General features: G+C 39.4%; 6 protein-coding genes, 2 long non-coding RNA genes, 2 other non-coding genes and 1 pseudogene across 20 annotated transcripts in view; 7 read left to right on the forward strand and 4 right to left on the reverse strand.

The window, feature by feature from the left end:
* Window positions 1–12,901: 12,901 nt before the first annotated feature.
* LOC104597578 (uncharacterized) lies at window positions 12,902–15,088 on the forward strand. 2 transcript variants are annotated; one of them, XM_010259199.3, is made up of 3 exons: window positions 12,902–14,471; window positions 14,563–14,642; window positions 14,736–15,088. In XM_010259199.3, the coding sequence occupies exons 1-3, from the start codon at window positions 13,593–13,595 to the stop codon at window positions 14,857–14,859; spliced, it is 1,083 nt and encodes a 360-aa protein (XP_010257501.1). In that variant the 5' UTR covers window positions 12,902–13,592; the 3' UTR covers window positions 14,860–15,088. The 2 variants fall into 2 exon arrangements, with proteins under 2 accessions (XP_010257501.1, XP_010257502.1); XM_010259200.3 differs by having other exon boundaries at window positions 14,747–15,088.
* A 1,917-nt stretch (window positions 15,089–17,005) lies between these two features.
* Window positions 17,006–19,865, reverse strand: LOC109114715 (uncharacterized). Of its 2 annotated transcripts, none has more exons than XR_016078858.1 (2): window positions 17,775–19,865; window positions 17,006–17,479 (listed from the first exon to the last, which is right to left on the reverse strand). It is a non-coding gene; the product is annotated as an uncharacterized LOC109114715 (long non-coding RNA). The 2 variants fall into 2 exon arrangements; XR_002022670.2 differs by having other exon boundaries at window positions 17,708–19,865.
* Window positions 19,776–19,857, reverse strand: TRNAS-GCU (transfer RNA serine (anticodon GCU)). Its single transcript has one exon. It is a non-coding gene; the product is annotated as a tRNA-Ser (tRNA).
* Window positions 19,866–20,004: 139 nt separating the features above from the next.
* On the forward strand, window positions 20,005–25,392 carry LOC104597576 (E3 ubiquitin-protein ligase RING1-like). Of its 3 annotated transcripts, none has more exons than XM_010259197.3 (2): window positions 20,005–21,276; window positions 24,681–24,915. In XM_010259197.3, exon 1 carries the CDS (start codon window positions 20,200–20,202, stop codon window positions 21,235–21,237), a length of 1,038 nt encoding a protein of 345 aa, XP_010257499.1. In that variant the 5' UTR covers window positions 20,005–20,199; the 3' UTR covers window positions 21,238–21,276; window positions 24,681–24,915. The 3 variants fall into 3 exon arrangements, with proteins under 3 accessions (XP_010257499.1, XP_010257498.1, XP_010257500.1); XM_010259196.2 differs by lacking the exon at window positions 24,681–24,915 and adding an exon at window positions 25,057–25,392 and having other exon boundaries at window positions 20,007–21,276; XM_010259198.3 differs by lacking the exon at window positions 24,681–24,915 and adding an exon at window positions 23,273–23,711 and having other exon boundaries at window positions 20,007–21,276.
* A 128-nt stretch (window positions 25,393–25,520) lies between these two features.
* On the forward strand, window positions 25,521–28,323 carry LOC148790093 (RING-H2 finger protein ATL57-like; annotated as a pseudogene).
* Window positions 28,324–32,174: 3,851 nt separating this feature from the next.
* On the forward strand, window positions 32,175–32,844 carry LOC104597575 (uncharacterized). The gene has a single exon (XM_010259195.3). The coding sequence runs from the start codon at window positions 32,177–32,179 to the stop codon at window positions 32,621–32,623; it is 447 nt and encodes a 148-aa protein (XP_010257497.2). The 5' UTR covers window positions 32,175–32,176; the 3' UTR covers window positions 32,624–32,844.
* Window positions 32,845–34,249: 1,405 nt separating this feature from the next.
* Window positions 34,250–36,067, reverse strand: WCRKC1 (WCRKC thioredoxin 1). Of its 2 annotated transcripts, none has more exons than XM_010259193.3 (5): window positions 35,505–36,067; window positions 35,340–35,414; window positions 34,777–34,843; window positions 34,619–34,645; window positions 34,250–34,511 (listed from the first exon to the last, which is right to left on the reverse strand). In XM_010259193.3, exons 1-5 carry the CDS (start codon window positions 35,816–35,818, stop codon window positions 34,413–34,415), a joined length of 582 nt encoding a protein of 193 aa, XP_010257495.1. In that variant the 5' UTR covers window positions 35,819–36,067; the 3' UTR covers window positions 34,250–34,412. The 2 variants fall into 2 exon arrangements, with proteins under 2 accessions (XP_010257495.1, XP_010257496.1); XM_010259194.3 differs by having other exon boundaries at window positions 34,628–34,645; window positions 35,505–36,060.
* A 281-nt stretch (window positions 36,068–36,348) lies between these two features.
* On the forward strand, window positions 36,349–36,421 carry TRNAA-AGC (transfer RNA alanine (anticodon AGC)). The gene has a single exon. It is a non-coding gene; the product is annotated as a tRNA-Ala (tRNA).
* Window positions 36,422–36,628: 207 nt separating this feature from the next.
* Window positions 36,629–46,657, forward strand: LOC104597573 (formate--tetrahydrofolate ligase-like). 3 transcript variants are annotated; one of them, XM_088891953.1, is made up of 7 exons: window positions 36,629–36,964; window positions 37,114–37,278; window positions 37,399–37,548; window positions 40,521–41,696; window positions 44,001–44,131; window positions 46,080–46,095; window positions 46,188–46,657. In XM_088891953.1, exons 2-7 carry the CDS (start codon window positions 37,117–37,119, stop codon window positions 46,461–46,463), a joined length of 1,911 nt encoding a protein of 636 aa, XP_088748079.1. In that variant the 5' UTR covers window positions 36,629–36,964; window positions 37,114–37,116; the 3' UTR covers window positions 46,464–46,657. The 3 variants fall into 3 exon arrangements, with proteins under 3 accessions (XP_088748079.1, XP_088748078.1, XP_088748080.1); XM_088891952.1 differs by having other exon boundaries at window positions 36,665–36,964; window positions 37,064–37,278; XM_088891954.1 differs by lacking the exons at window positions 36,629–36,964; window positions 37,114–37,278; window positions 37,399–37,548; window positions 40,521–41,696; window positions 44,001–44,131 and adding an exon at window positions 45,072–45,895 and having other exon boundaries at window positions 45,981–46,095.
* Window positions 46,658–51,891: 5,234 nt separating this feature from the next.
* On the reverse strand, window positions 51,892–54,609 carry LOC104597572 (uncharacterized). Its single transcript, XM_010259191.3, has 4 exons — window positions 54,001–54,609; window positions 53,650–53,720; window positions 53,030–53,109; window positions 51,892–52,843 (listed from the first exon to the last, which is right to left on the reverse strand). Exons 1-4 carry the CDS (start codon window positions 54,379–54,381, stop codon window positions 52,080–52,082), a joined length of 1,296 nt encoding a protein of 431 aa, XP_010257493.1. The 5' UTR covers window positions 54,382–54,609; the 3' UTR covers window positions 51,892–52,079.
* A 13,502-nt stretch (window positions 54,610–68,111) lies between these two features.
* The window catches only part of LOC104597571 (uncharacterized), a 7,718-nt gene continuing 6,434 nt past the window's right edge, over window positions 68,112–69,395 (forward strand). The window contains exon 1 of one of the 4 annotated variants that reach the window (XR_002022702.2): window positions 68,112–69,103. This is a non-coding gene — a long non-coding RNA (uncharacterized LOC104597571). The other 3 variants (XR_016078947.1, XR_002022700.2, XR_016078946.1) reach the window with 3 other exon arrangements.

The following is a 69,395-nucleotide window of genomic DNA, read 5'->3' on the forward strand; positions in this document are numbered from 1 at the left end:
TGAGTTGTGTAGTTTGAGTATCCTCTTTTGGATTAGATCCACCTAGGAGTGATGTGACAGGATGAAGGTTTACAGATACTTTTTATAGCAACAGTAGGTTGGCCATTGGCACAATACTGCCAATCTTTAGTGGTGGAATTATTCTCAATTAATAAATTGAAGCGAGGTTTATAAGAAATTTACAGCTTATCCAATCCATTTTGGGGCAGGCCTTACCTACCCATATTTTAGAACCCAAAAGTTCACCTTGCAGCGTCCCCTTGGCTTTTGGGTTTCTATAGAGGCAATTTGTAGCAGGTGGTTATTGTTTTTTTGATGGATAGTGGTTCTTGTCCTCTTGGCCTTAAATCAACATGCCTCTCTGTGCTCAATTTCCTTTCTTGTTCATCTTGTTATTCTACCACGTCATTGTTGATGCAAAATTCAAAATTTTTCTTATGGATAGACTTATGTTTAGGTGAGTGAAGAGAATTGCTGATTAAAAAAAAGCATGTGGACTGAAAGAATTGTTCTTCTTTCAAAAGTCTAAAGTTCAAAAGACTTGGGATGCTGAATAGATCTGATTCAATTAAGGTACGGAAAGGATCTGGGTTTGGGTGGCTTGCAAATTTGACAGATTGGGAAGGAAGAAGATCGTTTTGTTAGATGGGGAGGAGTTTGCTGATCTTAGGAAGATTCATAGCGACACCCCTTTTGGTTGCTCTCCAGGTTCTTGTGTTTGAGAAGATGCTGAGAATTTCGAGGTTACTGCTGCATCTGGTCTTTAGGAGGTTGAAGCTTGGATGACTAAAGAAAGTTTTCTGCTATGGTAACAGATCCCTTAACTGACGTAGAGGAGGAAGTTGGAGTGGAGCCTGGATTTGGGGGAGGGGTGAAGGAAGTCAGAAAGGTGGAAGATAAGGGTGAGCATTTCGAAGTTTTTGGAGGTGCTGTAGAAAGGGATATAGTTGAAGATACAGGTGCTAGGGGTGAGTTCCAGGGTGTGATCCCCGCTGGTGACCATTTTTTAGTTGAGGAAGTTGTGGTTGGTATGAGTCCAAATTATACATTTTGCTTTTCCTATTTTCCCTTTTCCCTTTTTATTTTTCTACTTTTTAAACTTGAAAGGCAGAAGAGGCAAACATAATGTCTTCCATTGGGATTTTTGCACATGAGTAAGGATCATATTTGTGGAGGGGAAACTGTCGTGTTATGTTGATGTTGTGTATTTTATGGCCAAACAAGCTATCATATGATTGAGAATGGATTAGTTCTAAAGAAGAGAGGAGAATGGATCTGAGTGTTTAACATCTTCCTGTTCTTGACCTGTGATTAACAAGGTGCAAACCAGGGAGGCTAAGAGGATGATTGAGAAAAGGATAATGGAGAGGTTTGTGGAAGCATCAAGGTGGAAGAGAAGTCTGAATGTTGAAGCTAAAGACTTTTTATTCGAACAAATGAGCATTAGAGGATTTCCAAGTCTAAAAATCAGGGAGGCAAAAAGAGCTATGGTCCTATTGGAAGGAGTTGGAGTGGTGGAATTGCTGAAGGATTTTGTAAAGGAAGGAAGCTCTAAAGCTGTGTTTGGTTTAAAGGAAAAAAGTAGGAAAAAGGAAGCGAAACCTATACAAGGTTTGTAAAGGTTTCCCTACATGTCCCTTCCTTTCCCTACTTTTTCCTTAAAACCAAACATAGCCTAAGGGTAAGCAAGCAGACCGAAAGGTGTTTGATTTAGAAGGAAGGAGAAGGTATGTGGTAGAATGCAAAAGGAATGCCAAGAGTGCCTTTATTGTAGGAATTCCTTTGATAAAGGAAGGAAGAAGTTCGTTTGCTTCCCTGAAGGAAATAAGAGTCAAGGCTGTAAGGAAGTTTCTAGGCTGCTAAGTGAAATCCTATCTTAGATGCTAACAACTCAGGAAGAGCCATTAACAGGCATGGAAGAAACAGATAGAGTGGGGGAGGGAAGTTTGGCTGACTATGACATTTAAAGGAAAAGGGAAGTGTAAACTGCTAACAAATGGTGGAAAGGAAGAGTGGGGGAGGAAATTTGTAGTTGAGACCTCAGTCCAACCAAGAGACTGGAGGAAAATTGCTGAAGTAATCTTCAGAGCTTAATCTAAAGAACTCCATTGTTATTATCCTGTTTGACAGATGCAAAGCCTTTGATTTGGGTGTACTTGATGCTAAACTTATGGTAGTGAACTTTAGGTTGGAGGCAGGAGCATTCAAGGTCTCAAGGTGGTGCCCTTTATCAAACATTAAAAACTTTGGCATTGAGGATAATGTCATTGTTAGAGTACTTGGTTTGACATTTCATCTGTGAAAGCAAGAGTTATTACAATCCAAAGCTGCAATTTGTGATGCAAGGTTAGATGGAATTTTTGATTTTGATCTCTACTTGTAGGGGTGCAAATGGATTGGATCGGATTCGAATAAGGGTATATTTGAATCCGGTCCGACACTGCTCATGTTGGATCCGGTCTGAAGATGATAGGATCTGATAGGCCTTGATTTGAATTCGAATCCTATCGGTAAGTCGAATCTTCGGATCTGATCCGATCCGACTTGTTTTCTTTAAAAATTAATGAATTATTAAAAGAAAAATAAAATATACCAATTTAAATAAAGAAAAAAAAAGTATTGTTTAATTATTTTCATCATATATATACATGTTTTTATAAAAAAAAAATAGTATAACAAATTTATAGAAATACAATATAAATAAATAAATAACATATACACATGTATTATATCTTTATATTTATAAATATATAACATATATCGAATCGGATGGGGGGATCCGAATCCGAGCTGATTTCTGTCGGATCTTATTATCCGATCCGAAGATCCAAACAGGGGTGATCCTATTATCCGATCCATTTGCACCCCTACTAGTCGGTAGCCTTGAAGCTAAGTGGAGTAAGATCTGATGACATTCCAAGAAGATTAGAGATAATTGCATAAGGACTAATCTTCCTCGTTTGATTGGCGACCACCATTGAAGTGTAGTTGTGGAAGGAGGGCTGCAGGTTGGAAGATGAGGAAATCGAGGCAGCCTGGTTGAGTGGGATGCAGAAAAAGAAACTTAATATGTTTATGGTAAAGAAAAATCTAGAGGCTTAGAAAGGTAAGGGACTTGTTTAGGCAGCGACATGTGGTTTAAATGTTGGCCACAATTTGTAGGGAGTTCAAATTTTGAAAAAGAAACCATTGGGGCAGAATGAAATCAAACATTTGGGCCAATCTACTGAGTCGGGTTGGGATGATGTAGACCGGATGGCTGATCCTTAAAGCGACCATGTGTTAGGGGTGTTAGAACTTAAAGAAAAAGGCCCAACATGTGACCCTGTTAATGAACACGTGGGGCTACCAAAGAAAACAAAAGATCGGGTCCAACTAATGTTAATGTGCCTTTAAAAACCAATGTGGTGGGTGTGGGACTTAAACAGTCAAATGCCAACTTAAGTAAGCACATGATTGAGAGTGTAGGGGTGAAGATAGACGTTAGAACTAGTCTATCATCGTCTCCAATTCCCACATGATGCAGTTCACCTCCAGCTATCCGAACCAAGGCGATAAGTTCCACCTTGTCTTGGGTTCCAAGCAAAGGAAAGCTGACCTGCTCGCTAGAACTTTTGAAGATCTAGAGACATCAAGCAATGAAGAAAGTGATGCAAAGTCCTTTGAGCCTTCCAACATAGGCAGTGTAGATGAGATCTGTACGCTGAATCTGTTCGAAGAAGATAGCTTTCATATTGAGCTGCTATTCTTAGAAGAAAGTAGTACTAACAAGGATACACAAGCTGTCCAAGAATTGGCTGCTACTTTGAACGGACCAATTCCTTTAGAGAAGGTGATGACAGTTGGTGCTGAGGCTAATCATTTCGCCTCTCCCAACCAGAAAAACTCCAAGCCTGGGATGAAGTACAATCAGGAGCTAAGTAAGAGATTGTTAACTGCAACTAATCAGAAAAACATAGAACCCATAGGGAGAGAGGAGAACAAGGAAGGTCCCTCTAACTACATAAGCTGATAAGCATTATAGACCCTCGAACTACTAACCAACTCTCCTTAGGGGAAAAGGTTACTACACCTGAACCTGTCATACAATCTCCCAATCGTGGTGACCCTGGCTCCTCTGTTACTAGGTATTCTAGTCAATTTGGTTTGTGCTACTAATTGTGATCTTGTGCCTGTTACAAATGCATCTGCGCCACTGCCATTCTCCCAACCAATTGACGGTGTAGATTCTTGTGGGTTTAAGAAGAAAGGTGTGGAAGTAGTGAGAGAAGTGGAAGAGAGGGTAGGGGCTAGAGAGGAGGCTGATTGGATTTGGAAAGGTGTAAAGTTTCATAAGAAGTTGAAGAGGTTGAGGGGAAAAATCAAGGAGTGGAATAGGGATCCATTTGGAAGACTAGAGGACAAAAATCTCAATCTTATGTCCATCATAGAAGAGTTAGATAAGTAGGAAGCACAAGGGACAATTGTTGTTGAGGAAAGAGCCATGAAGTTCAAATTAAAGAGAGAGTTGGAAGAAACCTTACAAAGGGAAGAAATCAGTTGGAGACAGAAATCTAGGTGCAAGTGGTTAAAGGAAGGGGACGGTAATATGAAATATTTTCATGCTTTGGCAAATGGGAGAAAGAGGAAGAACGATGTGGATAAATTGAGATCCTAGGATATTTGTAGACCACTTTAAATCCGTCTATAGAAGACCTTTGATTGATAGAGTGGATATGGAGGACCTTGATTGGACTTGCTTGGAATATGAAGAAGCTTGCTGGATGGAAAGGAACGTTGAAGAAGAGATAAGTAAAGTAGTTTTCTCCATGAACCGATCTAAAGCCCCTGGCCAGACGACTTCGCTATGGCCTTCTATCAGGATTGGTTGGAAATTGTGAAACATGATCTAGTTAAGGTGTTCATTGAATTTGGCAAATGGGAGAAAGAGGAAGAACGATGTGGATAAATTGAGATCCTAGGATATTTGTAGACCACTTTAAATCCGTCTATAGAAGACCTTTGATTGATAGAGTGGATATGGAGGACCTTGATTGGACTTGCTTGGAATATGAAGAAGCTTGCTGGATGGAAAGGAACGTTGAAGAAGAGATAAATAAAGTAGTTTTCTCAATGAACCGATCTAAAGCCCTTGGACAGACGACTTTGCTATGGCCTTCTATCAGGATTGGTTGGAAATTGTGAAACATGATCTAGTTAAGGTGTTCATTGAATTTGTAGAAAAGGGTTTCATTAGTCTAGGGATGAATGCGGCATTTTTAGCTCTTGTCCCAAAAAAGCCTTATGCTTGCCATCCAAAGGATTTTAGACTGATCAACTTAATGACCAGCTTGTACAAGATTATTACTAAGGTCCTTTCCACAAGGCTAAAAACCGTTCTTTCTACTTTAATTAGTTAGCAACAAGTGGCTTTTGTAAAATTGAGACAAGTAGCTAACCAAATCTTCATTGCAAATGAATGTGTGGAAGAAATGAAAAGATCTAGGAGAAGATGACTTTGTATGTAAGCTGCACCTTGAGAAAGCCTATGATCTGGTGGATTGGGTGTTCTTAATTAAGGTAATGAAATCTTGTGGACTTGGGGAGAGATGGTGTAATTGGATCTTTGGATGTGTTAAGACTTGTCATTACTCGATTTTGGTCAATGGGATTGTGAGAGACTTCTTTCCAACTCGTAGAGGTTTGAGGTAGGGAGACCCCCTTTCACCTTTCTTCTTCACCCTAGTTACGGATGTCTTGAGTAGAATGATTCATAAGGCTGAAAGGGAGAATAGAATTAATGGTTTGAAGGTTGGAAGGGATAGGTTATTGATTACTCACTTACAGTTTGTAGATGGTATTATAATCTTCTATGAAGGGGGAGATAAACTTTTGGCGAGGAACTGGGCAGTGTAGGAAGAAAGAAATGCAAGAATTTTTAGAGAAAAGGAGAGAACAAAAGAATTCTTGATTGAATTAATATTGATCAGAGTGGCTCACTGGATGAAATCCTTAGAAAGCTTCGCAAATACATCCATTGATGACATCATTAGAAATTGGAAGGAGGTGGCAGACTCAAATGTCAATAAGCAACCTATTATTCTTATTTGGTCCCCTCCTGAAAGAGGATTTATAAAGCTGAACTTTGATGGAAGTAGCATGGGAAACCCAGGTATGTCAGGAATTGGAGGTGTATTCAGGGATGAGGAGGGTAAAGTGTGTGCAATATTCCTAGGCTCAGCAAGTGAGGGAGACTCACTAAGAGTGGAAGTAATGGTAGTTATGGAAGTGGTGCAAAGGGCTAGAACCATGAATGTTAGAAAGCTAATCATTGAAGGGGATTCCAAACTGGTAGTGGCTTGGCTACTGGATGAGGAAAGTAGGATGTGGAAATACAACAATGAGAAGAAAAAATTTAGATGGATCACAAAGGACATGGAACTGAGAATACGGTAGGTGAAAAGAACAACTAATTCGATAGTTGATGCACTAGCCAAGCAAGGGGTTGGGAGAAATCTAACATTTTGGGCGCATATGTAATTTTTTGATTAAAATTAAAGGGGAGAGATAAGAGGGCTTGTCTCTCTCCCAATTTCTCTTGTACACTTTCTTTTAAATTCAATGAAGTTAACGGTTATTCATAATAATAAAAAAAACTTTTGGCGAGGAATCTGAAGGACTTGGTGAGGAATTTCAAATTTGCCTCCAATCTTAAAATTAATCTTGAGAAGGAGCTATATCGTGGGACTTAATATGGAAGGAGACCTTACAATTGTTGCAATTGCCCTAGGATGCTCTATCTCAAGTTGGCCTCTGAAGTCTGACCTACTTAGGGCTTCCCCTACGTTTAAACCCTAGAGAGTAGTTTTTGGAGTCCAATCTTTGAGATGTGTGCCAAGAGACTAGCAACCTGGAAAAGGAATTACATCTCACTTGGAGGTAGGATTACTTTGATCAAGTCCACTATTGCTAATTTGGCAATCTACTTCTTGTCAGTAGACCTGTTCTTGGGCTGGGTTGGGCCGGGCTTTGTATATGTATCAACAGAATACACTCCCAAGCCCGAGCCCAAGCTCGGCCTGACTATCGGGCCTAAGTCTTGAGCTCAAGCCCGGCCCTCATATAAAGCCCGAGTCCGGGTCTGAGCCCGAGCTTGACCAAAAATTTGAAAACAGATTTTTTTCTTTTTTTATTCAATAAAAGGTGTTTTATTTATATTAAAAACCTTCAAAACTCAAAAATAATAAACATTTTCACTATTACTTGGAAAAAAGAGAAGAAGAACAGAGAAAAAATATTGTATATATATAATTTTATTAAATATAATATATTTTATTACTTAATATATAGTATCAAGTCGGGCTCAGGCTCAGGCCGGGCTTTTTTGAGAAAGCCTAAGCCCGACCCGAGAAAAAGTTGGGCCCGATGCTTTAGGCCCGAACCTGAGCCCGTGGGCCTAAAATTATGACCAAACTCGACTTACTAATGGGCCAGGCTGGGCCAACTTGTTGGGCTACCCGACCCATGAACATGTCTACTTGTCAGTCTTTAGGATCCCTTAAAAGGAAATAAATAAGATAGAGAAACTGATGAGGGGCTTTTTGTGGGAACTGGGTGAACGTAAAAAAGACCACTTGGTTAGTTGGGAGACTATGAGTAGAAGCCTCGAACCAAGAGGACTGGGAATTGGGAATGTGGATAAAAAGAATTTGGCATTGCTAGGAAAATGGTTATGGCCATGGGCACGAGTTAGACTTTGGCATAAGTTGGTAGCCAGTATTCATGGTAGGTTGGGGAATGGTTGGGATGTAGGTGTTTTGAACCGGTTTATATTACCATCTCTTTTGAAGGCAATTCATTGTATTTTTCCCACTCTTGTCCAGTTTGTCAGGTGTGATGTTTCATCAGGGGATACTATTAAATTTTGGGAGGATATATGGATTGAGTCTTATACTCTAAAGGATCTCTTCCCATTCCTATACTCAATTTCCTTGTATAAAAACGCATGTATTTCTAAATTCATTGTTCCCCTTGTTCACCGAGTGGATCATAATTGGGATTTTGGTTTCCATAGAGGGTTAAGGGATGATGAAATGAGGGCTTGTTTGGATTTGCTTCAAATACTTCAAAGTTGGTGTTTTGATCCTAACAAGTCAGACAAGCATGTCTGGGCCCCTTACCCTAAGGGTCTGTTTTCTTGTGCTTCCTTCTTCAAGTCTCTTTGTAATTCTTTTCCCTCTCCTTTGTTTTCCTTTGAAAGAGTTCTGGTGCAAACCCATTCCCCCGAAAACAAGAGCTTTTTGTTGGGAAGCAATTCATGGTAAAATTACTACTTTGGAAATGTTACAGAAGAGGAGACCAATTTATGTCTCTCTCCAAACTGGTGTGTTTTGTGCAGATCTGATAACGAGAGTTGCTTTCACTTTCTGATTTCTTGCTCTTTTGCTGCAAACATATGGAGGTTTTTTTCTTTGTTTGGGTGCAGGTGGTCCTTACCAATTGAGGCAAACTTGTTGTTTGACCCTTCTACGTTTACTTCGCCAAAAAAGAGGGGAAGAATGATGTGGAGGTATGTTAGAGCAGCCTTGGTTTTGGACCATTTGGGAAGAGAGGAATGCGAGAATTTCCTCTGAGAAGGAAAGAAACAAGGAAGAAATAAGGGAGTGTGTGGTGTTTAGAGTGATCCATTGGATCAAATCTTTTGACCTGTTTTCTCAAATTTCTCCTGATGACTTATGGAGAAACTGGGAAGGTGTTTAGAGTGATCCATTGCATGGCTACGCCCACCTCAAGCCTATGTGAAACTGAATTTTGATGGGAGTAGCAGGGGGAATCCAGGATCTGCTGGTATCGGAGGGGTTGTGAGAGACATAGAAGGCAAGTTAATAGCCTTGTTTTCTGGTCCACTGGGGTTTGGGGACTCTTTCAAGGCAGAATTGCTTGCAGCCTTACAAGGAGCACAAATTTCTAATGACCTGAACATAACCAATTTGGTGATTGAAGGGGACTTAAAATTGGTGGTGGGTTGGTTAAAGGATTCAGAATCTGTGATATGGTGCTACAGGGATGAGTTAAAAAAGTTTTTATATATCACCAAGAATATGAATTTGAGGATACATTGGGTGAGGAGACCGACAAACGGGTTAGCTGATACTCTAGCCAAGCAAGGGGTGAATAGACAATCTTTGTTTTGGGCTCACGTGTAATTTTTCTGTTTTGTTTATAGAGAGGTAGCATTTCGTGCCTCTCTAAGGTATGCTTGTAATGATTATATTTTCAGAATTAATGAAATCTAACTACATTTATAAAAAAAGAAGTTGTGGGTTGTAGGATAGGGGGTGGAGGTGGGACGTAGGAGGAAGTTTGAAGAGAAAAGATGAGCTTGCTGTTGAGGAGATGGTTCCTAAGAAACCTTGTGGTTCAAGTATTATATTTGGTTCATGTGACAGCTCTTTTTGATGCTGAAACTTGGTGTAGTCGGGGCAGGTCCTACAAAAAGATAAAAGAAGGTTTTCAAGAGAAAAGGAGTGAAGAATATAGTGTTGACATCTGAGGATTTTGGGGGGAGGAGATTCAATCACCACTCAGGTCAGAAATTCAATGGGTTGACCTAATAAAATTGAGGATGGGAATGGATTTGCTTTGAGAGTAATTCATAGAAATTCAGAAAAGGTGGAAAGGTGTGGAGGCATGGACCTTGAGGGGAATTGTTGAAAGAGATGTTGAGGTGGGTAAAAGCCTTGGCTTGTGCTTTTGAGGTGGCAAGACTTTTGCTATAAAGGTTTTTGAGGAGTTTAAGAGTAGAATGGATGAAGATAGATGTAGTAGGGGAAGGAGGAGAGATTTGGAATGAAAATGATGATGGGCATGATGAAGTGTTTGAGGGGGAGGGTTAGTGGTGGTTTTTGAAAATTGTTTTTTTTTTTTTTTTTTGCTTTTTTTGTTTCGAAGGGGTGAAGATCTGGGTTGTTTTTGGGTTTGGGGGTCTAGGGGGGTGGTGTTTGTGGTTTCAAGAAGAGTCTGGTTTTTTATTTGGTTAAGTTTTTGTTTGTATGACCTATTGAAATTGTGGTTTCAAGAAGTCTGGTTTTTGATTTGGTTAAGTTTTTGTTTGTATGACCTATTGAAATTGTGGTTTAGGTGGTCTTCTTTCTCTCGGGTGATATCTTATTACCTTTTTTTATGTACTCTCTTTTTTTTTTTAATGAATTTCGCTTTACCTTTCGAAAAAATGCCCCCTTTTATTGATTTGGTCAATGGACCAGTTCATATTGCCTTCAGTGAGGTGTAAGATTGGCTCAGCATGACATAGATGATGTTGATAGCTTCAGTAATGGAACACATGTAGATAGGATTAGATTGATGTGATCTCTTTGATGCATTGAACATGTAGTGCATGCTAGTAGACAACAATTGATGCCAAGTTGTATATCTTGTGTTCACTTGGGAGAATATATATATGATACCTTTCGCCTTTTAGCTAGTGGTGATGTCGATAGTTGGTTGACAATGAGTATGAAGGGCTGGCTCATTGCCAGTATTGGATTGTTGATAGAATTTTGGTTTTGGCCTTTTGGGGTTGAGCTACACCATTTCTTGAGATTTTTGTTGTAAGATGGTAATTACGACCATTGTGGTACATAAAGTTGAGTTGAAAATGCAAGAGCAATAGACATTAATCAATAAAACAGAATTGAACAGGAAAGCATGGAAGTCTAGCATGTTATGCTGTTATCACATAAAAGTTATGACAAAACATTGAAAGAGGGGGTAAACTTATTTCTGTCAACAAATAATATGCAGCCAATAAGACAAGGATTGGTTGTGTCAGCGTGATTCAACATTACAATTTCCCACAACACAATTTCCCTAGGATATTTGTTCTGTCTTTTAGAATTTTCAAGACTTTCTATGTATCTTTGAACTAATTTGAGCTTGAGAACTGAATTCAGAGCAAGAAGAAAACAGATCTAGGGGTGTCAAGAATGGTCGACCCCCACCTCAAAGAGTCTCTTTTATATTAAAGAGATAAAAAGTATGCACAGTTACAAGAATGCCCTTACAGGGCTGAAAGATAAAAAGAACAAATAAAATAATAAGAACTACGATACTGTACTACAAGGACTACTCTAATAATGTACATCAAGATAGCTCCAATAAATTTCAAATTTAAGCATAGGAAAGAATCGTGTCGTAAAGGATTATGCCCAATGTTCCTATATTTTCCCCCAAAAAGGATTTCAATTTAGGCATGATTTGATTGGTCCAAATTAATCATGACAGACATGTGGATGTACTTGTTTCTTGAAGGTTGAAATTAAGAACTTTCAGCAACTTTAGCAGGTTATGGAAGTGCGCGCAATTGTTTAACATTGTTGTAATCAATTTACGTAGCAATACAATATCATATACCATTTATAAAAAATCTTATTGCTCTTGCTGATGTGGCAGTTCTCTTTGTTTTGAAAGAAAAATTGTAAGTGTTGACAAATATCTCTTTTGTTTACTTTATGGTTTTAGTTTTTACCTTTGAAGCTAAGCCATATGGATAGGTAGTTATATCATGCAATTAGTGGAATTAGCATGTGTGGTGCCTTTTTTCTGTGGACAACCGGTTTGTTTACTATGGAGGTGTGAGGCTCTTATTCTAGAGCCCGGATCTCTTGTAAGCAAAAACTCTGCAGACATGGTATGCGGCCACTCATGGGGAATATCTCCCGTACATGTATGTTAAATTCACATGGAGGCGTTCCCAATGTGTCGGATGTGCATTGCTTTCAGTGTGTGCAGAGTTTTTTGCTTGTAGGAGATAGTCACCTTATTCTCTATATTTGTAAAATGAAAATTTCTCTCCTCTCTCTCTGTCTCACACACACACACAAGTTCTTCAAGTTCAATTGTGAAACGGACATAGAACTACTACTCTATTCTATCGGATATGTAAGTGCCAACCTAATGCTTTGAGATTGTTGTTACGTTTTCCTTTTTGTATTTAACTTTCATCATTAAAAGAAATCATTTTTGAATACTTTTATATAACTTGTATCCTCAGCCTCAGCCTCAGACAATACATTTTGATCACAAAGAAAAACATTAGGATGTTTATTGTCATAGGCAGAATACGGTAATCTAGCAGTCATTGCTTGGGCAGTTTGGTTTATTGATTCAACTTCCGAGTTCCGAGGTTACAGGTTTGATGGGGGGGGGGTATTGTTTTGTATTTGCATTATAATTCTTCTCTGTTTCATGCTCCGACTATAAACCAAACTGCCCAAGCAATGACTGCTAGATTACCGTATACTGCCTATGACAATAGGCGTATAAAAAAACTATACACTTTTGAAGTGCATTATGCCTAATTTGTAGGCATATGATTCTGGTTCAAGTAATCTATCTTCACAGTGTATGCAGTCTACCATGTAAAATCACTCGTGTTTCATGCTCTTAGGCCTCGTTCATTTAGCGGTATCACAGTGTAAGTGTTTCCTGAGTATAATTTACTCAGGAAAGTTTATTTACTCGTGTTCTTTTAGTTGAAACTTACCCATGTTCTTTTGTCTCACCAACATTCTTGGGTAAGAGGTCAATTTGTTACATTATTGCCAAAATTACTCTTTTTGGAGGTTTTCTTGATATCACTAATCATAGAAAGATCTGAATTAAAAACAAATTAGAGGTTTATCCTATCAAATCAATAAGTAGAACTTGCTATGTTAAAAAGAAGAAAAAAAGATGATATGTTTTTGTTTTTTATTCATTAACTACATGTTTTTTGATAATCAAAATACAAAAAAAAAGATAAGTTTTATTGAGTTATTAATCAGAGAGGACGCCGACTTGCAAAAGAACATGGGAAATTTGGTTAATGTGAATTTAACATATATGTACGGGAGGTTAAAGTTGAGAGGCTCTGCCGATGTGAAAAATTGAGAGCCTGTGCCATATAGATATCTACTGGTAGAGGAAATTAAAAAAACAAAAAAAAAAAGAAAAGCTCTGGAGTCTGCTTGACCGATCGACCAAACCTTCAATGGGGTTTGGGGCCGGGCTGTCCGTGCCTTCTTCGAAACGAGATGGGATCTGCTCCACACACCTTATGCCTTACACGCATATTTCTAATGCATGGTGGATGTACCTGTGAGGCGCTCATTTGTGAGGAGCAGATTCCGTTACCTTGCTAGGTCCGTTCCAATAACTTTTATAGAAATCTCTCTCTATCAAATAAAATACAGAAATACGCGATGTACCCAATCCATGGTAGATCCGGTCCAAATCTCTCTCCATCACAGACGCATCCACCGTACATTAAAAACATCTCCCGTGAATAATAATTTATAAGCACGAGAGATGTACCCAATCCATGGTAGATCCGGTCCCGTCTTGCAGTGACTCAAGCCGATCTCGTCTTCTTCGCTCTCCCACTTCCTCGCTTCTTCTAGAGCCTTCCAAATTGGAACCCTCCAGAATCCCCACTTTCTTCCCAAGTTCCCGTTTCTATTTTATCCTCTCCGCTTCGCGTTTCGGCAGGCCTCCTATTTTTATCATTTTCTCGTGCACTAGATCCCTCTATCTCTGTCTGGATCATCTTATTCTTCCCATCTGTAACTCAGCTCATGGCGAAATACGGAGAAGGCGATAAGCGCTGGATTGTTGAAGAGAGAGCAGACGGAACCAACGTCCATAACTGGCACTGGGCCGAAACCAACTGTCTCGAGTGGTCCCGAAACCTCCTCTCCAATCTCCTCTCTAACCTTACCATCCTCGACGGCGAGGGCAACCTCTTCATTAAGACCAAGAATGTCGAAAAGGTCGACGGAGAAGCCTACGTCAACATCCGCAAGGGCAAGATCATTCCTGGTTACGAGATCAGCGTTTCTCTTTCCTGGGAAGGCGAAGCCAAGGATGCCGACGGTAAGTCCCTCCTCAAGGTCGATGGAAACGTTGAGATTCCTTACATTGCCGACGAGAACGCCGATGAAGATCCCGAAGTCAGGATCACTGTTAAAGACGATGATCCTATCGGGAAGAGGTTAAGAGATGCCTTTTTATCCAAAGGGAAGCCGATTATTTTGGAGAAAGTTAGGGTTTATGTTCAGAGTATGGCTAAAGGAGGGCCCGCCAAGGATGACTTAGAGTTGAAGAAGGCGGCAACAAAATCTCCGTCCCCTGCTCCGGTATCTGCACCGGCTGCCGCTGCTGCCGTCGCCGCTCCAGCGAAGAAGGATAAAAACAAGGAAGGGAAGAAGGGGTTCAAGTCGATTTCTTTGACCGAGAGGTTTAATTGTCGGGCGAAGGTTATGTATGAGATCTTGATGGATGAGAATAGGTGGAAAGGTTTTACGCAGAGTAATGCAAAGATAAGTAAAGAGGTCGGAGGGCAGTTCAGTCTTTTCGATGGCTCAATTACCGGGACTAATCAAGAGTTGCAGGAAGGAAAGCTGATTGTTCAGAAATGGAGGTTCGGGAGCTGGGCGGACGGGATTTTTTCGACTGTAATCGGCTGTCCTTGTTTACTTTTTCCTCGTAACTTCTTGGATTGGGGAATTGGAATTGACGAGGATATACATTTGTTCAACGTTGCAGGTGCGGCTTGCTTTTGACGAGCCTGAAACCGGTGTTACCATTGTTAGGCTAACCCAGACGGACGTACCGGAGGAGGACAGGTTGGGTTTCTGCGGTTCTTTCTGTTATTTATATTCTTTTGGTTTTGGGGCTTTTTTAATCGTTTGTCTTTTCTGATTATTACTGTTTGGAAGTTGCCATGCAGATATGGCAATGCTACAGTTATTGAGAACACCGAGAGAGGCTGGCGGGAGCTCATTTTCTACAAGATACGAGCAGTTTTTGGTTTCGGACTTTGAAATTTTATCACATAAATAGCCTGTTTCAGTATAAAATTTCACAAGCATTTATCGTTGTTTCAAGCCTTTCCGTGATTTTAACATCAAGGCTATATGGGGTAGTGGATATTCGTTGATTTGGTGGTTCGTGTTGGTTCAACGCTTCATCCTCTAATTTTTCTGTAATCCAATTTACAGTAGAAACAAAAATATATGCAAGTGGAATTCGCATAGTTAAGCGATTGCACTGCTTTGTTTTCGCATTGAAATTGTTGATCTTTTACATCCAAGTGTAAAATCTTCCTGCATCGAGCGTTGAGACAAATTGAAGAGTTTAATCTCCCATTCATTATCCAGTGGCAAGGTAGAAGTTGAAGGTCTAGCCGAATATAGGAATTAGAACTCCAAACCACGTGTTTAAGACAGTACAGCCTTGTCTAGGCTTGGTTTCAATCAACATCCTTGTCCATCTTTTTGATGTCAGAAGATAAATGCAGATGTGCAATGCCCCATGCCCTCCATGGTGGGTTGGTCTTCATGTTCATGGTGTGAAGAAAATTGAAGTGGCCTGTCCTAGCAAAAGGTAGGAAGAAATGGTCTATGATCATATTTAAATCCATTTTAAGGTGGTGGTGTTCAATACAAAAATAGTTTTCCCTAATGCAACATGCAAGTGCAGTCATGTTAGTATTTAGCTTTAGAAGTATCAGTTGGCCAACCTAGACTTTGTTTATATACCAATGAAGTTAAAACATGAACTGAAGGGATAGCCGGATGCATGGCCATTTGCCGAGATCCAGTTGTATGATGTATCGAAGGTCAAAATTGGTGAGAGCAAACAACTTGAAGCGTCGTTAGATTCACTGTAGTGATGATTAAACCTGCGTTTGAAATTTTGATGCCTGATAAACACCCAAAAGGATGGCGTTGTGCCTATTTTATAGCCACATAATGCAATTATTGTCTCTTGAATTAGCTTGTGTATACGAGATTCCATGATATTCAATAGAGAAGGAACTGCAGCTCAATGGAATTACAGCAACAACCAAAAAATTTTCGCAGACTCGAAAGAAAAACCTGGGTAATGGATTTCGTGATAGTCCAATTTTGGTTCATTTTTGAGTAGAGATAGCAGCAGAGCTGCAAAATGAGGTATTGAGTTAAACTAGTTGGAGGGTGACAGGTGTCGAGTATCCAACTCAACTGGGTTTTGCATTAGTTCGATTTAATGGGCTTTGACCTTTGAGAGATGGGGACTGCATGGGCATGTGATAAGCCTATAGGCTATAGCAACTCATGTGAGGGTCCCAAATAATCTCTCTTATTATTTCCCAGTAGTAATAGTAGACTAGTAGTAGGGGTGTCAATTGGGCTTGATTTGGTCCAATCCGATCCAGGTCCAATATGAGTCTATTATAAATGGACCAGATTCAATCCAATGTATTGAATGTTTTGGATTAATTTGGACAAGTCCAATTCAATGTTTGGATCATCCAATTTGTTCAAATTCATTTTGATTTAGATTGATTTCAACTCAAACTTGGTCCATTGATACATATATTCTTATCTTATATCAATGGACTAGATGTTGGTTTAGTCTAACCCTATCCAATATAAATTTGTTACAGTTGAATCAGATCCAATCCAATCTAATAAATATTTTGGACTAAATTAGTCCAATCCAATATGTCTTGTTGGTCCGTCTAATCCATCTAAATTGATTTTAGACTGGACGGGACGGGACGGGGGATTCAATGCAAAACAGATTGGACGGAAGCAGCAGCAAGGAAAAAAAAAAAGACGGGGCGCTGCTTTTTTCAACTTGCTGCTTGAGCACATGACAAAGTTTCGTTGATGCATCCAACGACTTTGAAACCGAGATAATGCTGGCCTTGGCAATATCTCGTATAAGATATTGCAGTGAACTGGAATTAAATACATTGTTGATGACCAGAAGGAATTAATACTTAAGCAAAGCAGTTAATTGTTTTATTGCGTTATTTAGAGTTGTTGAAGCCGGCGGCGTAGACCGCCATCGCATAAGTAGGACTCGGTTTTGCTTGGCACATAGGATAGAGCTGAGACGAGCTGTTGGTTGCCTTGTGGCCCACACCCACTTTTGTCGTCTCTGTGCACTCTTTTCATCTTCTTCTTCTTATTATATATTTTATCAATGATCGTGGGTTGCAAGGAGAGACAACAACTGAGAATCAATTCCAATTCCAATTCCAATTCCAAACATCTCAACTCATTACTTTATTCACAGTTGCACTATATTTAAACTACTGATAAGAAAAGATGCCCACTGACCCGGTGCAGGTGGTATGACAGTGACTGATTCATCAGCTTTCATTCTTTGGAGTCCCCATGGGTGCACTGGACGAGTGCACCCACCAATGAAAAGCCAACACATCATTTCATCAGTCTTAACCGCGAATTAATGGAGACTTTCTCCCTTATCAGTGGTTTGGCTGGTTGAACTGGCTGCAAAACACGATTTGGCCTTCCCTCTCATGTTAGAATTCGACTTAAACCCTCTCTGTCTTCCGAACCTAGTTCTGTTATCAAATCATCGGCAACCAATACCAACCGACGCCGGCGGGAACGGATCAACCGGTGATCAACGGTGAGCTGCTGCTCTTCCTCCTCCTCCTTCTTCCCTGCAAATTCATTAAAGAAGAGTGACTTATGAGACAACATATGAACTCCCAGATGCAACATATACAAATTTTTTGCTTCCATGAAATATTGAAATTTCTCCTACAATATTGCCTTATTACAGAGCTTTGTATAAATTTATCACCTAAATCAAACCTACAATATTGCCCTAAATTTATCACCTACAATATTGCCCTAATCAACCCTTTCTCAAATCAGAAGTTTATCACCTAAGTCAGAGCATTTCTTTGATTCTAAGATATATTCTGAGCACTCAAATAGCATTAAGAAAACGACTTTAGATCGGAGCTGTTCCATCGGTGGTTGTCCAGGTGAGTGGCTGCTGCTCTCGTTGGTGGTTGTCCAAGTCAGTGGATGCTATGGTCGCCGGTCCTCCTTCCAGGCGAGTTGTTTTTGTTGAAAACAGAACAGAATAAACACTTGTTTTTGTTGAAAACAAAAGAAGAAGAAGAGGAAGAGGAGGAGGTCAAAAACGAGCCGTCGGAGCTCTCTTTATCGCTGCCAATGGCCGCCGGAGCTCTCCTTGTCGCCGTTGATGGAGGAAGGGTTAAAGGAGTCCGCGTTCTGTGTACCCGTGAGTGCACTGGGCACTTGAACCCACCAATCAGATTCGACCACGTCAACCATCCAAACATTAACGGTCAAACACGCGTTAACTTGGATTCGACGGTTCAATCGAACATGAACCAGAGCCAACACGACCCACTGGTTGCATCAAAGGCCCGTAAACCTCATATTGCGAGATTTTTGAGTGATTTTCCCCTGGAGCTTTCCTCCTTCCATCGAACCCTATCCACACACCGAACCCTTCCTCCATCGATGGCGAGGAAAGCTCTGGCGATCGATGCCATCGATGGTGACAAGGAGAGCTCCGACAGTTTGTCTGACATCCTCTTCTCTTCTTCTCTTCTTACAAGTAGCTCCGGTGGTAGGTTTCTTCTTCCATTCTTCTTCTTCTTACAAGTGTTTATTCTGTTCTATTTTCAACAAAAACAACCCATCTGAAAGGAGGACCGGCGACCATAACATCCACCAACTTGGACAACCATTGGCAGGAACAACTCTGACATGAAGTTGTTTTCTTCATGCTATTTGAATGCTCTGATATATATATATCTTAGAATCAATGAAATGCTCTGATTTAGGGGATAAACTTTTGATTTGAGAAAGGGTTGATTAGGGCAATATTGTAGGTTTGATTTAAGTGATAAATTTTAATCAAACCTTTGTAATAAAAAATGACAACTTTACCAGCTTAGGGCAATATTGTAGGAGAAATTTCAACATTTCATGGAAGCAAAAAAAAATTCATATGTTGCATCATAAGTCACTCTTCTTCAATGAGTTTGCAGGGAAGGAGGAGGAAGAGCAACAACTTACAGTTGATAACCGGTTGATCCTTCGCCGTCAGCATCAGTTGGTGTTGGTTGCTGATAAAGCTACAACTTGGGTTGGGTTAGCCCAAAATCAACCCTACCCAACCCAAAAAAGTTGGGTTGATGCTCAAGTTAGAGTTAAGGTTGGAATTTATGAACCTTACTTTACTTTGGGTTGGGTTAGGATTGACCCCTAGGGCAACCCGACTCTATAGTACATATGATATATAAATATATGTTATATATGATTATATCATATATTGATTTATTTAGATGCATGATAGTTGTATAGCCACCACCACATACTATCATTTATTTCATTTAAGATAATCACTTCACTTAATCCTAATTGGAAATACTAAAACCTTGATAACATATTTTATGTTTTCTAAATAATTTATTCTTAATCTTCTCTTTGTTGTTTGCTATCCATAGCTTGCTGTCCATAAAAGATCTATTATAAGTCAGCATAATAAATTATAGTAATTTCAAACACTTTTTTTTCCTTAATTTTATACTTAAAGAACCAATAAAAACATCAATAAACAATTACTAATAAAATATATGTAATGAAAGTTGAGTTGAGTTGAGTTGGGTTAAGATCTAAGATTAAGAAGTTCGAGATTTTAAGGGATGAGAAGAAGGTTGAGTTGGGCCCAACTTGAACGAATCCAACCCAAAGTTGATTGGATTAGATTAGGGTTGAAAAAATTTAGCTAAGGTTAGGGTTAGAGTTGGGTAGGTCAAGTTGAAGGTTAGATTGGATTAAGATTACAGTTAGGGATTTAGAACTTAGGATTAACCTCAACCCAACTTGCCGATGATCTAATAACAGGGCAAAGTCTAAAAATTAAAAATTGTAGACGTCAGTGCGGTGGAGAAGATTAAAACAATTTTTTGTCGTCGCCTGAGAGATTCGAACTCTCGCGGGGAAACCCCATGTACTTAGCAGGCACACGCCTTAACCACTCGGCCAAAGCGACATTCTTTGTTTTGTGGCTAGTCTTTTTTTAATTTCTAAGGGAAATAAATCTTTGAACCGGTTGATTCAAGCGATGGGTCAATTAGATTCTAATCCGATGATAAAATATATGTTCCTTATGAGAGAATTCTCAGATTCTCACTATATTAAATATCCCCCAAAAAAGGCAACAACCGAAGCCAAAAAGCGATAGCTCATCTGTGTTTCTCAGAAGAGAAGCAAAGCCAATCCGAGAGAGAGAGAGGGTACATACAGTTCAGCAGACCCAACCCAAGGCGAAGCCAAGGGGAGGAGGGTGCAGGCAGGCACCTCAGAGGTTGGAGAGCCTTTGCGACTGAGAATAATGTCCTCCATTAACGCAGCCATCACCACCTCCACCAGCAGTAGCAACAGAAGACAGGCCTACTGGTGTCACGAATGCGACGTGAGTGTCTCTCTCCTCCCTTGTTCTCCTCCTCTCCTCTGCCCACTCTGTCAGGGCGACTTCCTTGAAGAAATGGAATCCTCTTTCTTCCTTTTCCCCTTCTCCTCCTCTAACTCTAACCCTAATAATCCTACTGACGATTCCACTCATCCCTACTCTCCTCCTCCCTTCGATCCTTTCCCCATTCTCTCTCCTCCTCATATCCTATCCCCCACTTCTGACGAAGACCTCGATACCGACGACGACAACCTCAGTATTCCCGCCGCCGCCTTCCGTGTTGCCCCCTCCTCCGATCACTACCTCCTCGACAGCCAGTATCTCGATCGTCTCATTCAGCATCTCGCCCATTCCGACGACGATACCGACAGCTATCGCAGCCCTGGTTCCACACCCGCCTCTAAGTCCTCCGTCGAATCCATCCCCACCATCAAGATTACTAGCTCCTTCCTGTCTTCTGATACCATTCTCTGTGCCGTTTGCAAAGACGAGTTCGTGGTCGACGTCGAGGCCAAGCAACTGCCTTGTAAGCATATTTACCACTCCAACTGTATCCTGCCTTGGTTGTCGCAGCACAATTCTTGTCCCGTTTGTCGGTTTCGTCTCCCCACCGATGAGGTCGAGCCGAAACCCTGCCAAAGCACCAGCGTAGCCGTGAGGTTGGCGAATATGCTGGAGGACGATGATCTGTTTGGAATTGGGGGTACGTTGAGGCATATTGCCAGGAGACACAGACTTGTATTTCCTGCAAGATCTACTGCGTCTGCGGTGGAATCCATTCAGATGGCACAAGCTGAAACGAGCTCAACGGGGCCTGCCAATAGTGGGGAGACTGTGTCTAGTCGGCCGGTTGAAGGAGGGAGTCGTATGGGTGCTGCTGCTGCTGGTGGTGGAAGTGTCAGGGTGAATGAGGATGGTGATACCGTAGTATCCGAGTTTAGGGAGTTCTTGTTCGATTAAGCATAGGCTGTTGTTGGATTCTCTTTTTCCAAACTTAAGGTATGCTTTGGATTATCTTCCATTATGCATTATATATTTATTTATTTTCTCCTTCATCTGGTGGTTCGTATTGGCTTAAATGATCTGTATCTCATCTACACTTTGAAGTTAACTTTAAGTAGTGGAGTTTAGAACCGTTAAACATAGGGAATCCTTAATAGGTTTTATTTGGAATTAAATTAATATAATCCAGAGGTAGTAAAATGATGGATTTCATGGAAGGTGGCAACTGAGACGTGAAACCTATTAGACTTGTGTTTATTTTCAAAAAAAAAAAAAAAAAAGAAAAGAAAAAAGACTTGTGTTCAAATGTTTTTCGTATTGCCGACCTGGTTCTACCTCCATGCCTTCAATAAATACTAGTGCTTGTATTCATATGTTTTTCGAATTGTCGACCTGGTTCCACCTCCATGCCTTCAATAAATACTTGTGCTCGTACCACAGCAACTTGTTGAATGCCAGTTTGAAGGTTCCAACTACTAGAGCAGTTTGTGATAATGAATTATCTTTTCTTTCTTGGATTCTTTTCAAGCCTTCATATTTAATCAGTATAATATTTTTTTCTGATGAGGAGAAAGTTTGGAATTTGTGCCTGTGAAGTAAAGTACTTGTGGGATTGATAAAAAAAGTAAAGTACTTGTGGGTGGAAGGATTGAGAATAAGTTCTACCACTCGCTAGGGAGTGAGGATGGTACATCTTGGAATATATCACAAGTCACAAGACATGCATTTTTGATATTAAACATCCAATAAGGAAACCAATAAAGGCGAATTTTCTATTTGACCCATTTTACTTTCTTCCTATAGAGGTAGAGAAAACAGAGTAAAACAGTGGAAAATGAGTTAATCAGAAGAAGCAACGTTTCCTTTCATTTAAATTTGCATTACCAATGAATCTCTCTTTTCTCTATCTTGTTAATATTCCCAAAACCTACACTAGTAACAACTAAACCCAGTTTTTGTTAGAATTTCAGCTTCCAGATTAGTCCTTACCCAACAATTTATAGCAATTAGGACTGAATATTTGATTAATCTATCAGTTTGGTTATACAAAAGAATTGAAGGTTACAGGAGAATGGTTTGGTAGTCTGGTAGAATATAGAAATATCTGAAACCAACTTCAAGCCCCAATTTGAAATGATATAGACAAGTGAAAACAATCTCTTAAACACAAGGTGCCAACCAGTGTTGGTAAGGTCTCCTGCTGGTCATAGCGGTTAGCGGAGACTTGGGATTGAATCCCACCTGCACCTGGGTTGGGGGATGGGCTACTCCCCGTTGTGTAGCCCTTCAGAATATATAAAAAAAATCTCTTAAACCATCATTAGCCTTATACAAGATTCTCTTCCATTTGGCTTGCTTAAACTTACAGCCCTGTTGTTGTGGTGTTTTGGATTTGAATGCAGTGCTTTTAGATAAATTTCTTTCCAAATCAAATTTGAATGCCTTGAACATATATTGGGAATGTTTATTTTCTGGTGTCAGGGTAATATTGGGAATGTTTGTTTTCTGGTGTCAGGGTAGAAAATTACTTCACCTGAAACTTCTTGCCTTTTTCCAGTGTTCAAAACTTCCAATTCAATTGTGATCCTTCTGTGCTACCTATTCATATTTGGCCACTCAGTGTCTTTGTTTTCTCCTAATTAAGTATCGCATATTCTTAGCATTTCTGCTATATTAACATCTCCATTTTTTATTAGTAATTTTGCATCTATTGATCTACTTGGTGTGATTGAAATACCAAATGAATTGAATGACATGATCATTATTTAATGGATGAACCTCAACTTAACTCAATAAATCTGTATACCCATGCTCTTGCGGTCTTGCCTAAGCCATGCAAGCAACACGTGACATTCATATCCTTATAGGTGTGGCTAAAATGGTTTTTGAACCATCTTCCAACTTGGTACAACCCTTTTATATCCACGATTTTATAGTAGCTTGAGATCGTGAGTGGTTAACACAGTGTTTCTATCCTGAACTTCTCATTCAGGTCGAGTGCCAGAGCTGTGACAACTTAGCAGACAGATTTACCAGCAAGACTTGGGGTTTCAAGAGAATGACTATGTTGGGGGTCACCAGGGCCAGGGGCTAATTGTAATCACAGTGATAAGGGGGTGGTTCAGCATTGCTGATTTCTTCCTTATGCTGTTATTTTTTAACAGTGGTTTCTTTTTGCATCTGAACGAGTTAGGCACCATATATGAATAATGCTATTGCATTGTCAACTAATCATTGACAGTTAGTTCTGGGTCGGACCAACTTTATGACCAACTAATTGGACAATTATGTGGATGCCTAGAATGGACAGTAAATTGATGACTAGTCAACTACAAAGTTATTTTAAAGCTTTAATGCTTGTATCTCGAATTATTTGAAAAAAAATTAGAATATGTTGGTATGTTACTAAATTTGCGCTATTGCTTTAAATATTTTTGATGGAACATGATTGGATGAATATAGAATAGAAAAAAGCAGTAGAGGAGTTCTTTTAAACTTCCACAACTAATATCTTTTCCTCCCCACAGAAAATAGGAGTTCTTTTCTTAGGAGTAATTTGAGTTCAGTCCACCTCAGAATTCATAATGCGATTGTGCAGTTTGGGTCAGTGTCAGGGAGGCGGGGGGGAGATTCCCAATTTCAGGGGGATGCTGTTTATAGGGGGTCTGGGGATAGATACATTTTGGGGAATTAATTTATGAATTCTGAGGTGGAGTGGACTATAGAAAGGCCTAGTATTTATTGACTTTGACTTTTTTATTAGATTGCATTAATATCTTCAATTCGGGACATCTCTCTCTCTCTCTCTCTTTATTGACTTAGTGCCTACCTAGTTAGAATTTAGAAATTGACGAGAGGCCAAAATTCTTAGTCATTGCCTCACTGAAAGGAAAACTTAAATATATATCAGCATGCGATCTAAATTCTGAAAAAAAAAATAAAATCTTGTTAGCTCAATTGGTTAGTGCCATGGTTGTAGCCTTCTGGTTTAGTCCTACATAATTAGTTACCTAGTCAAACATCAAATTCAAGGTGAGGATTTCATACTTCATGGTACCATTTCCATGTTAATGCATCGTGAGCTTGGGGCATCTGCTTCACTCTTATCTCATGTGAAGTGAACTGCCATGCCGAATCTCTGGGGTTGCTACCTAATATATACTCTCGTTGGGTTTCAACTTAGATTGCTTGCATCTCCCCCAGCTAGATGTGATATGTTAGAGATGCAGACATGGTACAGTTTTTGGATGTTAATGATAAAATAGGTCATTAAAATTTAGAATTTGACATTGGGGGAGAGGACAAGTACATTTGTGAGGGCTGATCTTGTTTTGTTATCTTTTTCTTTTTTCTTCTTTGAAAAGCCTTCTTTCTGATTTGGTTATGTTGTATTGTTGCAGCTGTGTACATATCCCCCTTCATGCATCTCTCAAATGGGTGTAGTGGATCTATGGAATTTTTCTTATTAATGATACTATTTTGATCATTGCCACTGATGAAGAAGTGGTTTATTTGTTAAGACAATTCAGATACTTTTTTTTTTCAGCTGTATTTCCATATTTTGGAGGAATTGTGGAATAATTCAAACCTTCTATTTCGTTAATGGAATATATTAGTTGTGGAAGTTTAATAAAATAAGCAGCGATCATGGAGTTAATTATGTAAAATCGATTGACTGATCCATTAATCCTATTTTCTGTGGGGAGGAAAAGATATATTCTAGTGTGCTCAGACTTGCAATCGGTCTTCTTTATTTGATTTGGCACTGTTTTGCAGTTCGTGTACAGAGAGATGGCAAAGGAAGATGTCCATGAGGAGCTTGGTAAAAATATGTTTAAATGAAATGCAAAAATAAATGCATTCGAGGATCTGGTTTATGCTGTATACTTGAGCTACTTAACTTTGTTTTTGTTTTGTTTTGTTTTGTTTATCTTTCTTGTTCTGTCATTTACTGTTGCTGGTTTTTTGTTATTTGTGTTTCTATTTGTATTAGGGGCAGACGCCAAATTCATTCTCTGAGATAAGATGTTATTCTATCCCCTGTACATTAAAACTTTTGGTGTCAATTTGAATAATGAATAGAAGACGGTTGTTTCTTTTTCATTGGTTAAATCAATTTTGCAGGAATTGGGGGGGGGGGGGGGTTGTGAATAGTAAATACTCTCGTACTGAATAAAGGTGGCCGTCATCAACTCAATGGTCAGCCATGACTTTTGTACTAGCTGGGTCATGTGGTATTGGTTCAATTGTTTGGCCAGGTAAGGTCGGTTATCTTATCCTCTTGTTGTATTTGTGGTAGGGGAGGGTGGACCCTTTAGGGTAGGGGTGAGGATTCTTGGATTTGCACTCAATTCATTACCCCACACCAAATGTAGTTGTGGCTATGTAATCTGTCGTCTTAACTTTGTGATCAATCAAGATGACATCTTAGCGTTAGCGACAATAAAGTGAATAGAGACATTTGGTCGTTGGCCGTGGTCCCAAAAAAAAAAAAAGTTGAAAGTTCATGTTATTACCGTCCCCTGTCGGTGCTCATGTTATTACCCTCTCGTTGGGTTTCAACTTAGCCCCATCATCTTTTGATGGAACTTTGAGTTCTGAGTACGGATGAATTGATGATGGGGCTAGTGGTTCCCATTAATGCTTAAGAATGCGTAGTAGGCAATTGCCAACCTTGCCAGGGCTGTGACTTGTAAGCAGAAAATGCCTATCACTCTTTTAGAAATCAGAACCGAACTTATCTATTTCTCTTTCATATTTTAAAGTTTATTTTAAGAACTGAACATAAATGAAAAATTTTAGGAATAGAAAACTGTTATAGCCTCAGAGTTGAAGAAAATTAAAATATGGATTTATGAATTGATTCTTCCGTAACTGTTATAGCATTATCTATTTCTCTTTCTTTTTCTTTTATTAGGAGTAAAGATAATTGATGGCCTCTTTTGTCAATTGCCATAAAAATTTAAAGATCATAAAGAGTCTGCGAGTGAGTGATGCAGATTGTAGAGCAGGAATTGCTGGAGCTGGAGCTGAAGGCCATTATTAAGGCCGAAATTGATGATTTATTTTAATTTATTGGAGTAAATGCATCAACTGGAGTCCGTGTTCTGTGCACCCATGACAGTGCATCCGCCAATCACAATCACCAATGTCGGCGTGTTTAAAATTTATTAACTTTAACAGACGTTTGGCTGTTAGTTAAAAAATCCGGTTGAACCGGATACAAAAAGATAAAATAGTTAAAAACACACCCTCTCATACTTTCTTCCGCCAACCCCTAGCCCACAAGCATCCACCTGTGACCGGCGATCTCACTGAACACAGAAGCCACCGGCGGCGGATGTGGATGGGTCTGAGATCTCATCCTTTTTGCCTAAGTGAAGCGCTGAACCAGCCACAGTTCCAGTTCTACAATGACGCCTCTCTAGTTCCATCGGGTGCACTGTAAATTGCAAACTGAAGCAGCTTCATCGATCCCTCTCAAATTTTTGTTTACACATAGACAGCATATGCCCCTCAATCATGTCTCTGTCTCTCTCTGTTTTGTAGGCCATTCTCCCCTAAATCCCATCTAGATCCACTCCAAATCAAAGCTTCATCGTCAATTTGTCCGTCTGTCTCCTCTCTCTTTTATCCAATCTCCATCCACAACAGTCGCAGCTCTCTCTGTCTCGTAAAGCCAAGAACTGAAGATCCTCTGTTCACGTTGTCTCTCGTTCCCTCAATTCTTCTCACTCCCTCTATCTCTGCAAGCCGCGCTTTCCAATCTCACCAACAATCCACTCATCCATCCATGAAGCCCCACATTCATAAGTTGCTCAACAACGATGCGCCTCCGGGAACCAGCCACTCACCTTCTCTGCCTCGAGATGGTTACTCAGTCCCAACTCTAACCCCTGCAAATAACTCCTCTACTACCACTACTAGAAGGCCCCTGCAACCCATCTCCACCTTCGATTCCTCCATGGCCTTAACCGACGTGGTGCTCCTCACCGCTCTCTTCTTCATGGGTTTCTTCTTCATCTACATCCGCCGCTTCGCCTAAGAGAATGCCCTCAACCTCTCATGCATCCGAAGCTAGTAGCGCAGAGCGGGGTCGGCCTCGTCGGTGTCCTGCCCCGTGGTCTTGACCCAAATACCGTTAAGTCCCTGCTGGTGTTCGCCTATGATGGAAGTGCCAAGGAGCCCGTCGACTGCGTCGAGTGTCTGAGTGAATTCGACGAGGGGGAGGCCGTGGAGGTGATCCTTTACTATGGGCACGCGTTTCGTTTAACAGTGCATAGACATTTGGTTGTCGTCTCATGGGTTGTGTCCCCTTTGCCACTCCACGCAGCTGTTCCCCAAGAACAGTGACGTCTCTATGGATATAGCGGAGGAGGAAGAGCAGGCGGCGAATGACAGAAGCGATAACCAGTGCACTGGCTGCGATCGTCAACAAGAGGAGAGATCATCAACGACGGAGAGTAGAGGTACGCCTGTAGAAAGGGAGGAGGTTGTACCGGTATGACTGGGCATGAGAAGGATGAGTAGCTAAAGTTGGAGCTCAGGGGAGACGACGTTGCTTCTGAGTTAAAAATGGGAAGAAGAGTAAAAAATGGCTGGTTCAACCAGCCGAACGATTAGTAACGGAAAATATTTCCGTTAATTCATGGTTAACACGGATGAGATGACGTGTTTGCATCTCATTCGAGGGTGCACAGAACGCGGCCTCCATCAACTGGGCTCATAAATAGAAGAATAAAAGATTAATTATTTAAATATGGATTGTAGTGTGATTAAACAATCACAAGACATTTTTAATTTTAAGTAGTTTTAGACTTTTAGAAACCACGGGTAATATTATAAATGGAAGCATAATGTGGACAAAGATGGTGAGGAAGAAGTGAGTATATAGAGTGATGTCAGATATCTTCGCCTTCTCCTCTGTCATTGTATTTTGTCATTAGATCCCAATCTAACGCAACAAAAGTGTCATTACGTGAACAAATGAGCTAAAAAATACAAGAACCCTTGTTACCAAAGTATGATGGAAGTTAACTTAGACCTTAGACGGTGGTGTGTGGGTGTGTGGTGTCCATTCCGATTGTCTTACTGCCGGGTGCCAGGTGGAGGAGGAGAAGCATAGTCCACCTCCTCCAGCTGTTCAGTGTCTCAACTCTATTCTATGCTCATGGTGAATGTGTACATAAACATCTATCACCATGACTGGTATAGGAGAACTCGGATTCAGTACTCACAAAATGGTGTTCACACCATCCTCCCAGCCAATTGCAGTCGTGTATTTGGAATATTTTTGTACTTCTATGCTTTTATTTATGGGGACGGGGTAGATTTTCTCGATAGACAGCTGCAAGTAGTTGTCAGTATAGTGTGAGTATTGTTTTGTGAGGACTGAATCCTATTTTGATATAAGAAGGTGATGTTTCCATGCACATCAGAGAGGCTCATGATGAAATCGGATTTGTTTCTCACAGGACTGTGTTCACACTATTCTCACAGTCCCTTACAGCCATACATTGGGAATATCTCTCCCCGAAAAAAAAGTATAAAAGCATGGACAGATTCTCAATGCACATCTGTGAATAGTCTTGTGAGGACTGAATCCCATCTTAGGAAGGGGTGGAATTTGGCATGCAATGCATTGCAAGAAAGAATGTCTAGCTGACATAAATTACAATCCTACATCATTTTCTCTGTCTAGAATGTGTTATGATGATGATGATAAAACCCGCTCCATTACCACTTACTGAGTATGCCGGTAGGGGCGTGTCAGCATGTATTGAGGCTCATTTCTCCTTTTTGTTTTAGTTTTTTTTTTTTTAATCTGGTTCAGAGGGATCAGTTTAAGGTTTGTCTACCCCCTGAATCAGGTAAAACCCTAAAACACTCCCTTGTAGTTATAGGGGTGTATCAGAAATCCCTTGATATGATATGTATGGGCTGATATGCCAGTAGGGGGTGTCAGCTTGTATTGAGGTTCATTTCTCTTTTTTTTTTTCTTTTTTAATATGATTCAGAGAGGGTCGATTTAAGGCCTGTCTACCCCTGAAAGAAAAAAAAAACGGTTTATGAAAAAACAGTATACAAAATAGCACTATCAGCAAAAGACATTTGACTCCAAATCCCAATAGTACTCTAGTATCAGTGTATCACATCCCTGGTTGACCCATTTAGATCCAGCCACAACATTTAACGGCGCATTGCATGGTACCTCTTGTCTCTTCTTTAAACTTTGGCACCACATGATGTTATTGAGAGTGAGGAATAGTCAAGATTTGGACTTTTTCTGTTTATCTAGAAATGGGTTGCTATCATTGGATCCAATACGGGAGCATCTTGAACCGTGTAATTCCATACCACCGCGTAATTATTAAATGATCTGTATTTTTTTTTTTATTATTATTATTATTTTGGTCCAATCCGATCTAATCTAATATGAATTCATTATAAATGGATCAGGTTCAATCCAATCCAATAAATATTTTAGACCATTTTAGACTGGTCTAATTCAATGTCTAAACTGTCGAATCTGTTTAAATTCGTTTTGATTTAAATTGGTTTCAATCCAAATTTGGTTGATTGATACCTATATTCTTATCTCGTATCAATGGACGCGATATTGGCTTAATCCAACCCAATCCAATATAAATTTATTATGAACAGACCAGGTCCAATCCAATCTAATAAACATTTTGGACCAGATTGGTCCAATCCATCCAAATTGATTTTGGACTGGATGGGGTCCAATTTAAAACCGGTCCAATGACAGCCTTATCTCCCATGAACTTTATAATACAGTTGTAAGTAAACTCTTCTTGGTAGAATATTCTAAAAAAAAGGCATAAAATGTCTAAAATGCCCATATAGTTACTATTGAAGCTGGTTCCTAAGACTGTGTTTGGTTGTAGAGCAATTTTATTTGTACTAGTACAAATGTATGGAAGTGCAAATGAAAGGTTTGGTTTAGTTTTGTTTTGGGTTTTACTTTATTCTGCTTTATGTCTTCTTTTACTTCATTTGTACTGCAATCAAACAAAGTGAAGTAAAATTTGAAACAAAAATAAATCAAAATTTACACCCAAAATATTTGCACTGCCATAGTTTTCATCAGTGCAAATAAAACACTGCATAAGGGAAAAAACAATACAAACTTATGAACAAAAACGAAGAGAGTTTAAAGTTGTAGTTCCACTTTTGAGTGGTTGATATGAAGGGAAAAATTGGAAAATAAATCAATTTTAGAAAAGAGATTGAAAGGGTTTGTGATGGTAATTTATATGAAGAGAAAATTTGGAAAATAAACATTTTCAAAAGTAATTGTATGGGTATTTTAGACATTTTCATACCTCATTTAAGAAAATTTTGTTAGAGGGGATCTATTTGCAATTATGACAAAAAGGGGTGATGATTGCTATTACCAAACTTTAGAGAAAATTACAACAATAGTCACAAACTTTAGAGGAGGTTTCAGCAATTTACCCTTTTGTTTTTGTTTGGATGCAAGGTTCAAAGTATCAATACGATACGAGTTTCGGCCGTATCGTATCAATACTTAGAAACGACCAAACATATATATATATATATATATTATTTTTTTTTCAAAGTTTGGTTTTTTAGGAATCTTAAAACGTGTTTTTTTATTATTAAAAAATTGAGGGTCCGAAACACATGGAAATAGGCGTTTCGGACCATATCGTTTTCAAAAGATACGATATGATACACCCCGTATCAGGTGTATTGTATCGATACTTTGAACCATGCTTGGCTGCTTGAATCCTTCCTGCTTAGGGGTGATCATGGGCTGGGCCTGGTTGGGCTTTGCACTTATGATAAGGGCTATAGAGTAGGTCCGGGCTTGACCCGGCCCGGGGTTTTGGGTTTGAAACATAAGTCCTAGCCCAGGTCTATACGGGGCCGGGCCCAATTCTGGGCCAATGTCACTCATATATAAAACATTACATATCTATAATATTTTTATGTTAAATGACATAACATGCATATAAACTTATTTTATATATTATATAATATAAAATATTACATATAATATAAATTGTACATGTCATGTTATAATATTTATATATAAAATGAATAACATAATGGAAAATAACATGTATACATATATATACATTATACACAAAATGTGTTAAGTTTAAATATATGCGGATCGAGTTTGAAGTATTAAGTCCAAGCCCAACTCTAAAATTTGTGGACCTGATGTGGGCCTGGGCTGGGCCTGATCACAAAACCCAGACCCAAGCCCGGGCTGGGCCCAGGCCAGCCCGCATATATTTAAACTTACACATTTTGTGTATAATATATACATATGTATATATGTTATTTTATATATAAATATTATAACATGATATGTATAATTTATATTATATGTAATAATTTATATTATATAATGTATAAAATAAGTTTATATGCATATTATGTCATATAATATATAGATATATAATATTTTATATATATATATGTGACATTAGCCCGGCCCGACCCGGCCTGTGCCCATATAAACCTGAGTTAGAACTTATATTTCAGGCCCGGAATATTTATCATAAGTGAAAGCTCTATTCCTGCTTCCTTCCGGTAAAGTTCGCCAATCGCCAATGTCGACTCGTCCTTCGTCAAACAACAGCTGTAGTGAATGAACTGAATGACTTATCATTTGTGATTTAAATAATAAGTCAAATGGGCTTAGCGGCGGGCCAGCGGCTCATGAGTCGGTCATTAACTCATTATGACAACTTGACAAGAAGATTGACGAGGACATCCCGTTCCGTCTTCGACGGAACGGGATGTGCTCCTCACACAGGGGCGCCTCACGGGGCACATCCACCGAGAACATCTCCCGTGAATAATAACTTATAAGTAAGTGCGGGAAATGTTCCAATGTATGGTAGGATGTCCGCCACTGCCAGCGCCACCCACCTATATAAATTATAGAAGAGCCCCGGCTTTCCTGATACATCGTCATCGTCATCCCTTCATTCCAACATTTTCACTCTGCAATCTGCATCTTCTCCCGACCTTGAAACTCTCTGCTGCGATTTTCGGCAGAATGGTTTTCAACTTCAACTTCGAGGGTGCAGGCCTAGGAGATATGTTGCTCAAGGTAGCCATCTTTCTGCTTGTGCAAGCTCTGGTCTACTTCATCCTCTCCAATTCCTCCAACATCTTCTCCAACAACGTGCGCAGGTCTAGTCTTAGAACTGTTCGTTCCGTCAGTATTCGTCGGATCTTGGCTGCACTCTCAGACTTACCTGGTGAACCATCGCCGCTGGGGTCAATGGCTTCTTCGCCGTCTCCAAAATCCCAACAAACTCATGAAGCCGATCACTAGAATACAATCTAATACCCATAATCCACTTGGGATCGATTTAGTTTATTGCTTCAAGTGATATAATACATATGTCAATGTGTCTTCCCAAGGTTTTCTTTTGTTCTTTGGTCGTATAGATATAATTTTACGTAGTGGCTATGTAAATTATTGTATAGTTTCGAGTTTGATTGTAATATTTTCCATTTTTGAATAATATAACAAGCTAGCTTAGTTTGAATCCCCACCCAGATAGTTCTAACACTAATGCTCGGTTGGGTGCTTTGCACAACATAGAACACCCACTTAATTCATCCTGGATTAATGCTTTTTTTTTTTTTGAGAATAGAATTTGTTCAGAACCTAAAACCTACCAACCAGAAAACAAAATGACAAGTAGAAAAACTAAAAGAGAAGGGAAAGTGTAAAACAGAGCAATACAAAGCATAAATATAAATTTATAGATTTATATGGTTCAGATTTTAGTTTTATGTCCACGCCGACAGAAGGAGAAGAAATCCATTATCCAAATGTTCATAGCTTTTAAAGCCTTGGCTCCCAATATACCTAAAGTTTCCCTTCCTCGTATCTTACACGCTTTGTTGCTCTCTTTTCTTGGTTCACAAGATACTGGATAAATTTCTGTGTAAGGTACAGAAACCTCAAACCAGGTTGGCCCCATAAATTGCCAAGTATCAGATTTTCAGATTTTGTGAGTCCTGCAAAATTGAATCATGGGGCAAATTCACGACTGGTATTAGCAAATGATCCTAAGAAAATTCAAAATTCCACCTTGTGACGACATTGGAGTCGAGGGCCATCTTAGAGTTGGACCGTTTCAACGATAAGGTTGCTTGCACCTGTCTGCTTGGTATAACAGACGTCCATGAATAGAGCTTGGGGTTGGACTCTACTCCTGTTACGCAAACACCCGCCCATGGACTGAGATGGTGGTATGACCTATGAAAGCTCTACGACCATTAAAAAAACCAAGAATTTGATGGGTGTAGGCCTGTATCTGCTTCTGATCCAAACAATACATCAGTTGCTTACGCTTCTAACTTGCGGCCAACACTCTTCTGAAAGCAAGAATTAGGAAAGTTGAACCTTCAAACTGATAAAATTATCGTTTAAGACTCTATCAAACACGCAATAGATGATATGATAACGAATTATAAATTTTCTCTAGGTCAGGATTTCTCCTCCTAGAAGGTAAACGGCTTATCGGATAGCTTTCTGCGCCATATAGCTAACTTCAAAGGCTCAGCCGATTAAAGTTCTAGTAACTGGGTTTTGGTTTTGGCCTGTGCTTTACTGTAAGTAGGCCAAGGCGATGCCTAGTTGCAGACATGCATTTTGCATATTCGAAGAACGAGATCGAACCACCACAGCTGGATTCTTTTTAAGCCATCATTCCACTACAAGGCTTCTCCACTGTCCATATGGCCAGTTTGAATCATCGGATATGGTGGGTCTGATCCTTTTGACGATGTTGAACTCCTTTATGGTCCTCAGGCTCCGGGGCCAAGCTTTTGGCATTTGGGAAAATTGGTTGAATCACACTATTTACTTGGATAGATGCTCGAGAGTCAAGAGACTCCATTAATTTCAACATGCTTGCAGAAGACCCAAATGCGTGAATAAACAGAGTAACCCAGATTATATGTAAATATTTTATTAGTCTAAACTATACAAACACAAGTTTATAAAGAACTGGCAACAATTAATGACATTAATAAGGCAAGAGAGATACATATTAACAGAAAAAAATACACATTTTTGAGAAAGAAAAAAAAGCAATAATAACCATTCCTTAAATGTACTTTTGGATCATTTGTTTGACTTCTTCAATCACCAACCACGCTTTGTGCCCCCCAATAACCTCCTCCTTCATCTCTCCATCTTTCCACACCTGCAGTATCGAATTGCACTCACCTTTATGTTATTTTCCCTGTTCTTTCCTCTCAAGAGGAAGACTCTAAAATATAAATGAAAAGCTTAGAGCAAATTGAATATTACCCAACTGACCTGAATTGTAGGCATTTTCTGATGCAGAAAGAGAAACCCAGAACAGAATGTTCATCAGATTATATACAAAGGAAATCAAAGGCAGATAATTAGTAATAAGCATAAAAGGGACTAATGGAGTGAAAGTATCAAGGATTAGTGGCACATGCCGAGATTTTTCCACGCTTCACCAAAGTTTGAGGGACCGTGTTAACATCCACGCTGTAAAATTTTGCTCTGCAATAAAAGAAATTATCAGAAATGAATGAAGTCAATGAACAATGCAGGCTCTTAAATACAGAGTTGCCGACTCTTTTATCTTTTAATAACCAACAAAATATGTTCTTCAGACTATCTTTTTCCCTGTTTTATTTGCAAGATGAATTCATTCATTTCCCTTTTTTCCCTTTATCATTAGTTTTTTATATAGGGCTTTTCCAGACAAAATCTGAAAGAAATTATCAGTTAAAGAATCCAAAGTACAGAATTTCTTTTAATACCAGTAGCATTACGCACCATGTCTATGGATCACACTGAAGAAAGAAAACCACTTTTCTGAACTATTCTATATTCTGATTGCAATGAAATTGTTTAATAAAAAAATTACAACACTTGAAAGTTTAAATACATATTCCGCAGATGTCTTTACTAAGTATTTTTATGGCAGATTGATGATTTACCAAATGAAGATTTTGGACTCATTAACACCAATAACAAATGCTTAATTACTTACTTGGTATCATATTCCACTGCCAATTTCTCCAATTTGGGCTTCAAATAGATACATTTTCGGCACCAAGTAGCCACCCTGAAAATTAAAAAAAAAAAACGAAGTATTGGTTTAGAAGAAAAAACAGAAAAGGAAATCTATTTGAGTGTGGGGGTGAGAGAGAGAGACCAGTCGATGACGATAGGCTGGGAGAGCTGCTGGGCTTGGAGAAGAATCTGGTCGAAGTGATCACAGTCGGAGATGGGTTCCATTTGGAGGACATTTGGCCTGGAAAAAGCTTCAGCTCTAAAATAAATCCTGGATATCCTTCTGCCCTCTCTCATTCTACTATCGCTTCTTCCAAAACCAAAAGTGGAAGACGAGAATCCTGTTCCGCTCAGTGACACCGAACAGCTTCCCCCAGTCGATGACTGTTGTTGTTGATCTCTGTAACAAATAGGGTCCCTGTATATTATATGTGAATTTGCAACTAAAACTGCCATTCTACCTTCACTATGTCTGTGTGTGTGTCTCAAATAATCAGCAATTCAGCACAGCAAAGGAAAATGTTCTGAACAAAGGATCACAGAACTATAAGACAAGCATTTGGGAATTGTGAATATGATTGCTCAGAAGCCGATTTGGTTTCTTCTTTTTTTTTTCCCTTTATTTTGATATTAAATGGCGAGAAATAAGAGAGAGAGAGAAATGGGTGAAAGCAGAAGAAAAGCTTATCCAAACTGGAAAATCTAGGATCAAGATATTTATGTAGTTTACACTTTACACCTACGAGTTTACTCGGGCCTGGATTTTTGGCGATACGTTTACATTGGATTGCCGCTTGCCGTAGCGTCTAGCCTGAAGATTGTGCTCACCCGCCAGTCGCCACCTGTGGGCTGCCCACCCAAGTCATTTGCTTCGAGTGGCTGCGCTAGAATTTCTGCCACGTGGTGAGATGACTTTGCGGACCTGGGTCCACCATTAAACATTAAAAACTTCCATTTAATGTTAGGGTCTTAATTTTAGAAGTTCTGGGGATGTAGTTCAGATGGTAGAGCGCTCGCTTAGCATGCGAGAGGTACGGGGATCGATACCCCGCATCTCCATCCAACTATTTTGTTTTTTCATAAGTGCTCTCTTCAGCCGCTCGAGACTCGCATTCCTAATCCCACTGATCAGAATATGGGACGGTAATGGAAGTAGAATGCGGAAACAGTGTCATGGATTGAACAAGTGCATCAGGCGGCTATGGTTACCTAATCCCATCAACCTAACCTATATTTTGGTCATGCCATGGATCACTTCTTTACTGGTGGGAGTGGGACTACTGAAATACTGAAACTGGAAACACACTACACACCCTCTCCCTGCACGTGCAATATGTTATATGTATGCTTATTGGTTCGGTCGGTCGGTCCGATGACAATTGACACAGCCCGACTGGCCGAGGCCAGGCACGATCATTGATCACTGATGATTGATTAGTGTCCAAATTCCAATGTCCACCACCCGGGCGTCGGGCGCCTCAAATTTTCTCGTGATTTTATTGGATGGATGAGCTCCTCAACTCTCCTTCCCGCAGATGAATATTGCTCCTCACCAATTTTGACCATCACTCACTCACCTTTGCACGATATAACAACTAACAGGTGAATCCGTGAATTTCTCATTTCTGTCTCTTTTCTTTTCTCTCTCTCTCTCTCTCTCTCAAAAGCTCGATTTTGATTTTAAGAAAATTCTTGTTGCAGATTGAAGGAAATCTAAAACCCAGAGAATATATTCTTCCTTTTCTTTACAGGAAATGAGTTCATCCAAAACATTAAGGAAATTGCAGGTCGTTTCACCCGTTCCTGCGGATATCGATATAGCTAATTCAGTTGAACCCTTTCACATCTCAGAGATTGCGAAAGAGCTAAATCTCAGTAGCAACCACTACGATCTCTACGGAAAATACAAGGCCAAGGTAATTTACGTGAACCCCACTGATTGTTTTATCTCATTTTCCCATTCCCCGGGTTTCTTTGAAGCTTAAGGAATTCATCTTTTGGAAGTCTTACTGAACTGGGTATTCGTTTTTCTTAAGGTCCTTTTATCTGTTCTTGATGAGCTTCAAGGATCTGGGGATGGGTACTATGTTGTGGTTGGAGGGATCACTCCTACCCCTCTCGGAGAAGGCAAGTCTACTACTACAGTTGGTCTATGCCAAGCATTGGGAGCTTTTCTCGATAAAAAGGTATTCCTTTTCAATCTGTTCATAAGTACCCATCTAATATTTTTTCCCCGTCTTCTCTTTATATTAGAATCAGACTTATTAGGTAGCGTATGTATTTAGATATTTGTCTGATAAGCCTATGCTTCTGATGTCTCTTTAGAGAGGGATGGGTGCAAAATTTTGACCTTCAGTCCAATCTAATGGTGATTTGCCCTCGCCTAATTACCAAATGTAGGGTGGAAAGGTGATACGAATCTTACACCAAAAGCAGAAAGTCTCCGGGGGTTGGATGATTTTTTTATCATGCCTCTTGAGATGATGATAATTTTTTGTGTGCTCATGCGGATTCTTTGCCTCCCCACCCCTATCACACATACACACAAATACTTTTGGCTTCTTTGCTTTTGACTGGGTGTACAGAGCTTTTTCTTGAACAAACATCACTTTGATTAAATGCTTGCCTATGAAACAGGGAATTCTTAAGTAACGTAGTTCATAGTATCCAACTCCAAGATAAGTCACTGTGATACTTTACCGCGTTTTGTTCAGATACCATTAAATTCACATTCTGTACTGGCTTCAGTCATCCCGAGTCCGACTTCTAATCTCACTTGACTTGGTTCCAGACTCACAAGAATTACAGGCACCAGAGTTGGGTCCTGCAAGTGGGATTTGGTCTTTGCTAAATTTTTGTACTTTGAGTATAGCTACAGAAAGAAAGACCTTTGAAAGTCTATAAAATGTAGTAGTATCTATTATTGGAAATATTGGCATGAATATATACTCCCTTTGAGGCAAAGCATGATTTTCATTATCAGATCCTTATGCTTTCAGTTAATCAGTTCTTACTTCATCCTCCTAAACCTTTCCATCGAGTAAGATGAAAGTATAAAACTCTCTAATAATTCTTGTATTCATTTCTTTATGGGACAGGAAGGGGGGTCTTGTTATTAAAGAACACAAGTAAAGAATAGATGAAATTACTTTCATGGACAAATAACTTGAAGTTCCTTGATCTTGAGCTTGAACAAAATAACTTGCAGGTGAAAGTGCATTGCACAAGTTGAAAAATCATATAAAAAATTGCTTAGTGAAATTCCCTACAAAGTTTCATAATGGCCAAAAAGACCAATGCAGAAAAAATTAGTGTTGTAAATGCAATTTCATGAAGATTATAGCTTAAAGTTTTCAGTGAGCTTTGCTGTGACCAGGCTCTCAGGCCCAATGCGTTGTTCTTTACTAGAAAATGTTGAGGCAGGTTATTGGATTTGATCTTATGAAGATTATGGGGGATTTTATTGGAAGAAAATATTATGGAGGAGGAGCTTCATGAGAAAAAAGTTATGATTTTTTTTTTTAGATTTTTGTTTTCTTAGGTTAAATTTAGAGAGAACACTCGTTTGATGGAAGAATGTATCTTCATCTTAAATTGGCAAAAGCACTTGAATTCTCGCAATGCTTTTTACTAGTAACTGATCCAAAAAGAAAATAAAAAAAGAACTCTTTGAAATTACTTCCTTTTCTCTTTACATTACTGGTTTCAAGGTTTCTATTGGTGAGAATAGAAATGTTCCTAACCCTACTTTGTTTGCTAGTGTTTTTCCTCCTAAGTCTTGATTATTCAAAGGATAAACAAATTCATGAAATAGGGCCTGGAAGGAGCTTTCTGATTCCAATTATATATTTTTTTCTAATACCATGGGAGTCATGATCACTCTGATATGTCTATTAGGTGTAATTTGGGATTCCCTGTTCTTTTAGGAGTAACTTTCCTTCTTTGGGATGATTTGTTAGATAAAAACCTCTGTAGTTATCATGTGAGAAATATGAACAAGATTCTTGTCATGTATGTCAGAAGAATTTCTGTGAGTCTCATTCTTTTTTGCCTTATTTCTCCACTCGCAGCAGCTGGTGGTGCATGTTCATTGATTTTGGCATTAATGAGTCATCCAACAATTCTGTTCTGATAAAACTATAGTTGGCAGCATAGTATTCTTTTCACCTAAAAGAATTGTCAATAGATGTTACCTTATGTTGCATTGCTACTCGGTGGAAATATTGGGAATGAGAAAAACATGAGAATTCTAGAAGATAACTTTTTCCATGGTGTTGTTAAAATGCCTTGATGAACATGGGAAATGACCTTGCTTGGTTACTAGGTGCCTTGCCCATCCTGGTTGTCATTTTACATGATTATAGAATTGGAAATTCAGTTCTTGCTGTGCAGCCAAAAGATGATGCAGAAATGTTTCACTTGCCAAAGCCTTCATTTGTTGGAGAGAAGTACATGAGGAAAACCTTTGTAATGTATTAATTTGAGTAAATAAAAAGATACAAAGGAACTTGAAAACCAAAGGTAAAGTTAAATTTCATATTTTTCTATAAACGTGTACACACTGTAGGCCTTTTATGGACCTTCTCCGCTAATATGAAAGACTCTTAAAGGCCCTAACATGATAACCATATATTAGGAAAATAAAAAGTGCATTAAAGTTAAATAAAAGCAATTTAAGAAGATATTTCAACTTATTAAATTTTACATGAATTTCTAAAATAAAATCATTTCAAAAGCTAATATAATAACTTTATAAGTTCCTAATATCATAAGATGATGATATCATGTCCAAATCATGGAAACATAGGATCTCTGCATAGGTACCCTAATGAACTTCCTGGTGAGACTGAAATCAATATATATGAGAAAACTTTATCACCTAGTAAAGCCATATAGGCACTAATTTAATTGAAGGAAATGATACTCATTGAAAAATATAGACTGAGCATGGCTTGGCGCTTACTCTTCTATTCTGTACAGCTTCCAAGAATTATTAGGTATACATGGGAATAATTGAAAATTAAATTGCTATGTTTAGCATAACATTTTTTGGTTATTCTTGATGAATGAATGTCAATAAATTTCCAATTATGATGATGACCATGTTTTGTTAATATCTTCCAATTGTATTCATATTGTTCTCTGCTTGTGCTATTAGGTTGTGACCTGCCTTCGTCAACCATCTCAAGGACCAACATTTGGGATCAAAGGGGGTGCCGCAGGTGGTGGTTACAGTCAAGTGATCCCAATGGATGAGTTCAATCTGCACTTAACAGGAGATATCCATGCAATTACTGCAGCAAATAACCTTCTGGCGGCTGCCATTGATACTCGGATTTTCCATGAGGCAACTCAATCAGATAAGGGCCTTTTAAACAGATTATGCCCACCTAATAAAGAAGGAAAAAGGAGCTTTGCAAATATAATGTTTAGGCGCCTCAAGATGCTTGGTATCTCAAAGAATAACCCTGATGATCTTACACCTGAGGAAGTGAAGAAATTTGTGAGACTTGATATCAATCCTGACTCCATTACCTGGAGAAGAGTTATGGATGTAAATGACCGTTTCCTTAGAAAGATTACCATTGGGCAAGGTCCTGAAGAAAAAGGAATGGTGAGAGAGACAGGCTTTGATATCTCAGTTGCTAGTGAGATCATGGCAGTGCTGGCCCTCACAACATCCTTGTCTGATATGAGAGAGAGACTAGGAAAGATGGTGATAGGGAACAGCAAGGCTGGTGACCCAATAATAGCAGATGATCTTGGTGTTGGAGGTGCCTTGACCGTGTTAATGAAAGATGCCATCGACCCTACTTTAATGCAGACCCTTGAGGGGACTCCAGTTCTTGTACATGCAGGACCTTTTGCCAATATTGCTCATGGGAATTCTTCCATCGTAGCTGATAAGATTGCACTAAAACTGGTAGGACCTGGTGGATTTGTAGTCACAGAGGCAGGTTTTGGTGCAGATATTGGCACGGAAAAGTTTATGAACATAAAATGCCGATACAGCGGTTTAACACCTCAGTGTGCTGTTATCGTTGCAACAATAAGGGCCCTGAAAATGCATGGTGGAGGACCTGAAGTGGTCGCTGGGAAGCCTCTAGACCATGCATATTTATCCGAGAATGTGACTCTTGTTGAAGCTGGCTGTGTGAATCTGGCCAGGCATATCTCCAACACAAAGGCTTATGGGGTCAATGTTGTGGTTGCTGTGAACATGTTCTCAACTGATACCGAGGCAGAGCTGAATGCGGTGAGAAATGCAGCATTAACTGCTGGTGCATTTGATGCTGTTGTTTGCACTCATCATGCCCATGGTGGAAAGGGAGCGGTTAGTGAATTCTTGCCCTAAAAACTTAAATTTCTATCTGTTTGTATGTATAATATCTTATGCTCTTTTGGTAATATTGTAGCACCGATACATGGTATAATATTTTACTAAATATATATGTATGACATGTAATATGGTGTTATATATTATTATATACACTAACTTTTTAAATATGTTTTTTTTTTTTTTTTTTTATGTAACTATAAACATAAAGTTAAAGTAAAATTTTAACTTTAATTCATATGGGCCAGCCCAGATGTTCAGCCCGGCCCAGGTCCAGGCATGTAATATCAGGCCTGGGGTGCGGGCCAGGCCGGGCTCGGGCAGGGCTTAATACTGTTGATACCCTATAAAAACCTGGCCTGGGCCCGGCCCAGCCCATGATCATCCCTAAGATAGAGTGGTTACCATGACGATATTAGGCCTGAATCTATAGGATCATAGGTAGGGTTATCAATGTGTTGGATCATGATCTGGATCTGATCACCTTACACCCACACAGAGTTGGATAAGAAGAGTTTGCTAAAGAAGGGATGTTAACAACTTTGGGATCTTCATCGTAGCAGTATGGTTGGGAAATACTAAAAAATCGAGCACAAACAAGCCTGTGCAGAATTCCTCATTCATCTGGAGATCTTCTCTAAATGATTTAACTAGCAAAAGCATGCCCTTTGAAAAAAAGAATGAAGCTTTGCATGGAGAATACCACTTGGGAAAGCTTAGTGACCTCTTTAGAATACATACATTTGTAAAGTTGGTTTTGTTTTTCTTTGCCAACAATAAGATTATCAGTTACATGTTTTAGAAAAGTCAAATTTAGTTCCTTTTATTGAGGAATTATAACATCCAGTTCCAATCTCGAATTGCATTAGTGAGGTACAGTTCTGATCCTGATGTCCTAAATTCCTAATTATGCAGTTGTATTGAATTCATATCTAGGTATATCAGATCGAAAGCTAGCCTCTTTACAACGACAACATAGACAGGATATGTCTGGGGTTCCATCACATCACAGTGATGTCATCACTCACTCACCACATAGTACATGTTTAAAGGATCTAAGACATGTTTACCTGAGAGGTTACCTACACCACCAACGAGTGATGATCAATGAGATGACTTAAACTACCAAATCTTTTTGTTGGTTTCTCTTCCATCACATAGGTGCTTTAACAGAATGTTTTTCAGTATCTAAATTACTTAAAATAAAAGGACAGTTTGCATGACTCATTCAAGATTATTTTTATTCAGTTACTCTGTAGAGTCCTATTCTGATCCAAAGGGAACAAAAAAGGACAGTCATGATTGCTGTCCTTGATGGGCGTGACCCCAGACCCAAGATATTCCAATGAGTATATTCCTAAGGGATTATCATTATACAAGTGGCACATATGCCCGTACATCCAGATCAGCCAGCCATTGACCCCATGGTGGCCCAGGAAAGTGGTTATACTGATGTCAGTGATCAGGTTAACCATCCACTTTAAGAAAGACTATATTAATGTTAAATGCTTGAATGGAAATTTCGTTGGTGGGATGTATTGGTTGATTTTTATCTCTACCTGCATGTTTCTGTTACTGACGTGAGAAAAAATGTGCCAAAAATTTCTCAAAAAGTGTACCAATTTTCAATGAGCATTCATTAAATAGTGAGGGTGGATTATTAATGAAAGTTACCTAATATTGTTGAGATATTAAAGCATGAAAAATGCATATAGAGTAAGGCAAAAAAGCACAGACGATTGAACTAAAAATCATGAATTTTGTCCTAGAAATTATGTGTATCATTATGCTACCATGGGCCTGATACTGTACAACATCAGTCATTAAAGGTTAGATTTCTAAACAAGTTAGAAAGCTGGGGTAGTTGACCTTTAGTCAGTCTTGTAGGACTGAAAAGAAATCTCTCATCTACCTGAGGATGGACATTTCTTGACAGAAATGTAGTTTCCTCTCAACAATGTCAATAGGAGATTTTGTAGTCTAGGTAAGCAACACATAAGATGATCCCAATGGTTCCATCATCTGAGTTACCAAATGTAAATGGTTACCAAAATTATTTTGGTGCGACCAGATTGGTCTCTGGTCTTAGAGATCTTCAAGTGGTTGTTATTTTGTCCTGTACTACCTGTTGCTGAACCATTAATATGATGTGGGTTGAATATTTACAAGGTTGACATGTATTTATATGTTGCCTATGCATGAAAGATATTGATTGACATGTATCTGTGTTGCTTATGCATGAAAGATAGTGATTCACAGGTTAATTTAATTGTTGAACTTTTACCTAAATGTTATCCTCAGGTTGACCTTGGCATTGCTGTTCAAAGAGCATGTGAGAATGTGACACAACCATTGAGGTTTCTATACCCATTGGATATAAGCATCAAAGATAAAATAGACGCAATAGCAAGGTCTTATGGTGCCAGTGGTGTCGAATTGTTAGACAGTTTTGTATGCCCTTAGCTTCAATCAGAATGATGTACTTTATGAGTTTATTGTAAATGAATAAAGATACATATTTGATTCATGTTCCCTTGGTATGTTTCTGTGTAATACCCTTAAACTGGACACTTAATGAGACTCGTGTTAGTTTAGAATGTTCATAGCCAGTGGGTCGGTCTGGGGAGACCTATCCTGGCAAGGCTGACACTGTGGTGCCACCAAGTCGGTTGGGGTGGCCTGTCTCAGTTGCTAGGGTGAGACCCTAGGCACATACAGTGTAGGATTAATTGAATCTTTGAACTGGACCAGATTTCCAGTATTGCCCTGGACCTTGGAGATTGATGGGCAAAACTGGAAAGTTACACCCGACCCCTAGACTCGATTATGATACTACACTAGGTGTCGGATTGGGCTGTCTTTGATGTACCAATCAGTGAGATCCTTAGCGGGGGTCAAAACCTGGGTATGTTGGGACAGTCCGAGAATTCATCTGAGTGGGTAATCATAGTGACAGGATCAGCCCCTTTATCGGACAAAGGTAATGATCGGGGATGCACTCTCACTGATGGAAACCAAGACTGCCGGCAGCCGATTTCAACCGTTGAGATTTGTTTTGCAAAATATATTTTATATAAGATATAAAAATATATATATTATAGTTTCTAAAATGTTTGCAAAATGTTTTAATTCCCGGGATCCATATAAGTGGAGAGTGCAATACTGTTCCTTGCAGCCGAGGGAGAGGTCCTCTCTTGTCGGGCAGTGTATGATCATTATGGGCTGAGAGGTTAAGTGTAAGACCATTGAGGATAATACCTGATGGGCTAATCTTGCATTTGCCCACAGTCCCTGGGTGTTACAAGGTGGCTTGGCCCAGGGACCACTTAGTGTAAGTGTTGGGCCCATAGAGCCCATTTGATGGGTTTCAGGGGGTGCACTGTCATTAACAGTGTATTCGGCCAGGCCTTGTAACAAAGGCTGGGCCGAACCCATGTGGCTGATGTGTAGATCAATGCTTGGGTCCCACGCCATACAAGGAAACCCAACTGGGCAACAATTTGGAAGCCTTTTGAGTACATAACCTTAAATGGGCTTTAAGCCCATTTCGAACTGGGCTGATTTGATCAGTCATTTAAAGGGGGCGAATTCTAAAGAGGGTCAGCTGAAAGGATTGGGCTTAAACCTTATCCACTCAGAGAGTCCAAGATCTAAATGAGATTTAGATATGGAAACCTTCTAATTAGATTAGGAGACAGCTGATCTTATCTGCAGATAAGATAAGGGTTATCCCTTATCACTAAGGGACTTCTAACCCAAATATGATTTGGATTAGCAGCTCCTAATCTGATTAGGAGCTGATCCCTTTTGAGATTATAAAAGGGGAAGGGGGCGGCAGCCTACTACACAACAACATCCATAGCATTCTTCTCTTTGAAGAAAGAGAGATTGAGAGATTTCCTGCATATTGCGAATTCTCTTCTGCCGCCACCTTCCTGCTTTTGCCATTCCTTCAGTTCGATCTCCAGTTCTTGGGAGCAATCAAGATTGGATCTTGATTTCAATCTTTTAGGGAAAAGATTGGTTGGAGCTGTACTCAAGTCGTCTAGTTGATCCTTAAGAAGGGTCAAGTTCTTTTGGAAGAACGTTGCTGATTCTGCTCCACCCTGCACTGCGCCATCTTCAGTGGGAGCAGTCTTTGGATTATTCATTGGGCGTGAACACCTCCATTGGGAGATATTACATCTCTGTATCAGGTATATTCCTCTCATTTTTTTTGGTTCAGATCTGGTTTAGTTTATGGTTCAAGATTGATCCTTGAAAATATGATTTTCTAAATAGGGAATACGATTCCCAGTTGAAGGGAGAGAAAAATTTTTGAAATTCGCCCCTTATTCCGCAATCTTTGGGCGTCCATAGGATGGATCTCTCATCCCTTCACGAATACTCTGAGCAGGTATAACCCCTTTGCCTTTCTGTTTCCTTCTCTAATGACATCATTTGCCTTTTCTGTTTTCTCTAAATGTTAGCTGTTACATTTTTATTCAGGCCGAGAAACAAATAGAGATGTACACCAGGCAGGGTTTTTCTTCTCTTCCTATTTGCATGGCAAAAACCCAGTATTCCTTCTCACATATACCATCTGAGAAGGGAGCCCCTGTTGGGTTTGTGTTACCAGTCAGGGATGTCAGGGCCAGCATTGGAGCCGGATTTATCTATCCCCTAGTTGGGACCATGAGTACGATGCCCGGGCTTCCCACTCGGCCTTGCTTTTTTGAGATTGATGTGGACACTACAACTGGAAGAGTTCTTGGTCTTTCATAAATAGAGAGAGAGAGAGGTTCTTTTCTCATACTGTTGCATTTGTAGTCTGATCTGGCCCGAAATGGAGATATTCTTGTCAAATGGCACTTGTATTACCTTCATTTACTTTCACTTTGTCAAACGAATGGTATGGCAAGGCTAGATAGAAATTCTCTTCTCTGTCATTTTCTTCAAATTCAAATGTTTATTAGCAAGCAGGCCCCATGTGATTTGTGGTTTGAATGACAACTAAATATAAATTAAGATTAAATAATTGAACATATATTGTTTTTTCCGAGATAGAAAGTCCAAGCTCATGGTTATCAACCATGTATCTCACATACATGACAAAATTTTCCTTGGTTGATTTCTTGACATGCGAATCCGTGTATCACATACAAAAGAACATACACAAACAGACAAAAGTTGGAACATGATATAAAACTGGGTGTTAGCTTGCCAAACACAGAAGGATTCAAAGAAACTCAATACATGAGCTGGAAGATGAAATGGACCTTTTCTTCCCTTTTCAAGGTCCAAATCTCTATTCATTCAATGTTGATCTTTGTCCATACTCTCTCAGCTGATCTTGTTTTCTTTGTAGCTACTATATGTATACACCATCTGCACCTTGTCCTATCCCCTCTACAACAGTTGTATCTATATTTTTTAGCAAGTAGTTTACAACAAGGTTCAAAATTTTGACGCGAATATGCCACACATGGTGGGTGTCCGATGCTCGAACTTTGGCCTTTTGACCCATTTCAGAGGTTAGGCAAGCCTAAGACTTACTACCCCTGACCTTTTTTGAAAAAAGAAAAAAAAAAAAAAGAAGAAGAAGACTGGAATTTGGTAGAAAGTAGGCTACATCCTTTCGAGCGCAATACTTAATTTGAACCTTGATTTACAAGCTACAAAAGGGTAGGATCTCCTCATCCAAAACAGACCTCATTTTGGTAAGAGAGCATCATCCGATAATTTAAGGCATCCCAAGTCCCAACCCGTTCATTTACTTAGATAGAGATTTTCCCCATGACCCACATCCAGATCGTCCAATCATGGTTAAAACCAATAATCTGATTGGAGTAGTCATGAAAGCCGCCTGCCATACGTTGAAGGAATTATGGAATGGTCACAGCTCACAAGCCACAGCCAGAAGCCAACTACTTAGTTGGTAACCATGATACAACTTTGGTGATGATAATAATTTAAGTTTCAACTTTAAACAAAGCTTGCTTTGGTAGTGATTCTGATTTCTGTGAGAATCAATCACGTCACTCTGGATTAGGTCCACTTTCCGTTGTAGTAGTTACAGATTAAAATAAATAAATAATCCGGTCACTCACAGTCACGGATCTCTCAGATTCATGACATCCCAATCCCATTCCTCCATCCCCATCAGATTCAGCAGAGAATCGATTTTAATCGAACGCCATAATTAATCCATTTTATCGTCTGAGCAGTGAGCATCCCTCCTCGATCCTCCCTCCATAAGAATTAGAATTAGGAGCCCCCCCCCCCCCCCCCCCCCCCCCGAATTACTCTCTCTTGGTGCGGATTATTCGTTTCGTTGCTTAAAGAAGGAAGGAATGATGACGATGGTGGTGTATGTTACAGAAAAAAGGGCAGTGATTGGCCATGAAACTGGCATATGTTTCATTGATGGGACACCACATGATTCCATCCCATCCCCGCTTCATCCGGAAGTCAGTATATATGTTGAATGTTGAGAAGAGCCCTTCTTAGTTCTTCTTCCCCCTCCTCCTAATGCTTTTTATAAATATAATAATAATAATAATAATAATAATCACAACTATTACTACTACTACTAGAAAATGTTATGTAAAGAAATGAATAAATTCTATTTGTATTGGCCAAGACCAAGAGAGTAATGTTATTATATGGATTTTCTACATAAAAATATTCACTTTAAAATAAAATTCATCGTGTTTTCTCTCTATTTTGTAAAGCTAGGAAAACCTCCCTTTTCTTTCAAACCAAAGGCAGTCTAAATAACAATATATTATAATATAGGGAAAATCTATGATGCCGAAAAGAATTTTGATAAAATCTGCCTAATTGGCTAACAATACAAGTGGATTGGTCATAAAATTTTTTGGATGTCATGTCTTTCCCCTATCATAATCAAACCATATATTATATTATACTATAAGAAAAAATGCAGATTAATATCCTGTATTTTGGGTCTAATTTCACTTTAGTCATAAACTTTTAAAATGTGGCAGTCTAGTACCCAACGTTACCCAGTTGTCAGTTATGTATATCAGCTTTTGAAAATGTCAAAAATACCATTCACCATCTTGAGCTCAAAAAGTGTATGTTTTGAGAATGGAGTTTTGCAAGGGAATGGTAATACTTGCAGCCATGCATAAAACCTGGGCATGGCAGCAAACATGCATGACAACAATAACAACGGACCCATTTCCAGTAACGCATCCGCTCACGATTCAATAGGTTGCTCCACCAAGGCCTCCAACGCCCTTCAACTCCGCCAGCACTAAGCATAATACCCACCCACTTACGACCTACAACACCAATTAAACATGCCGAGCCCAAGTATGGCTGGCTTACTTATTCTTACTCCACCTGTCTCCCTGGCTCAACGTGCTTCTGCTGCTTCAGCCCGATGCATGGTCTGCCAATTGTCCTACTACACCTAGAACAACAAAGAAGGCCTCACCAGGGCCCAATCCATCATCCAATGCCTCCTTGCCGTGTCTGCCGTCAATGGTGGCCACACCTTTTACGCTAGCTACCTCCATCATGATGAAGTCTATGCATGCTTCAATTCTCTCTGGTTATCTCCCCTTGTGTTAAGAATTAAAGGCATGGAGCGTCGTCGTTAGTTGTCTTGCCGCGTCCGGTGATGATGGTCCCGTTGAGGCTCTACGACTATTTAATTCTGTAATCTGGCGCGTCCATTGTGTTGCCGACCTTGCCATATATAGCCACTGATGCCCGTCCCGATATGATTGCTTACAATATTATGCTTAATGCCTGTGCCAATCTTGGCAACATTGGGAAATAGGGAGAGCTGCCATCTTTGGCGGTGGTGGAGCTAATTTTTTAGCTTGTACGGCCTGGCGCCTGGATTCAACGTTAATTGAGAAACAGAAATCATAAAAAGAGAAGAGAGAAGAAGAGAGATGGTTTAGACTTCTTAGGAGAAGGGCATTTGACTGATCCATAAAAAAAATTAGATAATATCCAAAGGGTGTTTGTGTTTTTTCACATGACATTTAGTATATGATGCCGCAGATGCGGTGCTACTGCTGATGTGTGGGTTGGAAACATTGTTTTTTTTTTTGTTTTGAATCGTTGCCGTCAGGTAGGACATTTCCCAGAGCAACAACACTTTTCCTGTTTGGTATTAATGCTCCGAGAAGTGTTTTCAGCACTGATACCCATTATCCAGGAAACGTCAAATTCGGCGTTGCTCCAAGCCATACCTTCCCAATTTCCAAAATGTAGTTTGGAGCACCATTTTTTATGAAAATATGGTTCCAAATAAATGCCAACGGTTTTATCGTTTTCTAGAGCAAATGCCAAACAATTACTTAATGATTGGTTAACGATTAGGTATTAAAGTTGACACGTGATGCGACGCAATCTGGCTGCTCCTAACTGGAGGTGACTTGGCTCCCAGTAAATGACGGACATGGAGAATCTACACAGAAGGAATCAGAGAACCTGGGGGTGCTTATCCGACGAGGTCGCTCCGATGCTTAAGTCAGTATGTGCGAGCTGAAAGTGATTAGAAAGCAAGAGAGCTAGTAAGCAGTAATTGTGTGTGTACCTTGGGCCCCTGGGGGAAGACCTTTATATAATGGAGTCCTCGCGGGCTTCGTAGAGTAGTTCTGAGATCATTGCTATGATAGAATCTGTTCCCGTGTTAATTGGAGATAACATTATCAATTGATGAGGTTAATCACTTCCGCCCGAATCGGACGGGGAAATAATGCTTAGTTGTTACAAGACGTGATCTCGCAAAATTCGAGAATCGTTGGGAGTGACTTTCGGGGTTATATTGAGGGCAGATTGATATACCCGAGCTGGTTTCTACTTCAAATTGATGTTCTCGAGCTAAGGCTTGTACACTTCGAATTGAATTATGTACTGGTGCCGCGACCTGGTACCGAGGTGCCCTTAGCTCGGGATGATTTCAGCTCGAACCCTTAGTTCGGGGTAGTGGAGTATCACTTTGTAGCGAATTGGCTATGCCGAGTTGGCACCTATGTTGAGTCATGTTCACGTGTCCCCTTATTATGAGGTCAAGCTAAATTACCCTCGATCAACACGTTTTATAACTAGACACTATATTGACACGTTTTAAAATTAGGAGATCAAAATGAGGATAAACCCAAGGTAGACGATACTAATCTATAATTTTCCCTATGTTATATTAGCAAAGGAGGGAATAAATGTCGTTTTTAACATGGTTGTCCAAACTCCAAAGTGAAACCATATAATCCTTAGTGACTGGTAATTCTCATTACCGATACATGATACATACATCTTTTCTTTACTACAATGACAGATCCTTTCCACTAGCACGTCACCATATGTTAATCTAATCGCCTGAGATCAACTGCATATGATTTTTTTGACCCCATGCCTTTGTCTCTTTCTTCCTTGCTCCTTCATCGGAGGACAACTAATTAAGGTTTTCTTTCTGTTCTAATTTCTATGGCTTATAAACTGTTTTCATTGAAACTTTTTGAAGTCGGACCCATTTTGAGTTCTGCCGAGATCTGATCCTTGCTTTGGAGCTCCTCTATTACACCCTAATAATTCACGGGATGACTTGATGAGAAGTCCCGATCCAGTGGGTTTTACCTTTAACTGAAGGAGGACTACTGCTCGTTTTTATCCTCCCGAGGATGCTCTTTTTAATTCTGTTTTCCTTGTTCTTTACCCTTTTTGTTCCTCTAATATTCTGCCACGTATCCATACTCTGACCACTATTGCTCCAGGACGACGGCCGTCTGTCCATGTCCTTGAAAATTTGGTAAGTCCAGAATCCAGAGTTCAGACGATATCTCCTGGTCCTGGTCATGGTTATGGACAAACCCACCTCAAAAACCGTAACTCAGGAGGAATTCAAAAGAAACATTTAACACTGCATCCCTCAAGCTGAATTTTCTTCTTCTTTTCTATCGTTAGGGCTCACACTAATTTACGATCAGGACCACTAGATCAGGGAGGGGAGTTTCTCACTTGCCCCGAAAAAGTGGGCTGCCGCAGTGCAGTAGCAAAGATTGTTCAATTAGATAGATGCAATTCTCTTCTGTTCTATGTTCAGTATTGCGTGTGTGAAACCCAGATGCGAGATCGATGCCCATAAATCTCCAAATAAATTATTCAATAGAAAGAATAACAACAACAACAAAAGGATTAAAGAAGCGAAGAGAAGAGGAAGAATGGGAGATCACTTCGACAATCAAAAGTTGATAAATTTATATCCTCTTGTCCTTGCATGCTTGGTGTAATCAACCAACCAAAATAATAGAATTGAACAAGAAAATGACAAAGTAGCAACAGAAATACATCGCTCAAGCGCTCTATATCTATCCGACCAAAGATTTTTCGATAACATTGAGAGATGAAAATAAAGTTTCATACTATTACGTTGTTACTAATAGTATCAGTAGTAGTAATACTAGTAGATGGTTGTAGATTTACCGGTGGTGCTGGTGCATGGTATGTTTGGCCAAGCAAACTGCTTATAGATCGAGCCTTCACCATACCAATCTTCTTTCTCTTCTTTGTGATCGTTAATGGCTTATCCTCCTCCTCCTCCTCGTCTTCTTCTTCTCCGTACTCTTCCTCCAGCTCCTCCTTAAACTTAAATCCCTTCAGATGTAGCTGCGATGTCGAGGATGACGACGACGACGATAACAGACCTCGTTCTTTTTCCTTCTTGGGTCTAGCCACTGCAGAAGCGCGACAAGGAACGCTGCTCATGCTCCTCAGCCTTCCCTTGCCCAAGTGGTGCTCGCAAAGAGAATAACCAACCAATGTCTGTTGGCAACACCTCCATCCCCTACCATTAACACGACTGCACCTCGAGCCTTCCATCAGCACACCACTGTTTCCTCTCTTCTTCATCAAGCTCGTACCGTTCAGTTTAATCCGATCGTACTTTCGCTCTTCGTCGTCGTCCTCTACTTCTTCTTTTTCGTCGTCGTCCTCTTCTTCCCCTTCTTGTTCATCCTCGTTTTCAACTTGCTGATGAACCCATTTCTTGTTTGTTTTCGTTTTCACTCTACTCTTCATTTTCTTCTCTTTCTCTGTCATCGTATCGCCATTTACCTTCCGCTCGAAATCCCCCCTTCTCTTCTTCAACGGAAATACCTTCTCTCCGTCACACCATCTCCCACCTGTGCACCGACAACACGATAATAATAATAATAATAATAATAATAATAATTATAATAATAATAATAATACTAATATCAATATCAATATCAATATCAACAACAAGAAAAGAAAACGCAGAAACTCGACTCAGATTGTAACGAGAAGTGTTCAATGTTCGGGCAGAAAGCTAATGCATACATATATACCTGGACGAGACCAAGACGACGACGACACTGATGAGTTGCCAACTCCAGCAGATGTCGCTGCACCTGGGTAGCTCTCATTTCTGGCCACAAGTAAACACACATACAAAACGCACAAGGCGCATTAAAGCCCGGAGAAGCACAGTGATGCTAAGATGCACCTCTTGACAGTTACGAGGTACTCGACCAATAAAAGAAAGAAGCCACGACACCCCACCACCACCGCCACCCCCTACAACCACCACCTCAAACTCTAGTCATATTTACTGGGTATAAAATATTTTAATTTCATTTACTATTTTTTAATAATTAATAAAAAATATAAATATGGGTAGGCAGATAAGAGGAAGAAAGAAAGAGATGGATGATGGGACGGGATGGATGATGTGAGGATGGGGGCATGGATGGATGGCACATCCGCACATGATGATGGATAAAGGAAACCGGAACACCATCATACATGCAACTATGCATCTACTCGTACAACCAAAATAGCATTCTAGTTGTTTACCATTATTATTATTATTATTATTATTATTATTATTATTATTATTATTATTATTATTATTATTTTCTTTTTACTCCGGCGAGGAAAAAGAAAAACAGGAAAATGACGAGTTTACCTCCGATTAGTCACAGTAGGGAATCTTCTGTCGTCGGCAGCTTCTTCCTCTACTTCGCCGGATTGAGAGTCCTACAAAATTAGCCGACAAAGTGAGACCCAAGTGCATAATAAATCGTTGCACCAGGTCGAAGGATGAGAAAGAATAGAATGAACAGGAGGGGGGTGGGGGGATTAGCTAATGTGCGCGGGTGAGTGCCGGTTATTAGTGGGAACTGGGAAGACGAGCAAAAGGGGTGGCGGTTTTGGATCACCGGCCATATCGGAAGGCCAGTGCAGTTCTAAAATAGAATTTGAAAGAAAAAAAAGAAGGATAGAGAAAAAATGGGGAAATAATTTGACTAATCCTTACCTGTGTAAGACCGGGGTGCATGCAATCGACCTTGTTCTTCTTCGTGGGTTGCCCGGATTCATCTCTCTCGCTGCTGCTGGAGCAAATCCAGCCGTTAGCTCCTTTAACCATGGTGAGCTGCAGATCCGAGGGATGTCGATCCTCCAGTTTGGGACGGGTGAGGGATGGATTGGGAGGTGAATCGCATGGGAGACGGAGGTGGTGGTTGTTGGTTTCAACGAAGCGATCGGGATGGAGGTGCAACGACCCTGGAGATGGTTCAAGGGGTGACGAAAGAGGTGGTTGGGGTGTGGAAGAGGGGGGATCTGGTGCTAATGGTGTAAGTTGAGGAAGGGACGATGGTGGTGCTGGTTGGGAAGGCCATCGCTTTCGGATCCTCATCGATGGACGCTGGAGATACAGAGACCAGGAGAGAGTAGAGGCTGCACAGAGGGAGAGAGAGAGAGAGAGAGAGTGAGGAAAGGAAGACGAGAGATGGGTATTGCAGGGTGGGATTGTGGGAATTGGGCTTTTGGGGAAGATCACTGAGAGTGCAAAACCCCCCTAAAAGGGAATAAGAGACGGCTCTCTCTCTCTCTCTTCTCCCTAAGTCCCTCCGGTCTTTTTGGGCGTGGTTTCTCTTCATCTTTTTTATTTTTTGTTGCACCACACAAAAAAAACACATACACTATACGCAACGCGCGGAGATCAGACATGCTCCTCACCAACGGCGCCTCACACCGACCTTACAACAGGTTTCAGCCGTATATTTGTAACATCTCTCCATGAATTCAAAATCTACAAGTATAAATTATAAAATGTTACAGGTAAACAGCTGAAACGTGATATAAGATCGATGTGAGGCGCGGTCTGTTAGGAGCAGATCCAAATTCGAGAGTGTTAGTTTTTGTCTGCACGATTACACACGTGTGGACAGTACGGTTGGAGCAGGTAATGGCACTCGGTTACCGGATGGGCCGGTATGGGAGTACGGTAGAAGAAGGAGGTTACAGATCAGGGTGGAAGATTTTTTCTCTTCTTTTTTTTTTTTTGATAAGAAAATAAGTGGGGACTGGGGAGGAGGTGAGTGTTGTTTAGTTTGGTATCTTTTATGGGTTGGGCTGGGTGGGTGGGTCCAGGATCAGGAGGCCGACATGCACGTCGGAGGTCCTAACTCCTAAGGGCACTATCGCTGGTCCCTCATCCAATTCCGCCAACCCAATCTCACGACCGGTCTGTAGTAAATTTTTGCTGTTTTGGCTCTCTCTCTCTCTCTCTACGAATCAATGGTTTATGTTTAACTTTTAACTGCACAATTTGTTACCAGAGGTTAAAAGGAGTGAAGGAGCGATACTAGTCTGTGGTAATCCAATATAGATGGTACTATCACTGTGTTTTTTATCTATGCTTTTTCACTACAGTGGAACTCAGGTTCAGGAGCCAATGAGATGAAATAATTGTGGCGAGTCGGTAATAACTGAGAAAATGAGGAGGAATTGATCCTACTGACTTGGGTGTAGAAGGTGGCAGCCATGTTACTGGGTAAAACCTACGAGTATTGATGTCATGAACCTGGTTGGGAGTTGGGACAGACTTGGGAAAAACGAAAACACATGACGAATGCAGATCATGCTCTGGCGAGTTGCACTGGAGATGTATTCCTATGGCTGCTTTCACTCTCACATTCACAGCTGTCCTTGTAGGATGTTGATGTAATTAAAATTACCGCAACACCATCATTTAAAAAGACACAGGCACCCTTGACATTTGCCTTCATATTAACGTAAGAAAAAAAATTAGGAACCGAAAGTTAAGACCATCGTTTATATAACAAGTCAGTCCCCTGCCCAGCTTCAATCTTTTGGCATCACATAGAGCCGGTAGGGATAAGGACACGTTTCAAAGGATGTAGATGAAAGTAATATGAAATGATCAACCCCTACAGTTGCGACAAGGATTAGATGATAATATTGATAATCACTTGTGGTTTGTATAGACATAAAGTTAGCAAATAACAAGTTTGAACTGTTTTTAATATTCAAGTCCTGTTAAGTTACTTTACAGTGAGTTATTCGGGAAACATTTCTGGAGCTCTAGAACAGCAGTTACAGCACTACTGGCTAGGAATTACTTTTTCTAAGTACTGTGCAAATACACTCGATTCTTTTAAAGTTGTTTGATGGATCTAATAGCCTGTAAAGTTCAGGAATGGTGGGCATGGTTGCGCTTCGTCTGCCTGGTAAAATTGGTGGAAAATCATTTTCAATCTCAACTATAAAGTAGACCCCATACTGTAGTTGAGATGGTCACTAGGTAGGCATCACTTCGATTACAGGGTACGTTGTGGGATCAAACCTGCGTTGTTGTATGTTCTTTATGGTAAGATCGTGGTTCTATCCCTACTCCTAATTTTCAGAAATGTAGTTTATAATTAGCGGGGATTGCACGCGGGGATCTCTGCAATGTATAGGATTTGTTAAGTTAGAGATAAATAATCAAAATATGTAAGAGTATATAATTGCTTTATATAATAATTAATAATTATTTATATTTTATATATTGTTTTTAATACTTTTTTTATAATATAAAAAAAACAATAATTAATTTTAGATAGAGTTGTTTAACAAACTTAGGGATGACAATTTTCCCCATTTCTCCAATACTCGTGGGGATCCACCTGAATGGGGCAGAGATGGGGATGATTTTCCCATTGCGGGGATAGAGATGGAAAAATTTTCATTCCTATTGGTGAGGACGGCACGGAGATGAGGAGAGCACTCCTTGCCCCCTATTCCATGGGATTCCCGCTAATATATGTATATATATGCACACGTTTATGTATGTATATATATGTATACATACGTCTATCCCTTTTCCTTATTTCCTATAATATAATTTATAATACTAGAAAAAATGACAAATTTCTTAAACTACCATTATGGTTTCACTAATTGACTAATTCACCCTTACTGCTTACATATTGTCTTAAAGTACTTCGATTGTTTCGAACAATTATCTAAAACCCCCCTTACTATTAATTTTTCACATGTGACATCTCGTGGCTGATACATTTTTGAATATTCCTAAAATACCCTTTGCAATGGTTTTGCCGTTTCCGTCTCATCCCTCACCCCGTTGTGATCATCTCCGATTTCTTTTTGGGGCGGACTCACCATCTAACATGTTATATTGTTAGCTCGGCATCCCTATTGCATTGTCTTCTCTACTTCCGGGGCTGTCAACTTATTAGTGACCAAATTGCCTATGGCGTGACGTACCCAAGAGAGATGACCCCGACGGTCCCAACTTCCTCGCTTCATTCCCCAAAGTTCCAAACTCCCCGACAACCCCTGGTGGTGGCTTTCCCCCATCTATCATACCTATGTTCAAGGCGACCCAGGTTTGGAATTCATAAGAGATGGCTTTCTAGCCAATTTGGCCAGCTAGGGAATCAATTTTCAATTTGATCAGCGAGTTAGAGGGCACCTAATCACATTAGAGAGGAGTTAGGCCACCATTGGATTTGGGTCCTGATGTAGTAGGCACATTAGGTAAGCACAATGAGTGAGCACTTAATAACTGTGTGACACCTGTCCCAGTTAATGTGTTTTTCATCTAAACGTTTTTGTTTCGTTAGAATTAATAAGTAATAAATGAAAAAGGGGAAATCGTAGAGGAGAAGAGGCGTATCTGAATCAAAATTTTGGCCTGAGCAACGATGTTGCAAAAGACTTTTAATCCGATCTGATATGGGATTGTTAGCACTCGATTGGTGATGACTTTCTTGGATTTCGGTTAGGATAGCCACCAGTTCAAACACCAGAGTTCACAGAGTAGGAGCTTGATTGATGATTAGAATGACAGAGCAACGGTAGTGGGGTGATAAGAAGGAAAACTAGGGAAGTAAATGGGATCTGAAGAGGTTGGGTTTTTGTTAAAATCGAATGGGGAATCTAAGAAGGATTGCATCGCCATAAGTCATCTGTTCTTGTCGATGGGGAACAGTGAACATGGAGAACTATGACTGTAGCTCATGGGAGGAGGAGGAAAAGGAAAGAAAAAAAAAATAGAAAAGATAAGGGAAGAAAAGAATGAGGGAAAGAGATGGAGAGGATGAGAGAAGAGGGATCATCGGGGAGAAGCTAAAGGTAGCCACCGCTAGTTCGCCTTCGGAGGGAGAAGACAATGAACAGTAGAAGAAAAAAATAATAAAATAATAGATAATTCTTGTTTAACGGAACAAAAACGTTTAGATGAAAAGCACATTAGTTGGGATACGTGTCACACAGCTATTAGGTGCTCACTCATTGTGCTTACCTAACGTGCCTACTACATCTGGACCCATCGGATTTGGGCAGTGGGGCCACTCCCTCCTAATGACACTTCATCGACTGAAATTGGTGGATCCGAATCCAACTCCGTTGCAGTAGGGACATGGTGACTTGGGTGGATAGATGTGAGGACCATACTATGGTTTGCATGTGCTTTGGGAGTCAATTTGTGTTGAGTAATGAGCATAGGTGTGGCAATTTTCCCCGTCCCTGATGGGTACCCGGGCTCCCCAACCCAACGGGGATGGGGATGGGGGGTACTTTGGCGGGGTCAGGGTCGGGGATGGGGAATGCAATCCCCGTCCTGACCCGCCCCCAATTAATAAATATATAATATTATTTATTAGTTATTATTCATTTATTTTTAAAGATTAAAACTTAAAAAACACAAACACTCATAGTTGACAGACAAAGAACTTTGAAGTCTAAAGTGAACTGTGAACCCTAGTCTTCTTCTTCCTTTGTCTTTGTCGCTATTTCACCGACCACCGTCGTTGTCGCCACTCGCCCGTCAGACATCGGACATCGCCGGACGTCTGTCGCCACTTTAGTTCTTCTTTTGGGTACGACAACATGGAGTTGAAGAAGGAGAAGCTTGTGAGGTAATTAGGGTTTCTGCTTTATTCTCTTTCTAAATTTCATTTTCGATTTAATCTTGGCAACTTTCTGGTATTTTGTATAATGGGTATCAAACTTTTTAGGTTTTATTCTGATGTAAAACAACAACTCCCTGAATTCGTATGGAAAAAGGCGACTCCCAACGCCTTGAAAAGCCATCTCCAATTTACAAGGTTTCAGCTCTTTTGCTGAGAAGCCATCAATTTTCTCGGGGATGCGGGTCTCCGACGAGGAATTCATCCCCGTTGGGGTTGGGGATGGAGGGGGATTTCTTTCTCTGATGGGAATTGGGGATGGGGATGGGGGGTCATTTGGGAGTCGGTGTTGGAGATGGAAGGTAAGTGGCTATTAGTTTGTGTGTTGCGTCAGGGAGGCCACCGGCGACACCATATGTCATCTATGGGGCACGTTTTGGTGTGGATGAGGCGAGATCTGGTGCTACTGGTGTAAGTCGAGGAGTCGAAGATGACATTACGATGATCCATCACCTTCCCATAGACTTCCTTCTGCAAGTGTTTGGGAAAAAAATAATATGGGGCATTGCCATTCCAAATTTGACAAGAAAATAGCAAAGGATAACAGAAGACCCTAAAAATGTAAAAATCAAAATAATAAAATGAACACTTGAGAAGAATCGAAAGAAAAGGCATGGCGCGTTGAAATCATGGTAGATCTCAGTTTTGAGACACTTCAAATCATATAGAGACAGCGGCGGAGAAAGTGACATGGAATGTGAGTCATTTACAACCAAGCACATCCCTTCCTTCTTGTTCATATCATAGCAGTTTTGAGCTTCCATCTTGTTTCAGTGCTTCCAATCATTCTGATCAGAACGTTGTTTTAAGATAAGTTGATTGACCCGTGTATCTGTTCCGGTGAAGGTTTTGACAAGAAGGTCACCTTACCTGTGCCTTTGGGTTTTCCAAACGGTTTCCTGAATCTATAGCTAATGTATGGGACAGATTTCCCGTCTCTGTCCAGGAGCTCCGGCTATTCTTCAAATTATTCATCAATTGGGTTTTATTTTGAAAAATTGAGGAATAGTAGAGGATAATTTTGACATTTCATTTTTTTTTTCATTAGTCAATAATATCAATTATTAGAAATAGTAAAGGTACTTTAAGATAATATATAAACAATAATGATAGAGTTAGTCAATTAAATAAATCATAAGAATAATTTAAGAAATTTGCCCAAAAAAATCTTACAAGATAAGATCTTTGTTTGCAGCTGTTAAAAAAATAATTCTCATATTACGTCAGGGTATCAATTGGATTAATATTTGGTGTCAAAATTATTTAAAAGAGGATAAAAAGCCACAAATTTAATGTAATAACATGGTTGATTTTATTTCAGAAAACAAAAATAATTACCACATCAGTATAAAAAGACAAATCTGTCTTTGAAATTCATAACATTACAAGCAAATCAAACATGTCAAAACATCCATGCATCTCTTCCCAAGTTGATTCCCAGGATATTAAGCTATGGAAATAGCTATATTCCCCAAATTCCTCATATTTCATGCATCGGTAACCTTGATAAACAATACATGTCATTTGAAACACTACAATAAGTATCGAATTTTGATCCTCCACTAATACAAGGTGCATGCATGCATGTCAAATATATAATATATGTTTCCATCTGACCAAAAAGTTTGGGAAAAAAAATCCTTCAACAGGAACAGTGTGAAGGACTAGCTTATCGTTGAACTTTTTTTCCTTTAGTTTTTGTTTGGAAATTTTGCCTTTGTACGTATTTTCTATTTCGAATAAGAAAAAAGGTCTTGTAATTAGTACCTGTTTGGAAGGTTCAGTTTCTCTCGTTCTGAATTAGACCTCACATGAAATTTATAAAAGTTGTGTTTGGTAAAAATCGGGAAAATCAATATTAACGTTTAAAACATTGAAGCTACTTGGAGTAACTTGTCGAAGACACAGGTGCTCAGTGAACATAACTCACCTCCAACATATAAGCCCTTCCACACGGTCCCTTAATCAAATCATTAGGGCTGCTTTTCTACACAATTTAGCCTATTTTCAGTCACATACAAATATGAGAGATGTTTCGGATGCTCTAAGGTTGGTGTGAAAAAGAGAAATGCTCTTAGGGCCATTCCATTGAGCGAGCGATTGGCCGATGGAAAACAAACGACCACCATCCTCATTCATTTTGTCATCAAATTTGAGTTGTTTTAATTTCAAAGTTGAAACACGGGCAGATAGCGTGCCCGACTGCCCGCGGCTTTAATTGTGATCTACCGACTAGACTACCATCTCAAGGCTGAAGGCTGATGGCCGAAGGAAGCCAGCCAATTAAGCTTTAATTCTCCTCCCATTAAAGTAGCTATTAGACGCTTGTTTTAAACTTATTGGGTATTTGGCAGATGATGTTAATAACGGTTGAATGATGCCTGCTGCTTACTTTAATAAAAAATAAAATTTCAATTTATAATGTCTGAAAGTAAAGGGACATGGGCTGCATCCTGCTGCAGGGATGACGCTAGCTCGCCCGCCCATGAATAAATCGTGGAGATGCAACCAACTTGAATTGGGAGTTGGGAGAAAGAAATCAACACTATCATTATTAGCATAATAAACCCGGGTCAGGCCCCGCTTGGAATTTGGAACCCACCTCAATTTCTCATGAACATTTTGACCCCGACCCATACCATGGTAATGAGTGAATCAGAAATGGAATTGTTTCAGCTTATTGCATTGTACGAGGCTTAAAGTTACAAGACATGGTTTTCAAAACCGGACCGGACGGTCAGATTAGAAAAACTGGAAATCAGTCACTTGACTGGTTTTGTTTTTCCCTAAAATCGTTTTTTTCCTTAAAACCGTTGAATCGGCCGGTTAATCATTTGAACCATTTGAATGGTTTTGATTGTTTTTCAATTTTTTATTTATTTTTTGTCAGAATGGGCCGATCGTTCAGATCAAATGATTGAACCGTTTGAACCGATAACCGGACCCTTGACCAATTCGATCACTGGTTCGTCTTTAAAAACCATGTTACAAGACTATCGCCAGCTATGGACTATGGTCCGATTTTAGATTTCTTTGAAATGGAAAAAATCACCCTCAACACATTTCATTTAACGCTGCATGGAATTAGACCTTGGTGAATGCTGAATACCGCATTGGCCAGCTTAGATGCATGTATTGGAGCTATAATCTCTTCTCTTTACAGATAGACTGCCACAACTGGTCTAATTCTAATGGTGGGCCTGTCATTTTCACGTCCCTCTCGTTTGTTCCTTTTTTTTATTTTCTCTTTATCCTGGTTTGACACAGAAAATAAGAGAGAAACAAAAAAGTTGGGGGAAATTCTTAAGAAACTTCATAAAATTTGTTTCGATTTTACTACAGTGCAGCCGCAATAATGGGCTGTATGGTAAAGCCAAATCCATTTCCAACAACCATGTTTGTATTACAAAAACCTTAAAAGTAGATAATTTATCAAATCCACATGGAGTGCTTGGTTATATATGGGTTTAGCTTTACCATATTGGCACCTTATAGAGAACCTTCTACAGGCACCCCACTTTCACCTCTCAGTGTGTAATGCGGATATTTTCTATACTTGTCATGTGGAGATGTTTCCAATACATGATTGGGATGCATTGTGGAGCGTGCATAGGACATATTCTCTAAGAGTATTCATGCAAATTCTTACAATACAACTCTTTTTTTTTTTTTTGATATCTTGTGAAGGGGTACACAACAAGGAAAGCCCATCCCCCAACCCAAGTGCAGGCGGATTCGATCCCAAGTCTCTGCTACAATCAGCAGAAGACCTTACCAATCAGCTGGTTAATTGGCACCTTGCAATATGACTTTTTTTTTTTTTACTGCATTCTAGTATTTTGCCAATTTGTTAGAGAACTTTCTCTCAACTTTCTGATTGTCTGTTCCCAAAGGTTCCAAGAATTAAAGGATATATACAACTTAAGGCTATATTGGTTGCAGTGCAAATTTATATGCACTGATGCAAAATTATGGCAGTGCAAATGTTTTAGGTGTAAATTTTGATTTATTTCTGTTTTAAATTTTCTTACTTTGTTTGGTTACAGTAAAAAGCTTAAAGCAGAATAAAGTAAAATCCAAAACAAAATTAAATCAAAATTTGCATTTTTTATTTACATTCATACTAATATAAATAATATTGCACCGCAACCAAACACAGTCTTAGTTTAAAATCAAGAAAAAAGAAAAAGAAATGATCTTTTATTCATAGTTATTATTATTGTTTTTTAATTCCCACTGGTTTATTCTATTCTGAAGAAGCTAAAGAAAAAGGTAGTGAAAGTTGACAGCGCAAATTGGAGGACGTGGGGTCACAAACTTATCCTCGAGATAGATAGGGCTCACCAGGGGGAAAAAAAAAAGTAGGAAGAACTGGGGACTTGGAAAAAGACAGAATTTGGGAAAACCCTTTGTCTTTTTAGAGATTTCTCTTTTTCCTTAACGATGCGTTGTGGTTGTTGGACCATCAAAACAAAAGCTCATGACCTTCACATCTATTCGAATCAATTCGTTGCGTTTTACATTAGAATATATCGAAGCCTCCTCGATTGATTTTTTGTTTTTTGATTTTAACTTTTAATGAATAGGGTGATAATGGATTTTGATTAGTGAGAGATTGTTGGATCCACGAGGCAGAAAAGAATGATATATAACTGATCTCATGGCCAATGAAATAAAGTTGGAGGAAGGATCAGAAATCATGTCGTGGATGATCAACGACACTTCTAATTAGTTGACAGAGAAACTTTCATGTGGTCCGTGAATGCTTCTATTTTTAGCTTTAGTGGTGGCATTGAAAGATGTAGCCCCAATTACATCACACAAGAAAATGTCAAAACAGTTACAGCAGTTTGGCAACTCAAATCTTCAAGTTGAAGCTCTGCTGGCTCTAGTTTAGCAACTCAAATATTGAAGTACAACTGTAAAAGCTCTGTTAAGCTTATTTATTTAAGTTTTATAATTAGTATAGAGATTTTTTTTGGCAGGCCAAGTGGGTAATCAAATTTGTAATTTTTTTTTTTGAGTTCAGATGCCCGTTAAATTTTAGACACCATTAACTTTAATGGGTTTTAGAAGGGAAAAGACATGAGATGTTCTCATGGGACTGGATTGGCTGGAGACCAAATCATCCACACGGAATTAGGCTATCTATCACAAGTGGACACATTAGTATTCACTGTGGGCTCTATCTGTAGTGAATACTGGCGTGTTCATTCCTGATAAGTAGCCCAGCTGAGCCGAGTGTGCATGATTTCATCCGGACTATTTTTTCATTGGTAATTGCAAAAATTTCGGTGCCAAAGGTGTGATTTCTTTTTATTTAGGTAGGAAGGGGAACGGGGAGGGGTGTCGGAGCAGGGTGCGCATCAGGTCCATCAACCTTTATCACAAAAAAGTTTACAGTTACATGGGTTAGAAACCATTTGATACTAATAGACCTGTTTAAGAATCAGGCTCGGTTTGACTTTTGTCAAAATTTTAATGGATCTAGCCCGATACAGTGTAGAGTTGGGCCCGAAACCTGGCCCATGAACAATAAATATTAATGAGCGTATGAGTTAGAAGCTGGCAGGCCTTATTAGAGCATCAAAGTGACATATACTAATCACTAATCAGCGTGTGAGTTAGAAACCATTTGATAATAGTTAGGGGGTGTTTATGATTTGATTAATATTTGAAACTGAACCCAACTGTCATATATATATATATATATATATTAAATTCAACCGACACTAAATTGAATCAATTAATTAATTGAGAAAAATTGTGTAAAACTCACTATGACTTTTCAGCATTTCTCTTATACTTATCATAACTTTTCAAAATGTCAAGGAACCCCATGTTAGTGAGTTTTTATTTTCCAAACCTCACCATCTGTTAGTGTACATAAACGGGAGTTGTTCATGTCAGTATAAATACAATTTTTATAACCAAACTACCCCTGAATAGCAAGTCAGTCTTATTAAACATATTTTTATGACTAAAATGCCCTTAAACATCCAACTGCTCTGTATAAAATTTCTACTCATTGAGAGACGTTTTACTCTCATTGTGCTGCTTGAAAGTATTCTAAGGAAGCTGAAAAATGGGTTTTGGGTCGAATAATAATAGGGGAATTTTTAAAATATTAAAAAATAAGTCAAATATAACAAAGGGTAAAATGGTAATCTATTAACATTCATTAGTATTTTAGCGTTCAAATTACTGACATGGGGTTCCTTGAACGTTTAAACCATTTATTGATCATATATATATATATATATATTAAAAAATAAGTCAAATATAACAAATGGTAAAATGATAATCTATTAACATTCATTAGTATTTTAACGTTTAAATTACTGACATAGGGTTTCTTGGACGTTTAAACCATTTATTGATCATATATATATATATATATATATATATATATATATATGTATGTATGTATAAATTCAAAACTGAACAACTGATAGTCAATAATTAAAAGACATATCAACAAATCATTCACTTAAGCAGCATCTTCAAACTGTTCCTATATATACTTAGCACTATAGTGTAAAAAACAAAAACAAAAAATTCATAGTTAAGAAAAAAAAACATAGAATATACAACGAAGCTGACACATGAACATGAAATAAGGGATGCCATCAACCCCTTGTGAGCTATGATAATGAGTTCATGAGTTTGGTCTTACTTTAAAGTTGTTTTCAATAACTAAGAGGACTTCCAACATTGAAAAATTAAGGATTCTTTCTAAAATTAGCCCACTTATATTTATACAACCATCATCCTATACTTAAGCTTGTTTTTCTTTGGGGCGTACAACTTCATCGATATAAAAGTCCATTAGTGGAGTTCAATACTGAAGGTTTAATCATTGTGCTTTCAAAAATGTGATTATCGATGTCAAATTTTACTGTAAGTGATTTACGATGTAAGTGGACTTTTATATAATTACATTGATTTACGATGTAAAAACTCCACTCCATTTAAATGCCAATAATATAAAACCGGGAGTGGAATTTAAATGCCAACAAATCTGAATCAGGAGTGGAGTTTAAATATCGATAAATCTAATTAGAGAATGGAGTTTTTCATCAATCTTGATTTACATTGCAAACAGCTACTAATAAAAATAAACCGATGATGGACTTTTACATTAATACCGATTTACACAGCAAATAAATGCAGCCTAAGGGGTAGTGACACTTAGCCTTGAACTTTGTTTTACAACAAAAAGACCCGATGAGCTTCTACATTTCAGCATTTTGACTGTCATTATCATTTCATCAATTAATTTTATGAAATATTCTTTTAAACATATCTAAAACCCCATGCTATATATCTTAATTTTATGAAATATTCTTTTAAGCATTTCTAAAACCACAAGCTATGCTTATGTTATTTTATGAAATCACTTTTTCTTTACTTTTTCCGAAATCTTAACTCTCATATGTCTCTATCAACTATTTTTAACATCTTAAGAATGACGAGTTTTATATGAGAAAAAAAAAAACCACTGTGCCCCCATCAGGCTTTTTGGAGTGTTTTTCCTGTTAAAGGATTTATTATCTTATGATTAGACATGTTCATGAATCGGGCTGGGCTTTGTATATGTATCAACAGAATACACTCAGGCCTAAGCTTAAGCTTGGCCCGACCATCAGGCCTAGGTCTTAAGTCCAAGCTCGACCTTCATATAAAGCCCGAAACCTGGGCCCGAGCTCAAGGTCGGCCAAAAATTTGAAAATAGAATTTTTTCTTTTTTTTTCAATAAAAAATGTTTTATTTATATTAAAAACCTTCAAAACTAAAAAATAATAAACATCTTACTATTACTTGGAAAAAATAGAAGAAGAACAAAGAAAAAATATTGTATATATTTTATTAAATAAAATATTTTTATTATTTAATATATAGTAGCAAGTCGGGCTCGGGCTTGAGTTCGGTGTGAAAAACATCGGCCTGGTGCTTTAGGCCCGAGCCCAAGCCCATGGGCCTAAAATTATGACCAAGACTGACTTATAATGGGCCCGGCCCATGAACAGGTCTACATATGACTACTAAAAACTAATGATGCATCTAGGGCTGATTTTTTTGAGTTGGGATCTCCCGCCGACAAAACATGTTTCAACACTCTCTTTCATCATGATTTGACATTGTACATCCCACCATGAGATTGGGACCCATCATAAAACTGGGACTCACAATTTATGAGATGTGTGGTATCAAATCACATTGGAAGGATAGGTATTGCAGATGATCTGGACGAGATATTTCAAACAAGGTTCAAAGTAGTGATACATATTGCATTGTATTAGAGGGCTTTTACGGTTTCAGATGTTAATGACCCTCCTAATGTATCATTTTTTTTTTTTTCTGATAATCACTACAATGTAAAAAAATTTGAAGGGTTTGACTACAATGCCGGAAAGACATGATACTGGAAGAAATTACAATCAATCGACAGATATCATTAAAGTAGCTAGGAACCAACCAAATGGGTTTTCACCAAAATTTACAGGGGTTGTAATTGGTAAAAGCTTTTCGGGTATCATAATTTTTCCCAAATATGAAATATCAAAATGAAAATATAAAATAGTCATTAGAAAATGGAAACTCACGATGCACATTTATTGATATTTTAAACTTGCTGGGAGCTTGTTGAAGCACATTTAAAAGTTAAAACCAATTGGAATCAATAACGTGCATTGTGATTATTGTTTTCCTGTACGTTGAGTGTGATTTCGGGGCTGATCATTTTCAGGCGGCTGCGCATAGTCCCAAAATTTTGGGTTTAGGCCTATATTTTGTGAGTCCGGATTTCTTATCTAGGGCAATTCTGTCCACACCTACCCATATAACATTGTATACACACTCTTATATGTTATTATATAAGGGGAGATGTTGCAAATGCAGTAGGTAATGTTTTGTGGGTAGGCATGGGTAAGGGTTTTTGTGGGCGGGAGATTCGGAGTCATATTCTGTATTTAGGCCTATCCAGTCCCGAGCCCACAAATGGTGGCTGGACGTGGCCGGGCCAATATAATACTGTAGACCCGTCTCGGGCCCGGCCTGGCACACACAGCCCATGTTCATCCATTGGGGGTGATTTATATGCCTGAAGCCCTGAACTGAATTGCCACATCAACCGAAAGAAATATGTTTGGGTGAAGTGCGTTTTTGCAAGAAAGATGGGCGTACTAAAATCAGGATACTCATTCTTCACCACCTTCTTCCTGATGTGATTTGACGTGGGTCTTCCGGTCTGGACTAGAATCCAGATATGCATGTCCTGAATCCTATCCGATCCCACACGCTCCGACGGTTTTGTTATTCTTGTTCACTCTAAAATCTATAACTATCAGTAATGTGTGGATAACTGGTACTCTGGTAGAGCCATTCTGTGGAGGCTAGAGAGGGGTAATGGGGTGTCCACTGTCCAGCTACTCGGATTCGGATAGGGTCTGGGTCAATTTACAACCCACCTCTAGCGGCGACGGCCTAGCAAAATCGCATTCGCAATTTACAACCCAACCCGCTCTAGTGGCAAGAGTATGGTTGAAGGCGAGCCGGGGCCCGGAAGGCAGAAGAAAAAACGGAAATTTTGATGAAATTAAAATCTGCCATGACCATGTTCTCATGATCCTCCTCTATTGAACCACGGCGTAAACTCCTCATCAAGAGATTAGACGCCATTAGCCTCACATCCCCCTACCTCTCCATCTCCGGTGTACACTGCTCCCGGTCGTCGCCGGAACAACTCCAAATCTCCCCCCGACATTGGCCAGGATTTTAGACCCATCGGCCCCTCCTCCCCAGTGAATCCTCCACCCAGTTGCCGCCTCGGGTCGAGGTTTCATTCCGAATACCTTCCGGCCCATGTCGGTCGACCAATTGGTCATTGTTGCGAATCCGGGTGTGTTTCCCTTCAATTGGTTGTGGAGTTTTCCTACCAACTCATGAGGCCGCCTCATCTCGAATCACGATATACGGGGGGCCCGGTTTCGGGTTCTAGGCTCCTACCTAGCAAGAGCATTCCCGTCGTCGTCCACCCCAAAGTTCAACTTCTCAAGGGTTTCTTTGTTATTTCAGTTTTTACTTTCGAAAAATCTAGGCTGCTGGTTTTGGCAACATGTGGTTTTCTTTGATATTTAGGTCAATATACATGCCTGTATGCTTTTGTTATTCTATTTTTGGGTTTCAGTAGTTCAATATATGTTTTAAAAAATTAAAATGGGTAAATTTGACTATTTGAGGAAAGAAAGCTAGTCATCTTGATCTGCACAGGCCTTAAGTTAATTAGTATTAAGTGCATAAAATAGAAGAAAAACTTGTAGCTTTCTTATCCCATGAGGAAGTAAAGAATTTGTAAGTGACATTATTCGGCCTCACAACCTCCAGAAGTCATGAAACTCTGTCATGGTTTTTCTTTTTCCTTTTACATTTC

The sequence above is a fragment of the Nelumbo nucifera genome, chromosome 7 (genome assembly GCF_055504915.1).
Source record: "Nelumbo nucifera cultivar China Antique chromosome 7, China Antique-T2T, whole genome shotgun sequence".
NCBI classification, from domain to species: Eukaryota; Viridiplantae; Streptophyta; class Magnoliopsida; order Proteales; family Nelumbonaceae; genus Nelumbo; species Nelumbo nucifera.

Coding starts and splice junctions, on each gene's coding strand:
- LOC104597578 (XM_010259199.3), top strand. CDS start 13,593: ATGGCGAAATACGGAGAAGGCGATAAGCGCTGGATTGTTGAAGAGAGA. Junction 14,472..14,562: donor CGGACGGGATTTTTTCGACT/GTAATCGGCTGT, acceptor TCAACGTTGCAG/GTGCGGCTTGCTTTTGACGA. Junction 14,643..14,735: donor GACGTACCGGAGGAGGACAG/GTTGGGTTTCTG, acceptor ACTGTTTGGAAG/TTGCCATGCAGATATGGCAA.
- LOC104597576 (XM_010259197.3), top strand. CDS start 20,200: ATGTCCTCCATTAACGCAGCCATCACCACCTCCACCAGCAGTAGCAAC.
- LOC104597575 (XM_010259195.3), top strand. CDS start 32,177: ATGGTAGGATGTCCGCCACTGCCAGCGCCACCCACCTATATAAATTAT.
- WCRKC1 (XM_010259193.3), bottom strand. CDS start 35,818: ATGGCAGTTTTAGTTGCAAATTCACATATAATATACAGGGACCCTATT. Junction 34,844..35,339: donor GCAGTGGAATATGATACCAA/GTAAGTAATTAA, acceptor CTTTTATTGCAG/AGCAAAATTTTACAGCGTGG. Junction 34,646..34,776: donor TGAAGCGTGGAAAAATCTCG/GCATGTGCCACT, acceptor TTTCTGCATCAG/AAAATGCCTACAATTCAGGT.
- LOC104597573 (XM_088891953.1), top strand. CDS start 37,117: ATGAGTTCATCCAAAACATTAAGGAAATTGCAGGTCGTTTCACCCGTT. Junction 37,279..37,398: donor ACGGAAAATACAAGGCCAAG/GTAATTTACGTG, acceptor GTTTTTCTTAAG/GTCCTTTTATCTGTTCTTGA. Junction 37,549..40,520: donor GAGCTTTTCTCGATAAAAAG/GTATTCCTTTTC, acceptor TTGTGCTATTAG/GTTGTGACCTGCCTTCGTCA.
- LOC104597572 (XM_010259191.3), bottom strand. CDS start 54,381: ATGAGGATCCGAAAGCGATGGCCTTCCCAACCAGCACCACCATCGTCC. Junction 53,110..53,649: donor CCTACTGTGACTAATCGGAG/GTAAACTCGTCA, acceptor ACTTGTGGCCAG/AAATGAGAGCTACCCAGGTG. Junction 52,844..53,029: donor GTCGTCTTGGTCTCGTCCAG/GTATATATGTAT, acceptor GTCGGTGCACAG/GTGGGAGATGGTGTGACGGA.